The sequence below is a fragment of the Zootoca vivipara genome, chromosome 6 (genome assembly GCF_965207765.1).
Source record: "Zootoca vivipara chromosome 6, rZooViv2.hap1.1, whole genome shotgun sequence".
Lineage (NCBI taxonomy): Eukaryota > Metazoa > Chordata > Lepidosauria > Squamata > Lacertidae > Zootoca > Zootoca vivipara.
The window spans coordinates 80,029,348-80,089,295 of NC_142589.1; the positions used below are offsets into that span (position 1 = coordinate 80,029,348).

General features: G+C 48.4%; 3 protein-coding genes across 5 annotated transcripts; 2 read left to right on the forward strand and 1 right to left on the reverse strand.

Annotated features, from left to right (window-relative positions):
* The first annotated feature begins 3,656 nt into the window (after positions 1-3,656).
* On the forward strand, positions 3,657-19,367 carry LOC118087883 (cytochrome P450 2F5). The gene is made up of 9 exons (XM_035120946.3): positions 3,657-4,090; positions 5,535-5,697; positions 6,162-6,311; positions 6,401-6,561; positions 8,754-8,930; positions 11,035-11,176; positions 12,805-12,992; positions 16,169-16,310; positions 18,120-19,367. Exons 1-9 carry the CDS (start codon positions 3,911-3,913, stop codon positions 18,299-18,301), a joined length of 1,485 nt encoding a protein of 494 aa, XP_034976837.3. The 5' UTR covers positions 3,657-3,910; the 3' UTR covers positions 18,302-19,367.
* Positions 19,368-19,521: 154 nt separating this feature from the next.
* On the reverse strand, positions 19,522-33,075 carry LOC118087881 (cytochrome P450 2F3-like). 2 transcript variants are annotated; one of them, XM_035120945.3, is made up of 10 exons: positions 32,841-33,075; positions 31,722-31,884; positions 28,695-28,844; positions 27,486-27,646; positions 27,123-27,299; positions 25,628-25,769; positions 24,269-24,456; positions 22,573-22,714; positions 21,195-21,372; positions 19,522-19,980 (listed from the first exon to the last, which is right to left on the reverse strand). In XM_035120945.3, exons 1-10 carry the CDS (start codon positions 33,036-33,038, stop codon positions 19,974-19,976), a joined length of 1,506 nt encoding a protein of 501 aa, XP_034976836.1. In that variant the 5' UTR covers positions 33,039-33,075; the 3' UTR covers positions 19,522-19,973. The 2 variants fall into 2 exon arrangements, with proteins under 2 accessions (XP_034976836.1, XP_088528937.1); XM_088672811.1 differs by having other exon boundaries at positions 19,522-21,372.
* An 8,546-nt stretch (positions 33,076-41,621) lies between these two features.
* Positions 41,622-55,980, forward strand: LOC132592283 (cytochrome P450 2G1-like). Of its 2 annotated transcripts, XM_088672812.1 has the most exons (9): positions 41,622-41,826; positions 45,091-45,253; positions 47,815-47,964; positions 48,111-48,271; positions 48,767-48,943; positions 49,095-49,236; positions 52,190-52,377; positions 54,118-54,259; positions 55,420-55,980. In XM_088672812.1, the coding sequence occupies exons 1-9, from the start codon at positions 41,647-41,649 to the stop codon at positions 55,605-55,607; spliced, it is 1,491 nt and encodes a 496-aa protein (XP_088528938.1). In that variant the 5' UTR covers positions 41,622-41,646; the 3' UTR covers positions 55,608-55,980. The 2 variants fall into 2 exon arrangements, with proteins under 2 accessions (XP_088528938.1, XP_088528939.1); XM_088672813.1 differs by lacking the exons at positions 54,118-54,259; positions 55,420-55,980 and adding an exon at positions 53,959-54,021.
* The last annotated feature ends 3,968 nt before the right edge of the window (positions 55,981-59,948 follow it).

A 59,948-nucleotide genomic window follows, 5' to 3' on the forward strand; every position in this document is an offset into this window, starting at 1 on the left:
CAATACCCCAGCCCAAGAGTCTGCTCAGCCGCCTCCGCTTTTGTAGCTGGAGTCAGTCCAGGTTCTGCCCTCCCAGGCCAGGTGGAAAACACCTGTAAGCCAAGGAGTGGGTCATCCAGGACTCACAGCCAAGGTGGTCTACCGCCCCTTCCTCGCCTTCTTCCTTCAAAGATCAGCGCCAACCTATTTCTCAAGAGAAGATTTCTGTTACATTACGGTACTTCATACATCAAACTCCAGGCAGAGGGGACATTTCTTGGCTTGGAAACCCTGCCAAAGCCGAATCCAGATTTTTGAAAGATGCAAAACAACGCTATTATTATTGCTCAGAATTTCTGTTGCATAACTGGAACTAAGTAAACACAGAGGGAAGTTAAGCAAATAGATGCCATTGAGAAGCAAGTTCGGCTCAGCAACTTCTCAGGAGAGGAACAACATGCAGAGACAGCCAAATACTTAGCGGCTTCCCAGGGGCTCTGCCCGCAGGAGCACCCCCCCGGGGGGGGGCCATGGCACAGGCCCCCAGCAGCGCCATGTGTCCCTCTGTCACATGGCATTTTCCCAAACACCCATTGCTTTCGCAAGGTGCAGTCAAAGAGGTTGCCACAGCAGAAGACAGCTGACTTCTGGGTTTTTCTCCCTAGTGTCTCCCTAGACACACATCTTTGACTTCCATTGCACAGGAGAAAACATAAGTATATTTAATTTCAGGTGGCATATTGGGCACACTGTATTGTAAAAATGGCGCCTGGTAATCGGGGTGCTAAAAGCTCACTGAAGATGAAGCTCAGTTCAGCTTGCTTCTCCTCAGCCTTCAAATATGCAAAACCATCGCCGTTTCCTTTTCCTGGTTGTTTTTTTTTAAAAAAATGCTGTCTGGGAAGCCAGACCCTCCAAGTGTCCCTATTTTCCAGGGACGTCCTTGATTTAGAGAAGCCAGTTTCTGATTTCATCTCGGAATATCCCGCTTTTCCTTAGGATGTTCCTATATTCATTGGAGAAATGTTAGAGGGTATGAAGTTATTCGGCCCCTGAGCCATTTGAAGGCAATCTTGTATAGGGAAGAGTTTTTTTTTATAAAAATGTTTAATGTTTTATTATGTTTTTACATATGTTGGAGGGTGGCTGGGGCAACCCAGTAAAATGTGTGGGGTATAAATAGTAAAATTATTGTTATGGAATGGGACATCCCTATTTTCATTGGATAAATCTTGGAGGATATGGAAAGCTGAATGGGTAACCCAAATAAGGCCATATTTATTTATAGGCTGGCCAAAAAAGCATTGGACTTTTCCTGCTTCAGCCCTGAATCGGAGGGTCTGTCATCACCCTAAAAGTGGGAGTCATCCTGCCTTTTCTGATGTGCCAATTTTAAGACCCTGAAGGAAGAGTGTTACCCCCACTCAGTTTGTCTATCCTGGTTCGCAGTGCTTTTTTAAAAAAGAGGGAGGAAAGGTGCCAGAATCCTCCCTCCCAATGAAGCATACCCTCCGATGAAAAAAGTGACGACCTAAGGAAAAGCGGGACATTCTGGGATAAAATCAGAACCTGGGGTGGCTTCTGTAAACCCAGGACTGTCCATGGAAAATAAGGACACTTGGAGGGTCTGCATGAAGTTGTTGCTGTGAGTGCCACACTTTAAACTTTTTTTGGGGGGGAGGTCCTGGACTCGAGTACCCTTGAGTACCCTCAGAAAGAAAGCACTGCAGGTTAGAGGCTACCGTATTTACTCCCTGGAGGTTTTTTTGGGGTGTGTGTGTGAGAGAGTTTCCTTCCTTCTAATTTTGCCTCCTCCTTTAGGGGGAAGATTTTCTGCATGCAGAAGACCTAAGGGCACGAGGAAACCTGGCTGCAAAAGTCGCAAGAGGAGATCCTACAGATTTCCTTCAAAGAGAATTTCTGTGGATTCTCTTCATGGAATCATGGAATCTTAGAAGGGACCCCGATGGTCATCTAGCCCAACCCCCTGCAATGCAGGAATCTTAAGCATCCACCCAACCTCTGCTTAAAAAAACCCCCACCCAACCTTCCTTTGAGCTCTTGCAGGGGTTTCCCTGCAGTTTGTGCCAGCAAAGGTTCACCCACACTTCCGTTTGTCTCGTGCATAGAAAACATGGGTCTGAGCGATTTCCCGCTTCTCACACACTTTCTAGGCTTCCCCCTGGAAAACCTGCTCTGTAGCCCTAAAATGGAGCAAACGACTATCCATGGAAAACGCTATTTGTTCCAATTTAGTGCTAAACCTTGGGTTTCCCCAGGGGAAAGTAGCAGGGCCAGCGGAAGTGTGCACGAGCCCTAAGGAACCAAGGCTGCTTCTGGCGAGAGTTTCAGAGGAGGAGTCTGCACCTGAATTTCTCTCCCTGCCATGTTTGCAAAAACCAGGCAGATTTTTCAGCTACCTGAGGAACAGCTTGTCAGGCGTGAATCCTCATTCCCATCCTTGGCTTCAGGGGCTGAAATCTCAAAAAACTTTAGAACCATCTTTAAGTATGCAACTACGGCGGCTAGAATTTTAGTAGCAAAAAACTGGAAATGTGATTCAATTCCTACAAAGCTTGACCGGCAGGTGAAGATGATAGAATATTTGGAACTTTCTAAAATGACTGGGAGAATAATAGAGGAAACTCAAACCAGAAAGTGTGTAGAGAATGGATAACATTTAAAGAAGATCTAAAACAATATTGTGAAAATACAATTCTCCTGACAGGTCTAGATTGAATCTTGAATATGAAGGAAAACTATAAATGTAGAAAAATTTTCTGGACATGTAACACATATAATAGGAAATGGTGTCAGATCAGGTTAAGAATATGTAGAAAGCACAATGAGGTGAATTGAAAGTCAAAAGTGTGTGTGATGTTAGACGATGTGTTGTTAGTTAATGTTTAGTTGTCATTGAGGTATTGTCTTTGTTGCTATATGTAAATTATTTTGCAATAAAGTTTTAAAAAGAAAAAGAAAAGAAAAATCAGTTATGGCTCTCTGTCCCTTTGCTCAGCTTGCCGCATTTAACAGACTGCAACCTCTTTCCCAGGTCACATCCTCACCACTGCAATCCAAAGGCCCAGCTCTGCTTTGGCTCCACCAACCGTCTCTCCACTGAAGGAGAGGCTCACACCTCTGTCATCAGGCACAGAGTGTTTCCTTTGTTAAATCCCCTTACCTCTTGTTCTCCATATTAGCGCCCAGGCAATTACATGAACGGGAAACTGGTTTGGCCTGTATTTTAACACTTTGCTAAACCCAGCATCTGGCAGCCCATTTTAATTCTGCAATCATTGTTTGAACTGCGACTCCTACTAGACCCAGGAATTTTAGGGAGGATCTGGCACCCAGGAGTGACCTTCTGATCAGCAAGCCCTAGGCTCTGTGGTTTAGACCACAGCGCCACTCACGTCCCTATATTAATTTGTAAAAAATGTGGAAAAGAAGAGCAAGGCAAGAGAAGGAAGAGCAGAAAGTGTAAACTGTCTTCTTAGATGGATTACAGACAAATTTACCAATTAGAAATTTTATGCCATTCCAAATACTACGAACTCTCATAAACTGATTGAATTAACCAGACACGATCTGGTGGGTTTTGGTTTGATTGCATGTCTGTTCCAAAAGTAAAACGCTAAGAATAATTGTGACTCTCAGCTGTGAACTTAGCCTGCAGCCACTTGGTTCGCTGGCAAACAGCTCAAGCTTTGGACCCTCTTGGTGTGACATTACGTAATTGCCACTCGGTTGGCACAGCCCTTCCTTCTTTTGCTGGCCGTGCCCGCCTCCTCCATGGATCAGGTTTTGTGGGCACACCCCATCAGCAAGCATTCACCCAAGGCACATGAAACCCCAGGAATGAGGCAGGTTGGCACCTGAGCCCAAGCCTGAGCAGGAGTCTACTTTTGAGTTGGGCAAGGAGGCTGGCATGGAGTTCAGCGCAGCCACGGCAGCCCTTCTGGCTATCTGCATTGCCTGTCTGCTGATGTTCTTCAAAGGGAGCAGGCAGGGCAAGAGGGGGCACCTTCCCCCAGGACCTCGGCCGCTGCCCATCGTGGGCAATTTGCTCCTCCTGGACATGAAGAATACGGTGAAGTCAATGTTGGAGGTAAGGGCAGCCTCTTGGGGTGGGGGGGTGGGGTGGGGTTAGCTAAATGCTGCTGCAATCCTTTAGGAAGAAACTTGTTTGTGATCAAGTTGAGGCCAAATTGCAAGGTGGTTGAAATAAAATGACCCTTGGGGTCCCTTTCAACGATTCTGTGGTTCTATGAGTCTGGTGCTGTGAAACGATGCTGAAAAGATTACTCTGAAATGAGTCACTGGGTGATCTGTGCCGACTGGCTTTCTTGCAGGGGCACAAAGAAGACTTCTTGAAAAGTTCACACCGGGTCTTTCGTTGCAAGGGATCATTCGGAAAGGGATTGAGAATGAGAATTGCAGGAGGTTGGACTAGATGGCACTTGGGGGGTCCCTTCCAACTCTACAATTCTTTGGTCCTACGTACGAAACTGCCGGTAGCACAATGCCATCGTGCAAATCTATGGTGCGATGGCATTCGGAGCCCTGTGTACGGTTCTGGCAGCCTGACCTCGGAAAAGGATATTGTAGAGATGGAAAAGGTTCAGAGAAAGGCTGCCAAACAGATCAAGTGGGTGGATGGGAAGCGAGTAAGAAGTGACAGGAGAGAAGTTTATGGAAGTGGAAAGAGGAAGGCTTGTTCTCTACGTCTCCTAACAGTAGATGGAAAGAAGATGAAGTCCCTGCCAGAGGAGAATGGCAGATCAAGTTGATGGGCTATGCCGAAATTGCTAAAATCACCGGAAGAATCAGAAACCAGGAAGACCAAAAATTTAAAAAGGAATGGGGAAAATTTATCTTAAAAACCATTGTAAACAGTTAAAATTGTTAGTAGGGTTGGAGTAACACTTGGAGTTTAATGGTGACTTTTGGACACAGTGGACAGGTAAAAGATTTGGATTATCATATAGGATGCAGGAGGAAATGATTAACTATAGGACCCACAAAGGGGAGAGGGGGAAAGTCGAGGAGATTCTCTGGAATCTTGTTTCTACGTCGTATGTCAGATATGTGACTGTGAAATTTTAATCTGAAAACCAAATAAATCAATCTACATAACACTAGAACTCGTGGGCATCCAATGAAGCTAAACTCTGGACAGAGAAAAGAAATGGCAGCACATAGTTAAACTGTGGAACTCCCTCCCACAGGAGGCAGGGGTGGCTCCAGCCTAGGTGGCTTTAAAAGATAAAACAAATTCATGGAGGAGGAGAGGGCTATTGATGGCTACTTCTAGCCAGGATGGCTCTGCCCTGTCTCCGCAGCTCCTGCCGGGAATTCCAGGAGGGGAGAGGGCTCCTGTGTTCAAATCCTGCTTGCTGGCTTCCCACAACAGGCAACTGTCCAGCCCCTGTGGGAACTGAATGCTGGACCAGCCAGGGCCCCTTGGGCCTGATCCAGCAGGCTCTTCTTACATTCGGACGTCCTGTCTGCACCCCGTGGTTCCCTTCCCCCTTTTTTCCCTCTGCCTCCAGCTCAGCCAGCGCTACGGATCTGTCTACACCATCTACCTGGGCTCTCAGCCCTTTGTGGTGCTCTGCGGGTACCAAGCGGTGAAGGAGGCCCTGGTGGACCAAGCCGAGGAGTTCAGTGACCGCGGAGACTTGCCAGTGATTTTCAACTTCACCCAAGGGGATGGTGAGCCTGTCTGCTTCCCCCGCTTGCAGGTGGGCTGGGTGTGTCTGAGTGGGGAGGGGTGTGTGTTAATTCCTAAAATGAGAGGTGCGAGGGTTATCGCAGGGATGGAGAAGGGGCAGGAAAGGGCGATGAGATTCGAAGGACGGTCTGAGCTCCTCTCTTAGAGAAAGCCTCTAATGTTTCTCAGTTTGGGCAAAAGTATAGGCGCCATGATCAGAGAGAGGGAGTTGGGCATGCTTAACCTGGAGAAGAGGAGATTGACAGGTGACAGGAACAGGACAACCTCCTGACATCAAAAGGCTGTCCCATGCAAGATGGAGCAAGTTTGTTTTCTGCTGCTCCAGAAAATAATACTAATGGATCTGCTTCTGCTGCCCCAGTACTGCCCACACTCTTAAGGGCTCCAGCCATTGCTATCTGTTTGAGCGATGTCTCTAGCCAATGTCTCCTCTGCTCCCCAATAGGGATTTCCATGTCTCAAGGGGAGAAATGGAAGGTCTTGCGCCGTTTTGCAATACAAACGCTGCGCAATTTTGGGATGGGGAAGCGCAGCATTGAGGAACGGATCCAGGAGGAGGCCCAGTACCTGGTGCAAGAGCTGGCAAAGACCAAAGGTGTGTTTGCCGTTCCTTGGGGCAGGTGGGGTTGGGTGGGGCTACACAAATCTGTGACGTTCTGGCCTTTCCACCTGTCCCTTTTGCAGGAGAGCCCTCTGACCTCACCCTCACCCTCGGCCACGCTGTCTCCAATGTCATCTGCTCCATTGTTTTCGGGGACCGGTTTGACTACGAGGACAAGAAATTCCTCACTTTGGTCGGACTGATGAATGACAACTTTCGCATCTTCAGCTCGCCTTGTGCCCAGGTGAGTCCCGGTCCCTTGGGAAGGCAGAAAGCCAGGTGAGCCTGGCAGCTGGATCAGGCCAAAGGGGCCCCCTCTAGCCCGGCGTCCCCACAGTGGCCAGCTGAGTGCACCGAGGGGAAGAAGCCCACAAGCAGGATCTGAGTGCAAGAGCTTCACTCTCCCCACTTGCAATATCCAGGAAGTTGCATTCAGTGGCAGACAGAGGAGGGTGAACATAGCCATTATGGCAAGGAAGTTGGAACCCTTGATCTTTCTTCTCTCTTTCTTCAGCGATCCCTCGTAGCCAAGTAGGATTGTCTTCCATAAACACGGTTTTAACAGTGAGTCAGTAAGTGACTGTGGAGGCCAATTCTGGATCCACACGTTCTTCCAGTGGGGACATTGATTTCTGGGTGGGAGTTGATCATGGTGTGGATTTGCCAAGCATGTCTTCATCTTAGCACATTTCTCCCTTGCGGCCTGAGTTTGAGTGTCTTCAAGGACCATGACACCTTTGGTAAAGACTGTTCTCCAATTGTAGCGCTCGCAGGCCAGTGTTTCCCAGTTGTCAGTGTTTATACTACATTTTTTAAGATTTGCCTTGAGGGTGTCTTTGAACCTCTTTTGTTGTCCACCAGCATTACGCTTCCCATTTTTAAGTTCAGACTAGAGTAGTTGCTTTGGAAGACGATAATCAGGCATCTGCACATGACCAGTCCAACAAAGTTGATGTTGTAGCCCTTGATAGCCCCCTTTCTATGAAGGGACACAGGGAGGGGGTGTCCTTCAGGGTTTGCAGATGGAGAAGCCCCACTAGTGCTTCCGGAAGAGGAATGGAGGCAGAGGGACAACGTCCTTGTCCCTTGGAGCAAAGCAAAAGTGCAGAGCCAGAGGATCTAGTCTAGCAACCTATTCTCTCGGGCACCAGCCAGATGCCCCCAAAAGAAACCCACAAGCAGAGCATGAACACAAGAGCAGCTCTCGCCTCTCGTGGTTTCCTGCAACTGAGATTCAGAAATACTGCTGCCTCCAGCTGTGGAGGTGTCATATAGAGGAGGTGTCATATAGAGGAGGGAGAAAGGTTGTTTTCTGCTGCTCCAGAGAAGCGGACATGGAGCAATGGATTCAAACTACAAGAAAGAAGATTCCACCTAAACATTAGGAAGAACTTCCTGACAGGAAGAGCTGTTTGGCAGTGGAGTTTGCTACCAAGGAGTGTGGTGGAGTCTCCTTCTTTGGAGGTCTTTAAGCAGAGGCTTGACAGGCATATGTCAAGAATGCTTTGATGGTGTTTCCTGCTTGGCAGGGGGTTGGGGTTGGACTGGATGGCCCTTGTGGTCTCTTCCAACTCTACGATTCTATGATTCTATGATTCTAGGTGGAGCCTAGTTACCCTGGCTACCTGCCATCAACAGCTCTCTTTTTCCATGAATGTGTCTGATCTTCTTTTAAAGCCATCTGGGTTGGGGACCATCACTGATGCTTGGGGGACTTTCAGCATAAAACTGCTGTGTGCCCCCCTGCTGTGTGCCCCCCATGCCTTCTCACCCAAGCCCCCCTTTCCTTTCAAAGGGTGGCTTGGGTGAGAAGGCACCATTTCAAAGAGCTTGTTTCATGTGGAGTTAGAGAAAGAGCCACTTCCATTCCTTTCCTCATGCTCCATGACCATTATAAAAGCAGCAGGTAGACTTAAGTCAGGCTGCACCCACCTGATGCCCTCAAGACGTTTGGAGCTGCTACTTCTGCCAAAATACCAGGTGGGTGAAGGCTGACTGAAAACACATGGATGCAGCTCATGTCCTGTCCTAAGGGGGTGTAGACAGGATTCCTTTGCAGCTTCCACCACAAACCCAGGACTTCCTTCCTTCCTTCCCCTGGAGCCTGGTAAAGTCCTCCCTTGTGTATTTTCTCAGCAAAGTGGAAGCAAGTCTGATGGAATGGTGTTTCTCTATTCATTCATTTATTTCTCAAAAACACCTCTGCTTTTCCATTTTGAAATGCATGGGGATTTTGTTTTTAAGTTGGATTGTGGAAGGGAGACTCTCCCTGAAATACATCTGAAGAAGTGTGCATGCACACGAAAGCTCATACCAAAATAAAAACTTAGTTGGTCTTTAAGGTGCTACTGAAGGAATTTTTTTATTTAACTTCTCCCTGAAATAGTTGCCCTCTCCCACAAGCCTTCCATCTTTCTCCTTCCCCTCCCTCCCTAGTTGTACAACACTTTCCCCCACATCTTGCGCTACCTGCCTGGACCTCACAACCAACTTTTCGCCAATTTTGAGAAGTTGCGCCTCTTCATTCTGGAGATTGTCAAGACGCACCAGGCGACCTTTGACCCTAACTGCCCTCGCGACTTCATCGATAGCTTCCTGATCAAAATGCAAGAGGTGAGCCCTTGGGCTTTTGGGGGTGGAGGAGGGGCTAAGTCCCAGGTGTTGCCCCCGTCCCTTGGCTACGTGCTTCTTCTCACCTGGGGCTAGCAAGGAAAGGGCAGAGGGGGCATTCCTGGCTGGGGGCATCAGGGCAGCTTCCTGGTAGCTTCATAAAGGGCAAGGGTGTGTTCTGCCATGGACAATGGAGGCCTTGCCTTGCTGCCTGTTTGCTCACCTTGGAGATAATCTCCCCGTCTTTTGGTGGAGGCCAAGACAGGTAACCTGAGCCCCGTTCCGTGTAAGCCCTGGATTTGGGACATGTCCAAAGAGGGGTGTGTACCACAATTTCACGTTTGCAAAGCTCAGGTGCCCCACCAGCCCTGAAATTCCTTTCTTGGGAAGGATGAACAACAAGTTGGATCAATGTAATATTCAACAGATGCAAAAAATAAATCCTTACTCATCAGTGGAAAGCATATTGCGGCTGCAAAGATTAAAAGCCAACAAACAAGAACATAAGAAGAGACTGATGGATCAGGCCAATGGCCCCTCTAGCCCAGCCTTCTTTAGCAGACGCCCGATAGGGGAGCCCACAAACAGGATCTGAGCACAAGAGCCCTCTCCCCTCCTGGGGTTTCCAGCAACTGGGATTCTGAAGCTTTGCTGCTTCCGACTGCGGAAGTAGAGCAGAGCCATCCTGGCTAGGAGCCACTGACAGCCTTCTCTTCCTCCATTAATTTATCCAATCCTCTTTTAATGCCACGCAAGTTGGTGGCCATCATTGCCTCCTGTGGGAGGGAGTTCCATAGTTTACTTGTGTGCCGCAACCTCTGCAAACAATCACTTCAGAGGAATGTGTGTAGCTCAGAAAGCCTTAGGAAAACTGAAATGAATATCTTCCTTCGCAACACCATGTTCTTGCATAATGTGTTTATTTAAAATGTTTAGATACTGCCTTCCATTAAAACTTCAAGGCAATACAAGATTGACAATACAACACAACGCAACACAACACAACACAATACAATACAATACAATACAAGCAAAAGATTAAAATCCAGCTTATTCAACTATGACCAAACAATTACCGTATCCATGGCCTTGGTGCCCCTGACCAGCAAAGGCCCTGGGGAGTGTGAATAAATACACTTTCAGAAGGTGTCGAAAGTTGTACACTGCTGGCACCTGTTTTCGTTAGACACCTCACATATCTTTCAAGCTCATTTATCAGGTATTATAGATCACAAACAAATTAGAGGTGCCTCCTTTCAAGTAAACAGAAATGATTCTTTAAAATATTTTTACAACTTTTGAAAGTTTGGAATGTTTTGGGGTGTGTGTGTGTGTTTGTTTTTTTGTTTCTTGCTAAATCAGCCTTAATCGTTCAACCTAAATTGGCTAAAACAGCTTTAATTGGGCAACTCGAACTTGTGGTCTGTGACTTCCTCCCTCTTGGAAACAGTGAGACTTGCTCCATTGCAGTTCATCGAACCTTCCTCCCCGAGGCATCCCAAGAGGGAGAGGAATGGCCGGCAACAAAGCAAGACGTCCGGATTATGCCAGCTGCCAACTTCTCATCTAGCAGATTGAGTTTAATAAGAGTTTCCTACCATGGAGGAGGGAGCACCTGCAGGGTCCAAAGCCTGGGCGATTGTATTTTGCAGGAAATACGTGCAAGTCTAGCGGGGAGAGGTCACAACTTGAATGGCGAGGTCACAAAACACCCCATGTGTTATGTACTGAACTGAATCCTAGAACAATAGGATCCAGAATGCAGCAGTCTGATTGGTCCGCAGGACCCACCCAACCCAGCTCCAGGTGGAAGTGAATCAGCAACCTGATTGGCCCGCAGGAGCAGCCAATCAGGCTGCTGGCAGAAGTGAATCCGCAACCTGATTTGCCTACAGGTGCAGCCCTGAAGTAGCCAATCATGCAAGGCCCATTGTGTAAATAATGTATATAAGCAGATTTTTGGGGGAAAGAGCCATTCTTCTTCTCCTGTTGCTGCTACAAGCCAAATAAACAGCATGAAAGTCACTCTCGACTCCGAGGATATTTCACCGTGCCTCGTCCCTTTGTGTAAGGCTCATGCCCCAGGCATCTCCACCTCTCTCTGCAGGAAAAGATGGACCCCCTCAGCCACTTCCACACCAACACGCTTGTCATGACCACCCATAACCTTTTCTTTGGGGGAACGGAGACCGTCAGCACCACCCTTCGCTATGGGATCCTCATCCTCATGAAGCACCCGGAGGTAGCAGGTGAGCTGGGAAGGCCCCTCGGCTTCGTTGCTTGTTGATAAATAATAATAATTATAAATTTATTTATACCCCGCCCATCTGGCTGGGTTTCTACAGCTACTCTGGGTGGCTTCCAACAAAATATTAAAATACAATTATCTGTTAAATATTAAAAGCTTTCAGGTGTCTTCTAAAAGTCTGGTAGTTGTTTTTCTCTTTGACATCTGGTGGGAGGGCATTCCACAGGGCGGGTGCCACTACCGAGAAGGCCCTCTGCCTGGTTCCCTGTAACTTGGCTTCTCACAGCGAGGGAACCGCCGGAAGGCCCTCGGCGCTGGACCTCAGTGTTCGGGCAGAACAATGGGGGGGTGGGGTGGAGATGCTCCTTCAGGTGTCTATTGACCATGTTCACACCCCACCTTCTTTCAAGGTGGAAGAGCACACGGTTGTCTTCCTCCCCAATTTATCCTCACAACAACCCTTTGAGGTAGGCTAGGCCGAGAGGCAGTGACTGGCAGCCAAGTTCACCCAGGGAGCTTCATGGCTGAGGGGGGCGGGATTTGAACCTTGCTCTCTCCCAGGTCCTAGTCCAACACTCAAACCATTATGCCACACTGCCTATCACATGCCACACGCATGATGCTGATAACATACATACACATAAGCCTAACCCGACACGCACACAGTACTAGGCTTTCTAAGATCTCGAGGAACAGAGATACCTTTTCCATCACCATCTGCTACCCAGATTGAACTGGGATCCTGAGTCCAGGAAGAAGATGCCCTCTGTCACCATGCAAAAACGCCTTACGATGAGCCGGACAATGGGCCCATCTCTCTCAGTGTTGCTAACACCGATTTGATGGATTTGATGAATTTGATGAATTATGTTTCTATGCTTTTCATTCAAATGGATCCAAAAGCAGCTTAAAAGCAAGGAATAGCAGTAACACCACAGGACATAACAGAACATCACAAATACAGCATAAATAATATAAAATAATGAACAAACCATTGGTGAAACAGTTGCTATCTTAACAAAGGGGAGGTATTGGGTTGTTTTCATTTTCATTTTCATTATATATTTTGTGTTTTTATATTGTGATTTTAACTGTGGATCTGCAGGTAAAGGTCAGTATACAAATGAAATTAATGATGATGATGATGATGATGATGATGATGTTAAAAACAACAGCAATAATAGAGACCTTCTTCAAGTGTATGCACACAAAAGCTCATACCAATGACAAACTTAGTTGGTCTTTAAGGTGCTACTGGAAGGAATTTTTTTATTTTGTTTCGACTATGTCAGACCAACACAGCTACCTACCTGTAACTAGCAATAATAATAATGATGCGACAGTAGAGCTAGGGAAGCTTCAGGTAAGATGGCAGTGGCAGCCCCAATTGAGTCTTCAGTTTTATTGTTAAGCTTTATTGTTTTACAGCTTGGTTTTAGTGTTGCTTTTGCCACTGCCATTGCCTTCATCGCAACTCAACAGTTTATGGCTTAACATTTCGCTGCCAATTCACTAATCTGTTGGGAGCCGCCCAGAGTGGCTAGAGAAACCCAGCCAGACATGCAAGTTATAAATAAATTATTATTATTATTATTATTATTATTATTATTATTATTATTTTGTCTGCAGCCAAGGTCCAAGAAGAGATCAGCCAGGTCATTGGTCCTCACCGCAGCCCATCGACTGAGGACCGGGCGAAGATGCCGTACACGGACGCCGTGATCCATGAGATCCAGAGATTCATCGATCTCATCCCCCTGGGGGTCCCGCACGCTGTGACCAAGGACACCCACTTCCGTGGCTTTGTGCTCCCAAAGGTGCTTGGGAATAAAAAATCCCTCCCTTCCCAAGAGATGGGAAGTTTATCTTTGGGCTGCTGATGGGTGGGGTGGGGAACAAATGCTTTCCGATTGGTTCTGGCTGTTCATGCAAAGTCCGACATCCTTCTGTTCCTGTCTCAGGTCACGGTTGCGGCTTGGAGATGGGTCTGCATGGCTCTGCTGTTTCATGAGAGGATGAGGAGAACCCCCCCTTCTAAAGTGCCCTCATTTTGAACTACCCATATTTTTCGCTCCATAAGATGCACCTACCTGTTATATTTAGAGGAGGAAATGGGGAAAGCCCCATTTTTTTGAGGATCAGCTCAAAGTTGTGCAGTTTGTTTTGCAAAGGGGAAAAGCCCCTCTTTTGAGGATCAGCTCAAAGTTGTTGAGCTTACTTTGCAAAGGGAAAAAAAATCCTGTTTTTATGGGGTTCAACTCACAGTTCTGCAGCTTCTTTAGGAAAGGAAAGGGAGCCGTTTCTACAGTTTCCAGACAGATAATCTAATCAGCCAGTCACATGTCGTTGGGGAAACAAACAGCCTCCGCCTACAGAACATTCAACAATGGAGGCCTGGACAAGGGGGCGGGGCTGGAAAGGGAGCCAGCGATTGACCACACATTCACTCCATAAGACACAGAGACATTTCCCCATACTTTTTAGGAGGAAAAAAGTGTGTCATGGAGCGAAAAATATGGTATATTTCCCATCTAGAGTAGGGTCAAACTCTGAGCCTTTGTGCCACTCCAGGGTGGCTCCTGGAGAGACAGACCTCTAGAGCAGTGGTTCCCAACAAGTGGTCCGCGGACCCCCAGGGGTCCGCGAGCTATGCCAGAGGGGTCCGCAAGATCATCTCCCCAAGATGCGCGTACTGAGCGATGCGCGCGCAGCGGGAGCGCCACGCACTGCTGCCGCGGCGTGGCGCCCCTAGCAATCCGCTCCGTCGACTCGGGAGTCTCCTTGGGTCTCCTCAGAGGAGGAGGCGCCACGCCAAAAGCCCCAGAGCTCGCCTGCCTCCTTCCCGCCCTCTCCCTGCCTGTGGCCAGCAGCACCAGACGCTGTTCTGTGGAGTTTTTGGCGTGGCTCCGCCTCCTCCGAGGAGACCCAATGAGACTCCCAAGTCGGCGGAGGGTGGCGGACTCGCTGCTGGGCGCCCCTGCTCCCTCAATTCAGGACCCGGTGGGAGGCTTTGAAGCAGGCGCGAGGTCGCCTCTTCACCTCGGCAGCTGCGCCTTCCCCTCCCTCACCCCATTCCACTGCCCACCCCCACCCCCAGAGAGAGAGGGGGGCACTGTTTTTTGGGGTGGTGGTCTTACCCCCTCTGTCAGTGAGGGAGCAGTGTGGGCGCCTTACAAATCAGCCCCCTTTGCACAGAGGGGTGACTGGGTGGGAGAAGCCCATGGAATGCAGGCGCTCTAGCCCCGAAGAGGCTGTCACCTTGCTTGCAAAAGCAACAGCCTCTCCCGGGCTGAGCCGCCTGCCTGCCTTCTGTTGGCTCTCCTTAAAGCAAGCGAAGTAATTGCTTTAGAGGAGCCCACGGAACGCAGGCGCTCTAGCCCCGAAGAGGCTGTAGCTCTGCTTGCAAAAGCAACAGCCTCTCCGGGGCTGAGCCGCCTGCCTTCCCTGCCTGCCTTCCGTTGGAACGCAGGCACGGAAGGCAGGAGGAGCACTTTTGGGATGCCCCATTCCCCCCTGCTGCCAGTTACCAAGCCTGCTCCGCTTGCTTTGCTGCGAGCTGGGAGGGGTGGTGGTGGACGGGAGCTCCTGTCAGTCCGTCCCTTCTCCCAGCTCGCTGTACCAGCAAGAAAAGCAAGAGCTGCTTGGACGCTGTGCGCGGCTCTCCCTCCCTCCCTCTCTCCCTCTCTTTCTTTCTCTGACTCCTTCCTTCCTTCCTCCCTCCCTCCCTCCCTCCCTCCCTCCCTCTCTCTTTCACCCCTTCTTTCCTTAGCATTTGCTAATTTCCACCTGCTGCTTCTTGTCAGCTTCTTCTCTGGGGAACCTTTCCTAAAAATGGTCAACAACTTTGGGGTCCCCTGCCTAAAAAAGGTTGTCAATTCTTGGGAATTTTTTTTTTGGGGGGGCGCCGGAGGGATCTTCGTACCACGGCGCTGGATATGTTTCACTCAGCCATAATTGTTTAATAAAAAGGTGCTAATGGAGCCAAAAGTTATTTTCTGCTGACTAGTAGGCAGGTAGAGATTTGCAGTCAGATTTCAGAGTGAAAGTTTCAAGTTTGGAACCTAATATTTCAGATTTAACTCATCTCATTAAGAACTGAAAATTAAAACTAACTGTATACTGATGGAGTACTCTGTTGTAACTGTAAAAAAAACGTATAAAAAAGACTCTTAATTTGGCTCTCACTTTTTAATTTTAGGATTAGGAATTAATGGGGGTCCTTGTCACAATAGCGGCTCGATGAGGGGTCCTCGAGAAAATTTTGTTGGGAACCCCTGCTCTAGAGAAAAGAATTTCCGAAATAGACTGGAAAAAGAAGTTGCTGAACTGCAACTTCTTACCAAGCTTAAAACCAGGGAGAGACCTGGATTGAATAAAGACATTGGATTCTTATCTCATTATACACGATAAAGCTGGAAGGAATTCTCACCCCTTGCTTTTTCCTGTAGACCATTTGCAGTCGTTAATGGTCGTCAACAGCTATCAGTCTGTCAATCATCCACTCCCTCCACCCTTCTGAGTAATACCTCTCCCCTACCATATAAGCGTCAAATCAGAAACTGGGATGGATTCTCTAAATCAGGGACGTCCCTGGAAAATAGGGACACTTGGAGGGTCTGGATCAGGCCAATGGCTCTCACAGTGGCCAACCAGATGCCCAATATGGGAAAACCAGCAACGGATTTTCAGAAGCATTGCTGCCTCCCAGCTTCTAGCATGTTGCTCCTTTGCCTTTCCTCTAAACTAAAGCGTTCCTAACTCTGCGACCTTTGAGTCTCTCCACCCCCTGGATCCCATCGTTGGCCCTTTTCTGAACCTTTTCCAGCTCTGCAATCGTTTTCAGGGGAGGCGACCAGAACTGAATTACAGTGGTTCAAATGCAGTGGCAGATGTCAAAGTGTCATGAGGGTGCTCTCAGCGCCTGGGAGCCCACATTCCGGGGAGTTTCTGGCCTCGCCAACTTTCCCTTTCCCTTTCCCTTTCCCCCCAACAGGGCACCAACATCATGCCTCTCCTTCACTCTGTCCACAAAGATCCCACCCAGTTCAAAAACCCGGAAGATTTTGACCCTACCCACTTCCTGGACGAGAAAGGCAGCTTCCGCCGAAGTGATGCCTTCATGCCCTTTTCTGCTGGTGAGTTCCTAGTTGGGGGGTGGGAAGATAGGCAGTGGGAAGTGGGGAGGTGTACAGAATGGGCCCCTCGTCTTGCCCCCCTGGATTGTGTTATAAGAGTTAAAAGTTATGAGTTAAAAGGGGTCCTTCTCCGGGAGGGAGCCTGGACCTCCGGCAGAGCACAATTGAAAGCCCTTACCGGCTAGTAAAATGACAGAGACCAGAACAGAATTCTAGTGAAAAGCAAGGCGGCTAGTTAAGCCTGATCTTTATTAAAAGCTGTTGCAACAGGGTGCCCCCCCCACACACACAGGAAGGGGGGAGAGACCCAGAACAAAGGTGTGCAAGCTCTTACTGTATACAGTAATACCTCGGGTTACGAACGCGATCCGTTCCGGAACGCAGTTCGTAACCTGAATAGTTCGTAAACCGAACGCAATGGGCGCCACCATTTTGCGCATGCGCAAAGCGCGATTTTCGCGCTTTGTGCATGCGCAGATCGCGCGATCACGCGCGTGCCGCTTCTGCGCATGCGCCGAAAACACTTCCGGGGGTTGCGCAGTTCGTAACCCGAACTGTTCGCAAACCGAGGTGGTCGTAACCCGAGGTACGACTGTATAGAAATTTTAAATTGCCCGCCCTGGAGTCTAAGACCGCCCCCAGATACATCATAGCTACATCACAGAAAAGGGCGTTCTACAGCAGAAATCCGAGTGCGTTGTTTTTATCCTGCCTGGCAGGTTACCTGTTAATGGTCATTTGACTGGATTACTTGGGGAGCCTGGCCAGTCTTTTGTAATGATAAATACTTAGTTCCTGAGCCTGGTTACAGGCTCACACCCTATTCATATCTTAAATGTGCCCTTAAGACAGGATTTGTGAGGAAAGAGACAATGGGGAGGTTTCCCACTTTGACCTCACAGAGAAATATTTGAGGTCAATTTGTTCAGGACTTCTTTTGTGTGAAGTTTCAGACATGTGGTTTATACAGTATACAGTTATGAACATTTATCTTATATATATGATCTTAAAATTCCCTCTTATTCCGAGTGAGGTTTACAAGAAAGAAAATAAGCAATTAAAATGTGAATGCAAAAGGCTTAATAAATCTAAAGAGGCTTAGATGATCAAATAGCCAGCAAGACTGAAAAGGGGGTGAAAATAATGTATTGAATTGCCATAGAAACTGTAGTAATGGTCTCTAAATTTGCAACTGTACATATAAATAAGCACATGCAAATGTTATGCAAATGGGTGCCAACTTTTTTGGGGAGAGGAGCGATTAGGAACCCTGTGCGGGGGTAGAATAAATTTTGGCATGGCTGGAATCGTAGAAGAATAGAATCACAGAGGTGGAAGGGACCCCCCCCCCAAGGGTCCTCTAGTCCAACTCCCTGCAATGCAGGAATCTCAACTAAAGCATCCCTGACAGATGGCCACCCAACCACTGCTTAAAAACCTCCAAGGAAGGAGAGTCCACCACCTTCCACTTTCAAACAACTCTTACCCTCGGAAATCTTTTCCTAATTAGTTTCCTAATTAGTTATCCTAGGATCGTAGAATTGTAGAATGGGAACAAGGATCATCTGCCCATTTCGGGGCTCAAACCCGCAACCCTGAGACGAAGAGTCTTGTGCTTTCCTTAGGCCCTTGGGAATTAATCTGCCTCCCAGGGGGCTGTTCTTCTTTTAGTGGAGCGGGCAGGACGTCACCCTGATTAATAGGCTGCTAGAGAGCAGTTTATGTACAGAAATTTAGATGCTGAAACTCTTGCTCCTGAATGCAAAGCCTTGAAGGAACTGCTGACAGGTTTGTTTTTCCTCCCCTCAGGGAAACGCTTGTGCCTGGGAGAAGGTTTGGCGCGAATGGAGCTGTTCCTGTATCTCACCAAACTCCTCCAGCGTTTCACCTTCCAGCCCACCTGCCCCCGCGAGGAGCTGGACGTCTCGCCCGTGTCCAGCGGCACAGGGAACGTCCCTCGCCCCTACAAATGCCTCATCGTCCCTCGCTGAGCTGCCCCTCTTGCCCCTTGCCCCCCATCTCCCCAGAACAGCCTTCCCTGGTGGGGTGAAGCTCTCCTGGTGTTTCTGGGGGTGCCACCTTGGGAGAGGCACTGCCCTCCTTGCCAACCGTAGCCCAGGTGGCTTTCTTTACCTATAGCTGGAAGCTGGCTGGATCTTTTGCATGGGGAGGGAGGGCTGAGCATTTTCTTAGCACAAGGCAAGATGCAGAAAGGAGTGCAGGGCTCTCAATGTGCCCACCCCCATGCCGGAAAAGAGAGCCTTGGACCAGATCAGGTGTCGGTAACATTTTCCGGCCGTGGGCCAGAGGATTCAAATGGACTATCATCCATGGGCTGGACATGGGCGGGGCACGCACAGAAGCGATTTTTGGCGTCCCGGACATGGGCAGTGTGGCGCCGGAAATGGCTTCTGTGCATGTCCGCGGCTGCACAGACGCGGTTTCCAGCATCTGCACAGGTGCCATTTTTGGTGCCGCTCGGCGAGTCCCCGATCTGCGCTGCGCTGGTTTAGCGTAGCGCGCGAGGGACTCGCTGAGCGGGTGGCTTGGTTCACGGGCAGTCTGTGGGTCGGATAAATGGCCTTCATGGGCCGCATCTGGCCCATGGGCCTGACGTTGCCGACCTATGGACTAGATGCTCCATTGGCCTGACTCAGTGGCAGGCAGTTCCAGGGGTGCCTATGCAGCTTTGCATGCCTGTGGCGGGGCAGGCACAAATCAGGGTGCGGGTGGCTTTCATTTTCAAAGTGGTGGGGTTAATCTGGTACAAGCACCCCAGCTTGCCAGGAGCTCACCCAGGCAGCAACATTTTAAAGGGACATCGCCAATCTTGAGAAAAGCACCCTCCAGCCTGTTACTGCTTTGGGGTACGAATTCTTTCCCTCGGAGAGCCATTATTGCTTTCTGTAAACTGCAGACTGGGATTGTGCCCAAATTCCCCTTGCTCCTCCACATTCTTGCCCTGCCCAGCAGAAATATTAGGTCGGGTAATCTCAGGTGTGCTTTTTCTCAAGAAGTCGGTGTAAACATTTACCAATAAAGGACTCCTCCTTCCAAGGGCTGAGAGCTGGGTTGGTCCTTGCAAATGCCTCCTCCAGGCCGAGACGGGCATGTCTTCAGCACCAGGAGGGCAGTGGCCGGAGCGCAGTTGATGCAGGAGCTCACCAGCAGGACAGGGCAGGTTTTGCTTCCAGGTGACCTGCTGGCCTGGTGTTTGCTGCCCCAATGATGGGCTGGTGGTGATGTTTGCTGCTGTGCCTTATAAGGGGCCAGCCAGTGGTGTAGCATGGAGGGGGAGGCACGGGCAGTTGCCCCAGGCACACAATGGTTAGCGGGTGCAAAATTTCAACACCCAGCAGTGCCTCAATACAGCTGCATTCTTCCTTCCCTGTTCTCAGTTGAAACAGCTTCTCCATGCGAGCCTGGAAGTGACCTCTCCAGACAACGACTCTTCTTTTCTTATCTTTGTGGCTGCGATCTCCTGGGCGACTCGGACACTGTTAGGCAGTTGAATGCATGGTCCGGAGCACTGGCAACCCATGCTATGCCACTGGAACCAGCTTCTGCCAGCCGTGGACCAACTCCCTTTCTGCATCTTGGTATTCAGGGCACTTCCAGATGGCTTGTTTGTGGAACACTCATTCTGATTTGTGGGCAGGGGGTTTAGATGCTGTTAAGGACACAAGAACGTAAAGACATAAGGAGAGCACGCTGGGTTGGGCCATTTAGTCCAGCCACCTGTTCTCACAGTGACCTGGGAATCTCGATAGACTGCCTCTGCAACTGGAGGTTCCATAACAAGAGCCTGGCTGCTGGATCAGGCTTATTGGACTGTGAATTTGTCCCATCCTATTTTAAAGCCACCTACCTGTTAACTCGTGGCTATCACTGCCTCCTGTGGGTGGGAGTTCCACAGTTTACCTATGTTGCATCAAAGCAAGGGATATTCCACACTTCCCAGTGGATTTCCCTGTCTCTTTCCTTACGGCAAAAAGTCAGGTCTTTGCAGGGACGCGGGTTTGTGGTGCAAGACCCCTGTAAACATTGCCTCACCTGAATCTGCCAGCATGTGACTGAATCCCAACCCACAACAGTGGCATCTGGAAAGCAGCCTTAGTTTCGGCTGGGATTGAAATGGCTGAGTCATTTTCAAGCAACCCGTTGCAGAGCAAATATTTTATTTGTAGAAAAACCCAGAGTGCCATGACCTCCCGGCCTTTCATGGTTGTGTAGGGAGTAGGTGAGATAACTGAGATGTCGACATTCTCAGCTGAGGCATTGGATGGGTGGGCAAGTTTATTGACCTCAATGCTGACCCCAGAGTGTTGGTCAGGGAGAAAGGATGACAGACCGCAGCAACAGGCAAGAGGGCGGAGCGAGAGAAAGTGATAGATGAGAAAAGAGATAGGAGAGAGACGGAGAGAGAGAGGCCTTTGCATAATGGATTGCCACAGCCATTCAGAAAAAAACAAAGTTTGCTGTTTGACCGTAGAGCAGACTCCCTCAGAAGGTGATGATTCTTCTTCCTTGGAGGTATCTAAGTGGAGGTTGGATGGCCCTCTGTCATGGATGCTTGAGTTGAGGTTCCTGCCTTGCAGGGGGTTCGACTGGATGACCCTTGGGAGGTCCCTCCTGCAGTGGCGGAGGGCAGGCACGCTGCCCCCAGGGACGTGGCGCGCATTCTGGGGGTGTGGCATGGCGCGTGATTTGGGGGTGGGACGGGCAGCCGCGATGGCACCCCTGGGATTGCGCTGCCCGGGGCGCTGCGCCCCCGCCGCCCCTATCTTCCTACACTACTGCCCTCCTGACTCTACACTTTCATGATTCTATGTCTGGCTGCAGGGGGGATGAGCTGCCTGGCCTTCGAGCGCAGTGTCCTTTTACCGGGGGATGAGGCAGAACTGGTAGGGCCGAGGGATGCTCCCCAGCCCCGTGGACTCTGGCGTGATGTCAATGTCCTCGGGTTTCATCAAGGGCTTCAGCTTGAAGTTCTGCAGGATGGTGGTGAGGAAGATGAAAAGCTCCATGATAGCCAGGCTTTCTCCCAGGCACACCCGCTTGCCTGCAAAAGGGGGGGGGGAGAGAAGGAAGAGGGACAGAAATGCCTCTGTGCCTTTGAGGGTCGGGCAAAGGAGGCTCTAGATCTGCTCTGACGTCATTTGAAGGTGCGCTTAGGGATGGGGTCTCCAGGTTGCCCACAGTGGAGCAGACCTTCGTAGGGAATAGAGGAACCTTTGGATCCCTTCCAAGGGGCACTTAATCTCCCTTCTTCATGGTCTTTAAATCCCTTTCACTTATGGAGAACCTGCAAGCAGGATTCAACCCAGTGGCTGTGTATGCACTGCAAAATTATTAAAAATAAATTAAATTTATACCCCGCCCTCCCCAGCCAAGACCAGGCTCAGGGTGGCTAACACCGAATATAAAACAATTAATTAAAATACAGCTTAAAAACAAGATTAAATACAACATGAAAATTAAAATGCAGCCTCATCAGAAAAAGGAAAAGGGGGGGAGGGGATCAAGTTGATTCCAGGCCAAAGGCCAGGCAGAACAACTCTGTCTTACAGGCCCTGTGGAAAGAAATCAAATCCCGCAGGGCCCTGGTCTCATGAGACAGAGCATTCCACCAGGTCGGAGCCAATATTGAAAAGGCCCTGGGCTCTGGTTGAGGCTAATCTGACTTCCTTAGGGCCTGGGATCTCTAAGGTGTTACTATTTATAATAAAAGCATAGTAAAATGCTTACTGACAGACAGCCTAATAATGAAATAATCATCATACTAACAGTCCTCTCCTGCACACTTTTACAGACTGTTGATTACTTAATAGCCATAGGCCTTGGTAAAGAGACTGTTTTCGCCTGGAGCCAGGCGAGCCTCTCTGGGGAGAGAATTCCGCAAATGGGGAGCCACCACCGAAAAGGCCCATAAGAAGAGTGGACTAGATGCGGGGCTAGATGTTCTCTTCCAACTCTACAGTTCTGTGATTTCCGAGTGATCTCCCTGGGGAGGTTGTAGATTCTCCTTCCTTGGAGGTTTCAAAGCAGAGGTTGGGTGACCATCTGCCATGCATGCTTTAGTTGGGATTCCTGCACTGAATTGGGGGTTCCTTCCAATTCTACAGTTCCATGATTCTAAGAGCCTGATGGATCCGGCCAAAGGAGGCCCATCTAGCCCAGGCATCCTGTTCTCACAGTGGCCACCCAGATGCCTATGATGGGGAACCCACAAGCAGGACCTGAACCCCTGTCCTGCTCTTACCTGCCGAGAAAGCCATGAAGGCATCATTCTTCTTGAACCGCCCACTCTCGTCCAGGAAATGAGTCGGGTCGAAGGAGGTTGGATTCTTGAACTGCGTGGGATCAAACTGAGATGTGCAGATCAGTGGGATGATGTTGAGGTCCTGTGGGTTGGAGGGAGAGGAGCAGGAGGAAGGCATGGTTGAGAACCAAGGGCAAGAAATCCCTGGCAGACGGGTGTTGAGTCATGGGGAGGGGCCTTAGCTCTAGGAGCACCTGCGCTGCCTGCAGAAGGTCCCAATTTCCATCTCTGGGTAGGAATAGGGAGAGCCACTGCTGTCCACCAATGTGGACAACACTGAGGAAGGTAGACCAGATGGTCCGACTCGCTGTGGCAGTCGCTTCCTGTGTGTGAGTGACATACCTCCAGTCGAGGGAAAGCTCTTCTGAGCTTAGCTCAGTGTGGCACAATGGCGAGAGCGGTGGGTTCTGACCTGGGAGACCAAGGTTCGAATCCCCACTCAGCCATGAAGCCTAGTAGTGACCTTGGGTGAGTCAGTCACCATCTCTTCGCCTTGACCTACCTCACAGGGTTGTTGTATGGGTGAAATGCAGAGGGGGAGGACAACCCTTTGCACACCTTGAGCTCTTTGGAAGAAAAGCTGGTGCATATAAATATCTCAAGGGCTGTCCCGTGGAAGAGGGAAGAAGCTTGCTTTCTCCTGCTCTGGAGGATAGGACTGGAACCCAGGGCTTCAAGTTAAAAGAAAGGAAAACCTTTCTGATGGAAAGTGGGACCGACTCCTTCGGGGAGGTGGTGGACTCTCCTTCCTTGGAGGTTTTAAAGCAGAGGCTGGATGACCCTCTGCCATGGATGCTTTAATAATAATAATAATAATAATAATAATAATAATAATAATAATAATTTTTTATTTATACCCCGCCCTCCCCAGTCAAAACCGGGCTCAGGGCGACTAACACCAATAAAATTACAATAAAATATAAAAAGCAATTAGTTAAAATACAGATTAAAATACAATATTAAAATTTAAAATTCAGCCTCATTCTAAGTAGTCCATAAATCCAAGCCATGAGGGAGGAAAACACAGGGGTCAGACTGAATCCAACCCAAAGGCCAGGCGGAACAGCTCTGTCTTGCAGGCCCTGCAGAAAGATGACAAATCCCGCAGGGCCCTGGTCTCCTGTGAAAGAGCATTCCACCAAGTTGGGGCCAATACTGAAAAGGCCCTGGCCCTAGTGGAGGCAAATCTAGCCACCTTATGGCTTGGGATCTCCAGAATATTGTTAGCTGGGATTCCTCCATTGCAGAGGGTTGGGCTAGATGAGCCTTGGGGTCCCTTCCAATGCCACGATTCTATGAAACACCCTGTTTCCAGGGCCACATCATAATTAAAAAGGGAGTAAGTGTGGAGTTCCTTCCGCTAAAAGGACCTATGGCAAGGTCTTGCCCATCTGGACTCAAGAGGGTAGAGAGTTTCCTGGCAGGCGTCATATAATAATAATAACAACAATAATAATAATAATAATATTTATACCCTGCACATCTGGCTGGGTTTCCCCACAGTTTCAGGACTGTGACCTCTCCTTTCGGAAAGCAGGCCATGGGGCATCAAGGCAGGGTGCTGCCAATGGGGGTCCTACAGAAGGAGACCTTCACTGTCCCCCATGGGGTGCGCTTCCCCCCTTCCCCCTCAAACCTTGGGGAGGGTGTATCCATGGAACTCGATATCTCGCGTGACGGTGTGGGGCACACCCATGGGGACGATGTCGGCGTAGCGCTGGATCTCGTGGATGACGGCGTCCGTGTAGGGCATCCGGCTCCTATCCTCCATGCAGGGGCTGCGGTTCATCCCGATGACCTGGTCAATCTCTTCATGGAGCTTCTCTGCAGCAAGGAAGGAGGGCGGGGAAAGCTTTAAAGCGGTCCCAGGTGGGGCGCCGGACAGGGAAATGGGCTGTGGTGGTCTGCAAGGGGTTAACTACGGGAAGAGCCCGTGTCGAGGGTGGGTGGGAGCAGAAAGGGAGAGGGCGCAGGAGTTTGCAGACAAAGCTCCCCTTTGACCCACTGATTTCAATGAGCTTATTGAGCATGATTCCAGCATGGCAGGGGGTTGGGCTGGATGACCCTTGAGGTTCCTTCCAACTCTGCAATTCCATGAGCCTATGAAACCCAGGGACCAATTCTAGCTCTTCTGTAGCATTTCAGTAAGTGACACCTGGGCAGTTCAGAGCAACTTCAGACTGGACTAGAAGCTTGCAGCCCTCTCTGGCCATTGTGCCTCCCCTGGCTGTGGCTTTGTCATCCGGCTGATCGCTGTGTGGTTCAGGGGTCCTGTACTGGCTTCCTTCTGACTGCCTATTTTGAATCTGTTTGTAGGATTTGGCCCTCCTGAAAATCACCCCAGCCTCATGTTTCCCCAAAGTGACTTTTTTTGCACCTCTGGTGGGAGACTAGGGTTGCCATATGTGTGGAATTTCCCAGACATAGTTGGAATACGGCAACCGGAAACAGTGTCGAGGCAGAAATTGTTGCAATGTCTGTGTTGGAAGTCAAGATTTTGGCATATTTCCTTAAAAATAGCCCCAAATCTTCATATTTTTTTAATTGAGATTTTGCAAAAGGAAGCTCAACAACCTTTTGCAAAACTGTAAAAAGCTCAATAACTTCTGTGCCCAGATTTTCACCATTTTGAAAATCTCCCTATGGGAGACTGAGATTCAAATCCCGACTCAACCATGAAGCATTCACGGGGTGTGACTTTGGAGACTAGTCCCTGCTTTAGTCGAAATTCCTGCATTGCAATGGGTTGGGGTAGATGCCCCTCGGTTCCCCTTCCAACTCTACAATTCTACGATTCTATGCTTCTGAGCCTAACCTACCTCACAGGGTTGTTGTGGGGAGTAAATGAGGAGAGCCGTGTGCGTCACCTGCAGCTCCTTAGAGAAAATGGTGGGATATAAAATACGAAAAGCAAATAAATAAAAGACTTCTCGGACCGCATCCTCTGACCCATGGGCATTCCTGTGTGAGAGCAGAGCAAGCCCCCTTTGCTGACCTTCCACCTCGGGATGCCTCATGAGAATTCGGAGTCCGTATCTCAAGGTCGAGCTGACCGTCTCCGTCCCAGCAAAGAAGAGGTTCACCGTAGTCTTTGACATGGTGTCTTCGTTGAAGTGTGTGTCTGGGTTGTTTTTTTCCTGCAACAGGGATATGGGAGGGGCTGAGAAACCTCGACAGCGTCAACAAAACTTGTGAAGAATACAATGCAGGATGCCATCCCTCAGGGCATCATTTTCATTCTGCATCTCTGATGATCTGTGGCTATGATGATACCGTGCTCATTATGCAAACTCCCTTTCCACACCACGCTGTTGGCGCCTGCAAAAGCACTTCTTGCTTTGTTTCCAACCGGCGCACGAACCGTAGCTTCCTGCTGAAATCCTGCAACTTTTTACCCCACAAATCTTTCGCTTTATTTTTGGGGTCCTGCTCTTGTCGTGTTGCAGCACAAGAGTTGCCCCTCCGTGTGGCAATAGTCTGGGAGGAACACTGATTTGATTTAATATTTGTATCCCGCTCTTCCAACCATAAATGTCAAGCGCAAAGCAGCTCACAATAATCGCAACAGCATTCCAAAACAACGAATGCTACAATTATTATAATATCGAACATGACAGCATATAAATAAAGTAAACCACAGCAGTGAATTCATCAAAACAATGAATACAATTCAAGAGTAACCAATACATTGCAGGGGGCTGGACTAGATGGCCCTTGGGGTGCCTTTCACCTCTACAATTCTATGATTCTAAGACAGATTGGCTGCAATGTGCTCTTTGCCGGGCTTCCCTTGCGCTTGGTTTGGAAGTTGCAGTCTGTGCAGAATACTGCAGCACGATTGCTGACAGGAGCGAGTCCTTGTCAGCATATAACTCCTGTGTTCAGAGATCTGAACTGGTTGCCGATTCGCTACGCGGTCAAGTTCAAGGTATTACTGTTAGTAACAACTTGGAACCAGTTTACCCCTGAGATTGCCTTGCTCCAAATACACCTGCTCAACCACTTTGATCGGTGGATCTGGCCCTCCTTCTGCATTTGTAAGATCTCAATATTTTAGTGTGGCAGCACCTGCACTTTGGAACTCTCTGCCACTTGATATCAAGCAGGCGCCTTCGCTGTCCTTTTTTCAACGCCTCCCCAAAAAACTTGTTTGTTTAAACAAACCTACCCAGATGCTTAGAAAGTTTGTGCGTGTCTTAGTCTATTTTTAGTCTATTGCTATTTTTACTTTTCAAAAGAAATTCCTGATTTTTCCTTATTGATCATCTTAGTTTTATCTTTTTTTTGTAGCGCGCTTTGAGATTGTTGTTGTTGTTTTACAATCGAGTGGTATATAAATTATGTGAAATAAAATAGCTAAATTGTAGTCGGTTGAGTAACCGCTGTTAGAGAAGCTTCCTCCTGCTCACAAAACTGCAATTTTCCTGGCTTCCTGGCAAAGAGGGAAGCGATCTGGAACTAATGGCAGCTCTTTGGGATGCTGAGGATACCTGCTGGATTTTGATGAGGAAGCAGTCGATGAAATCCCGGGGGTTGTTGACGTCCAGCGTTTGCCGGTTCATCTCTAGCCGCTCGCCCACAAACTTGGCCAGCTTCAGGTAGTTTTTGTAGATCTGACGGTGAGGCCCAGGGATGTACTTCATGATCTTTGGAAAGGTGAATAGCATCTGGGAGAGCAGAAGCAGAGGACCCCAGTTTACGCACAGCGCCCAGTACATTCCCCCACATCCATCTTTTGACTGTGCCCATAAGAGGAGCCAGGAGAGCCAGGCTGCTGTTTCAGACCAAAGGCCCACCTTGTCTAACATCCTCCTGCCCCAGTTTCCCTTCCCCCACCTCTGGCTTGGACTCACCTGTCCCCAGGTGGAGCTCATGAGCTTCCAGTTGCTGTTGATGAGGTCCAGCAACATGAGGAATTTCTTGTCTGTGTATTCAAAGCGGTCCCCGAAAACTAAGGTGCAGATAATGTTGGAGCCAGCACAGCTCAGGAAGAAGGTGGGGTCAAAGGGTTTGCCTGGGAATAAAGCGAGATGAAGCAGATACTGTATATTGTTTTTAAAAGCATCTTTCACAGACTTCTACCGTAGTAACAGCCCCAACAGCCACCCTTCTCTTTTAAATGGACTACCTTGGAAGGCAGTGGACTCTCCTCCAATGAAGGCCAACTGTTAGGGATTTTTTTAAAGCCGTGATTCCTGCATTGAAGGGGGTTGGACTAGATGACCCCTGGGGAGCCCCTCCTACAGGTCTATGATTCCAACCTCTTGCTCTCCTGATGTTTACAGATGTTTACAGTTTCTACAATGGCTGTGCTGGCCTGGGTTGATGGACTTTGTAGCCCAAGACATCCAGAGAGCAACAGGTTTGTGAAGGCTGAAATGGGATGATGATGATGATGATGATAATAATAATAATTAATTATAATAATTCTATTTATTATTACTCCACACATCTGGATATCCCTAAACTAAGGTTTCGTTATGCAAGAAGGGCTCTGTAAATAATAATAATAATAATAATAATAATAATAATAATAATAATAATAAATTTCATTTTTACCCCGCCCTCCCCGGCCAGGGCCGGGTTCAGGGCGGCTAACACCAAATATAAATTACAATAAAATGCAATACGAAACAAAACAAAACAAAAACAAAGCAACAAACCACAGTTTTGCAGGGGGTTGGACTAGATGACCCTTGGGTGTCCCTTCTAGATCTATGATCCTATGATTTCGTCATAATTTAAATCACAGGAAGTCTTTTCATCAGCTTGCTTTCAGTAGGGGGAAAGGGCCCAACATTGCTGAAGGATCCAATGATAAACACACTCCTTTATTTTCTGCTTCCTTTCTCTCTCTTGGACCAGATAATATTATAATAGTATTTATTTATGCGTTTGTACCCCAGCTTTTCCTCTGAGCAGCTCGAGGTGAGGTATACACGGCTCTCTTCCTCGTTTAATCCCCACAGCAACCCCATTCCAGAAAATGTTGGGAAATTGGTGGAGCAAATCCCTTTCTTTCTTTCCTTCCCCTGCCCCTGGGCAACCCCTTCCCCACCAACCTTCAGTTTTGTGAAACTCAGCCACCAGGAACTGAGCCTCTTCCTTGATCCGCTCCTCAATGGATCTCTTTCCCATCCCAAAGTTCTTGAAGGTGCTGATGGCAAACCTGCGTAGTTGCCTCCAGCGCTCCCCAGTGCCGTACACGATCCCTGAGGGAAAAAGCAAAGGATGAGCCCAAGGCCAGTGGCATGAACCCCCAGGGAGAAGCCCCTAACCCAGTCACTCTGGCCCACAGCCCCCTTGGTTCCATAAACTCATACCCGCCCTACTCTGTCGAAAGCCTTATTCAAAATAGTGGTCTACACCAGGCATAGGCAAACTCGGTACGGCCTATTTTATGGCTGCGTCTTATTTTTGGAGAAACAGGGTAGGTGTTTTGGGACTACAACTCCCATCATCCCTAGCTAACAGGACTAGTGGTCAGGGATGATGGGATTTGTAGTCCTAAAACATCTGGAGGGCCGAGTTTGCCTATGCCTGGTCTACACAGCCCACTAAGGGAGATAACCTATTAAAATTCAAAACAGTCTATGAAAAGATTAAGAATGGGGGCTGGATGAAAGAGGAGATTGTGTGTATGGGGGGGGCAGCAGGAGGAGAAGATTGGATTTGGGGTCAAAAGACATTATAGATTGGGAGTGGGGTGAAAAAACATAATGGATTGTTTTACGATGATTGATAAATCTGGTATTGAAAATGGAATGGCTGGCCAAAGAGAAATTAAAAATGATGTTAATAAATTAGATGTAAAGATATTTAGCTGATTTGGTGGGGGGGGGGCAGTGTGACCAGGGAGATGAGATGGCTGTTGAAATTTAGGAAGGAGTAGAATTAATTGGAAGTAATTAAAGTAATTAAATATGTAGATGGATGGGATATCTTTGGAAGGCATATAGGCTGTAGGGGTAGAAATGTTAAGTGTTAGATTAAATTGATTAATTGTATTTTGTTAAGATTAATTTGGAAGTTTTAATATGAAATCTGTATAATTGTTAAAATGAGAGAAATTTTAGAATAATGGTTAGATCGTATAAAATGGTTAAGATTATGATATATGAAACTGCTTAAGATGAGTTGAATTGGAAATCAGATAGGGGGGACTTGGGGAAGTCCACATAATAATGGATTGTGAATTAGATAAAAAGAAAAAGGATTATTTGTTTTGTTTTCGTTTTATGTAGAGTGTATGTGTTTGTTATATTGTAGTGGTTTTTGTTATTATGATTGTTGTATAAAATCAATAAAAATTTCTTTAAAAAATAAAATAAAATTCAAAACAGTCTCAATTGCTTGCACCTTTATTTAAATTCCAGCTAAAACTATTTACAGTGGTACCTCAAGTTAAGTACTTAATCGGTTCCAGAAGTCCGTACTTAACCTGAAGCGTACTTAACCTGAAGCGAATTTTCCCATTGAAAGTAATAGAAAGTGGATTAATCCATTGCGGGCGATGAAAAACACCCCCTGAAACAGCAATTTAACACAAATTTTACTGTCTAATGAGACCATTGATCCATAAAATGAAGGCAATAATCAATGTACAGTGGTACCTCAGGTTAAGTACTTAATTGGTTCTGGAAGTCCGTACTTAACCTGAAGCGAACTTTCCCATTGAAAGTAATGGAAAGTGGATTAATCCGTTCCAGACGGGTTCGCGGAGTACTTAACTTGAAAGTACTCAACCTGAAGCGTACTTAACCCAAGGTATGACTGTAGTTAATTCAACAAAAAATGATGAACTTGATACAGTACAGGCTTTTCAACAATACAGGCTTTTCAATGTCTGATAGTCATTTAACCATTTCCTCATGCTATGGATGGATTTGATAAAGTCATAAGAACATAATGATATATAATGCATCGAAAAGGATGTTTAAAATAACATTTGTAAAAAAAGCCAGAAGCTTTTCTTTTGGGAATTATAGGGACAGAACTACCTAAACTGTATAGAAACTTATTTATGTAGGCAACTACAGCAGCAAGAATGTTACTCATTCAAAAATGGAAAGAAGCAGAAGTCCCAGCAAACGAAAAATGGATACAAAAACTTACAGAATATGTAGAAATGGCGAAGCTTACCAGAAGAATAAGAAATCAAGACAACAAACTTTGTTTTATAAAAGAATGGAAATGGTTTATTGAATATTTACAGATAAATTGTAAACAGATAAGAACATTGGAAGGTAATAACCTGCAGGTTTATAAGAGTATATATTTAAAGCAGATGAAAAAAATGAGCAAATTAAGTTAATTTGGATATGCAGAAGATATTAAAAAATTTTTTAAGGCACTGCAGAAAGAGGGGGAAGGAAGTCAACTTTGAAATGTTAAAATGATTGTAAAATTTGTGAAATGTATAAACCTGAAAAACATAAACATAGATGCTGTAACTAGAGTGGTACCTCCAGTTACGGACTCAATCTGTTTCGGGGTGCTGTTTGCACCCGGAAAAGACTGCAACTAGAGCGCCGCTTCTGCACATGTGCGCGGCGCAATAGAGTGCTTCTGTGCATGCACGCGGGGTGAAACTCAGAAGTATAGACTTCCGAGTTTGCTGCATTCGTATCCTGAAAAAATGCAACCGGAGACTGACGTAACAAGAGGTACGACTGTAAATAGGTACCACTGCAGCGGGAAAGTAAACAGTGTTTCTGTGCGCTCTGGCACTCGTCACGGTCCTCCGTTTAGTCATGCTGGTCACATGACCCGGAAAACTGTCTGTGGACAAACGTCAGCTCCCTTGGCCTGAAAGCGAGATGAGCACCGCAACCCCATAGTCGCCTTTGATTGGACTTAACCGTCCAGGGGTCCAATACCTTTACCTTTTAATCATCTGACTTGCCTTTCCACTGGGAGGCCAGATTCCCAATAACTGGTCACTTAGCAGGAGTCTTAAACCACTACTTCCGGGGCTCCCCTACTGCCCCCTTGCCTCTTAGCACCCCTTCTGTAATCTCACCTCCTACTTGGGGAGCCACTGCAACGCTTCCTTTTCGAAATCAGCACCCCATCCCCCATTCCCTCACCATTTCCTTTGCTCCACATCTGGACAGCGGGGAAGTCTCCTCGGCCGCTGAACTCCTCTGCCTTGTCAATCAAAGCCTCCTTGAGCACCTGGTAGCCAGAGAGGACCACGCAAGGCCGAGAGCCCAGGTGGAAGGTGTACATTGGCCCGTAGGTCTTGCTAAGCTGCAAAGAGGAGAAGGAAGCAGGAAGTTGTTTAGGATAGGGTTGCCATATTTCAAAAAGTGAAAATCCAGACACAAAAGGTGGCTGAGCTTTTCTTAGTTTTGCCTAAAGTTGTTGAGCTTCTTTGTTTGCAAAGTCTCAAAAAATAAAAATAAATAAATGAAGTTTTTATCAGAGTGCTGTTGTTTTTTGCCCCTCATTTTCCCTGTGAAAACCCACCAATCCGTGGAAAACTGGAATTGCCATTTGTTTCTGTTCAGCGTTAAAGAGCAGGTTTTGCTAGGCTGCGGCTAGAAAGTGCAGGGCAAAAGGTAATTATGGATGAGTCCTCTGTCTCACTGCCCCTCCTTGTCCTACAGGCAGAAAACCGAGCCTTACAGCTTCTCCCTTTCCCCATTCTCCCCCTGGGCTAAGACTCCAAAGTTGGTCCCTGTGCAATGCAAAAAAAGAGGGTCAGGGGCGCCCCCTTCGACGGGAAAACTGAGCCCCTTCCAACTCCAACCTCCTCTTGCTTGAACTGAAAGCAACTGAGGCAGAAAGAGCTTGTTTTCAAGTACTGGGGCTCAAGTCTGATTATTATTATTATTATTATTATTATTATTATTATTATTATTATTATTATTTAAAATTGTATACCACCCTATAGCTATAGATCTCAGGGCAGTCAACAACATAAAATTACAAAATAAAAAGATGAACTGAACAACAACAACAACAGCAACAACAAACCCCCGTCCCTAGCTCTGAAGATCTTACAGCGACAGAATGATGCTTTGAGCATGGCCAGAGGCACTTTCGTTGCTCTTTCTCAGTTTCTCTGGCTGAAGCCCCCTTTTTAGGCTTCTCCTGCCCTCAAAGAACCAAAATCCGTCCTGCTTTCATGCCTGATGTGGAAATTGTAAAATTACACCCCCGACCCCAACCCCCCCCCCCGCGCCTGGCTGCCGTGGTCTCACTTCTTTCAGGGAATTTATCAGCTCCTTGATGTCCACTTGGTGCATGTTTCCGATGAAGGGGAGCGGGGCTGGCCCCGGAGGAAGGGTCCTGAACTTCTTTCTCGAGGAGAAGTGGAGGAAGAGGAGGCACGAGACGACCATGGCCAGGAGGATGCCAAGGACCCCGCCAAAATCTATCCTGGAGGGGAAGAGCTCCATTGCGCCGGCCGCAGTCTGCAGAGCCGCGGTGTCTGCAATTTCGCCAGGAGTGGGAAGTTATATAGATGCCCACGAGACCAGCCTCTAACTGGCTGGAACAAGCTCCCCTTGGCAAACAATGCGTGCCCTGAACTGTCATTTGCTAACCTCATGTTTGCTGTTGAAGGAATATTTCTGGCAGAGACATGGAATGAAAACAAGCTGGCTCTGCTTAGCCCTCAATGAAGACCAGATGAAGGCCCATTTTGCTCTGCATTCAGTGGCTTGAGAAACAGCATATATACAACACTAACCAGACCTAACCACTTATTTCTTATGGAATGCTGCATTTACATACGTAAGAACATAAGAAGAGCTTGCTGGATCAAGCCAATGGCCCATTTAAGGCCAGCATCCTGTTCTCACAGTGGCCAAATACCTCCAATAATCTAGATAAACTGCCTCTGGACCTGGAGGCATAGCTGCCAAGTTTCCCGTATTCCCTGGGAAATCCCCGTTTTTCCAGCTGTTCCCAGCAAAAAAACCGGATTTTTTTGTTTCCCCCCGGTTTATTCTGGCGCGGCGGCCATTTTGGAACTGGGCGGAGCATGCTCAGAAGCGACTTTTGATGCTGCTTTGCCCAGTTCCAAAATGGCTGCAGCGCGACTTCTGGTGTGGCGGCCATTTTGGAACAGGGCAGAGCAGCACCAAAACATAGCTGCCAAGTTATCCCTTTTTTAAAGGGATTTTCCCTTATGCTGAATAGGCTTCCTCGCGAGAAAAGGGAAAACTTGGCAGCTATGCACCAAAAGTAGCTTCTGAGCATGCTCCGCCCAGTTCCAAAATGGCGGTAGTGCTACTTCCAGTCTGCTACTTCTGGTCCAGTCCCTTATTTCTCAAGCCGGAACTTGGCAGCTATGCTTGGAGGTTCCCTAAGAAGAGCCTGCCTATTGGAGCAGGCCAAAGCTTTTTCATTTAGTCTGGCCTCCTGATCTCACAGTGGCCAACCAGATGTCCATTATGGAAAACCCACAATCGGGAATTGAGTGGAAGAACAACCCTCTTCCCTCCTTAGCCATTGTTGCTGGCAGCCATTGACAGCCCTCTTCTTTGTAAATGAAGGAATGTGTCTTCAATGCCCGTGGATCAATCTTTGGCATGGGCTTTAATGATTCTGTGGTCCAAGGAGTCAGGATAGTCAGGCGACAAGAGTTCAAAATGTGGGCAGGAGTTCAAATCTCCCTGCTTTGGGTTTTCAAAAGCAAGTCAGTATGACAGAGGGCCAAAGACTTTTTCTGTTTGCTCCTTGTTTTCTGGCTGCCTCCGGCATCGTGGCCTGGAGTCTTGGCTTCAACTGCCTCCTGCTTGGACCGTGGAGCTCCTTGGATCTCAAAGCGCAGCATGTGACTTTTGGGCAGGGCGCACGACTGGCAGAAGTCCCGGCAGGCCCCGTCTGGGTCTCTTTTCCCACTGACCCTCCATCTGACTTGGCTTCCTCCAGCCCCCTGGCAGCCAGAAGAGCAGCTGGGCTCTGCTCCCAAGCGAGGCTGGTCAATGATTGACGGAGATGGACCCCGGCTGACACCTAGTGATTCTTTGCTCCAAAACGACCTTTAAGCTGGATGATTAGCCATCCATTACTTAAATTGCACAAGGTATTATAGCTTCAAGGGCTCATTTGCATGGCAAATAAAGGAACTCATGGAATCATAGAACTGTGGAGTTGGAAGGGACACCAAGAGTCATCTAGTCTAGCCCTCTGTATGCAGGAATCACAGAATCCCTGACAGATGGCCATCCAAGCTCTGCTTAAAAACTTCCAAGGAAAGAAAGTCTCCCACCTTCTGGGTGTCATGAGCCAGAAAAAAACAGTGTCAGTGATGTCAATTCTTTATACAAAGAAGCCCAAGCCTAGTGATCCAACAACTCTTCCTAGTAGGTTGAGCTCCCTAAGACTCCTCCTCCCCTGATTCCTTCCCAAACAATCTGAGACTTCTCCACCTTGCCTACCTTTGATCCGCTCTCTTCATACCACTTTGTGTTTTGGGAGACCAGGGGGGAAGGGAGTTGGTTGCAGTGGGAGGGGTGACTCCCTGGATTCTCCAGAAGCCTGCCTCCTCTCCAGCATGGTGTAATGGTTAAGAGCAGTGGACTCGTAATCTGGTGAACCAGGTTTGCTTCCCCGCTCCTCCACATGCAGCTGCTGGGTAACCTTGGGCTAGTCACACTTCTCTGAAGTCTCTCAGCCTCACTCACCTCACAGAGTGTTTGTTGTGGGGGAGGAAGGGAAAGGAGAATGTGAGCCGCTTTGAGACTCTTTAAAGGGAGTGAAAGGCAGGATATCAAATCCAAACTCTCCTCTTCCTCCTCCCCCTCCCCCTCCTCTCCTGGCTCCTCTCCTCTCCTGCCTCTGAGTCTGGACTGCCCTCTGCCACAGCCTCTTAATGCTCACAAAACCTGTTGCTTCCAACACCTCCTGCCCCCAGTCTGCCCCCTCTACTCCCTCTGGCCACTCATCATCATCCCACCACCAATCCCTGGACAAAGGAGACTTATTCCTTTGGGGGCTCCCCAACTGGTGCCTCCCACCACTTCTCTGCTTCTGGCCAGTTCATGACACAGAGTCCACTCCACTGCCAAAGAGCACTTACTGTCAGAAAGTTCTTCCTGATGCTTAGGCAGAATCTATTTTCTTGTCATTTGAGTCCATTGGTTCAGGTTGTCCCCTCTTGAGCAGCAGAAAATGAGCTGGTTCCGTTGTCTTCCTTCCTTCCTTCCTTCCTTCCTTCCTTCCTTCCTTCCTTCCTTCCTTCCTTCCTTCCTTCCTTCCTTCCTTCCTTCCTTCCTTCCTTCCTTCCTTCCTTCCTTCCTTCCTTCCTTCCTTCCTTCCTTCCTTCCTTCCTATACCACCATTCATCTGAGGCTCACAGGGAAGTTACAATTTAAAAACACAAAAACACATAGCATAATAACAAGCGACACTACCTCCAGTTTAAAAGGCCATAGATTGTTTAATTAGCCAAAGGTCTAGAACAGGCATCCCCAAACTTCGGCCCTCCAGATGTTTTGGACTACAATCCCCATCATCCCTGACCACTGGTCCTGTTACCTAGGGATCATGGGAGTTGTAGGCCAAAACATCTGGAGGGCCACAGTTTGGGGATGCCTGGTCTATAAGCAGAGGAATGTATTTGCCTGGCGCCTAAAGATATGTAAGGAAGACAGCAGGTGAGCCTCCTTGTAGAGTCACAGGCCTTCAGATATTTGAAGATGGCTATCCTATCCCCTCTCAGTCTCCTCTTTTTTAGGCTGAACGTACCCAATTGCTTCAACCGTTCCTCATAAGGTTTGGTTTCCAGACCCTTTGATCATCTTGGTCACCTTCCTCTGCACACGTTCCAGCTTGTCAACATCTTTCTTAAATTGTGGCGCTCAGAACTGGACACAGGACTCCAGATGTGGTCTGATGGGGTTGCCATTTCCCAGACATACTGTAGCCGAAACACAGCAGTTGCAAGCAGTGCCTGTCTTTCTTGAGATTTTTTTTGGGGAAAGAAGCTCAACAGCTTTGCCAAAAAAAAGCTCAACAGCTTTTTGTGTTTTCACTTTATGAAGCATGGCAACCCTAGGTCTGACCAAGGCCTAAGAGAGTGGTGCTTCCTTTGATGGCATACCTGTCAACCGCCCTGATTAAACTGGAAACACCCCATTCTTGGGCACCATGATCTCATGTGGGTCATGTGACTCACTCAGGCCAGGAAGATGTGTGTCCTGGTTTCCAGAGTCAACATGTTGGAGGCAGTGGCTGTTCGGTTTCTGATCATTGGTTCTCATGGGAAACTTACAGATTATTGCTTCACACAATTAACTCAAGGTAGTGTCAATTTACTCTTGGCAGAAAGCCAAGGTCTGCCTGGCCTGGCAACAACTCTCTCATTGGTTAATGACCAGCACTGAACTCTGTTATCTAGGAATGCTAGCACAGTTGTTTCTTGTGGGTGTTAGGAGTAGGAGTGCTGCGTATGGTTGGAGAGAGAGAAAGAGAGAGTAAGGATTTATTTTGCTTTGCATCCAGAAACTCTGCTGGTTTTATTTTCTTTTAATAAATCCTGCAAATAGTTATCCTGCGTCTAGCCGACTAGTCATTTCCACCTCAACTAGCTTCTGCGCTGTGCAGGAAAACTCTGCTACGTTTGGGCTAAAGCCACTAGAGCTATGCCTGACACTTCAAAATTCTAAGAGTGGCGTATTAAGATGGGGGCGGTGGGGGCGTGCCGCCCCGGGCGGGCGGCAGGCTGGGCGGGGGGCAGCAGGCTGAACGGGGCTGGACGGGGCTGACCACCTCCGACGGCCGCTGCCACCGCTACCGCCACTGCCGCCACCATCGAGGACTTAAGCCTTGATGCGAGCGAAATTGCCTCACTCTCCCTCTGCCGCGCAGAGCGAGACTTTCTACCAGGAGGCTGGAGGCTCCGTTTAGGCTCCGTTTTGAAGTTGTGGGGCCGGGTGCGATCCCCCTCTAAGTTGTATGCATGTGCAGCTTTGTTACGTAGCGATGCATGCGTCATTACGTAGCGACACTCCGCCCCCCCCCGGGCACGGCAATTTGCCGCCCCGGGTGACACAGTGGCTTACTCCGCCACTGGTTGGAGGGGATGTGATTGAGACACTAGGCGTCTGTTGATGCAGCCTGGAAGTGCATCAGTTTCTTTTGCTATTGCATTGCACTGCTGACTCATGTTCAGATTAGATCCTTTTCACCTGCACTGCTGCCAGGTCAGGGGTTGCCCTTTCTATATCTGTGCATCTGGTAACTCCTGCCTGAGGTCCTAAGTCAGGCATCTCCAAACTTCGGCCCTCCAGATGTTTTGGACTACAATTCCCATCTTCCCCGACCACTGGTCCTGTTAGCTAGGGATCATGGGAGTTGTAGGCCAAAACATCTGGAGGGCCACAGTTTGGGGATGCCTGTCCTAAGTCAGTGATGACTAGGGAATCCCCCCTGGCTTCTCCCAGTCCTTGACACAGCTAGTGTTGCTTTATCTTGGTCTGTTTGTGGCCAAGGAGCAAGGCCACTATTTGGGGAGAGGCTGGTTCAGATTTCTCAAGGTGGGTTTGCCCTGGAGTCTCTCTCAGTTCTGCCTTTCTAAGTCCTGCCTGGAAAGCATTGATAGAGCTTCCTGACCTTCAAATGCTTAACATAACGGTCAGCACACTAATCTTGTGTTTCTAGCAAACTTTAATTATAGCCTCTGCTACAAAGACTGGATTGGACCTATACAATAGACTATATATGCCAAAGATAAACTCAGGATTATGGAAAGAAACAAGACACTCAGTTTCGTCACTCTCACGAGGCTCCTGTCCTTTTGCTTAGAACATGGGCAAGGTATTTTGTTATGAGAATTTTAAGGTCTAAGATATAAAATAAATGTTCATAAATGTACCAGGCAAACACATCCATAAATATATAAACCACATGTCTGAAACAGTACATGAAAACAGTCCTAAAGCCATTTTGACACTCCCAGTGACCTCAAATATTCCTCTGCAGTTTGGATGGAAATGGGAAAAGCCTACCCATTGTCTCTGTGTTCACAAATCTTGCCTGAAGGGCACATTTGGGTATGAAGAGGGTGAGCCTGTGACCTGGATTCAGGAATTAAGTATTTATTATCACAAAAGAATGGCCAGGCTGACCAAGTAAACCTATTAAGAGGTTTCTTGCCAGACAGGATTCTGCTGTAGACTGCCGCTTCTGTGATGCATGTAGGATGTATTGAGGGGTGGCCTTGAGCTACAGGTTAGGCAATTTCAAAAGTCTATATAAGAGCTTGCACACCATCCTTCTGGGTTCCTCCTCCCTCCTGCGTGGGGAGGTTTGAGCACCCTGTTGCAACAGTTTAATAAAGATCATGCTTACTAGCTGTTTTGGTTCCCAATGTTCTCGGGCTGGCCTCTGTTATTTTCTCCTACTGATAGAGAACATACATAAGAACTCTATACGGCTCTTGGATACGCCATAAGGGATAAAGGAGCAGGTTTTTTCGTATAACATATTTATTCTCTCTTTTCCCCCAAGGAGCTCAAGGTGGAGCATATTACATTGTCTTCTCTCTCTCTCTCTCTCTTTCCCCTCCCTCACTTCCCCTCTTTTTTTCCTTTGTAACACTCCCCCCCATAATTGAAATTCTTTCAATAACAATAGTAATTTTTTAAAAAAGTAGAGTACATAGTTATTTCCCTCCCTATTTAATCTCCAACAACAACAACCTTGTGAGTTAGGTTAGTCTGAGAGTGAGTGCCTAGCTCAGGGGCACCGAAATGAGCTTCACGGCCAAGGTGTGTGTGGGGATTTGAACCCTGGTCTTTCCCAGGTTCTAGTCTGACACTCTAACCACTATGTGACACAGCAAACAAACAGGAATTTGTAGGAAATAAACAGAGTTCCTCTTCTCAGGGAACTGTAGCTCTGGGATGCGAACATGGGCGTAGGCAGGGGGGGCAGGAGGGGGCAGCTGCCCCCCCTAGAAGCAAAAAAATTAATGTATTTTACAGACCATAACCAGCACTTTTCCCCTCCAAAAACTGAAGTGGAAAGGGCTTTGCTTTAGCAAGAGCAGCTAAGTCTCCGCTTGCTGGGGGGGGGGCACAGCAGTAACAAAAACACATCAAATAAATAAAGCAAAGTGGCTACCAGTAGTTAAGCAGTTAAGACAATGGAGCATATACCCCCAGGCAAGATTCGATAGCTGACCATTTCACCCTATTGTTCTTAAGTGGGAATTGTTAATGAGCATTCAGGAGCATTAAGAGTTCTATTGGCGATTTAATGAGGGTGCAGACTCAGAGGATTCAATTTGACTAAGGTGGCTCTGCAAGGCTAAAAAGAAGTGAATAAGAAAGGGGGGGGGCTGTAGCTTTGACAGACACAGTGATGTTTATAAAAAACATTGGTGTTCCAGTCTGCCCCTCCTCCTGCATCTGTATACTGTAAATCAGGGGTGGCCACCTCCCAAGAGACTCTGATCTACTCAGAGTTTAAAACTGGGGGTGATCTACCCCCTTTTGGGGGGTTCAGGTCAAAGCTGTTGAGTTTTTTTAAAAGGAAGGGAAGCCCTGTTTTTTTGGGTTTAGGTCAAACTTGTTGAGCTTCTTTTAGGAGGGAGGGAGGCCCATTTTTGTTTAGGGCTTCAGGTCATAGTTCAACTTTTTTGAGGGAGGAGGAAAATTTTGGGTGAGCTTTTTTTAGGGGTGCCAGTGACCTACCAGTGATCTACCACAGACATTCAGTGATCTACTGGTAGATCACAATCTACCTGTTGGACGTGCCTGCTGTAAATCAAGCAGAGAGAAAGCTGCTTACAAGGCTCCTGTACATGCAGAGTTCCAGCATCACAGCGTCACCCAGAGGCACCCACAAATATGAGTTATCCCTCTCTCTATTTCTTCCTTCCTTCCCTCCCTCTTCCATCCTTAATAAAATTCGGGGGGGGGGCAGATAAGCCCCACATAGAAAGCCCATCAACATGGGGGGATGACTCTTTCAAATACGGTATTTACCAGTAATTGGGGGGGGGAGAGGCACCTAGGCCTCTAGGAGTTGGCTGCTATGCCTAGGAGTAGGACAATTCAAGAAAGCAGAACGATGCATATGGTATGGTAATATATCAATAGAATCGTAGAATTGTAGTCGGAAGGGACCACAAGGGTCATCTAGTCCAACCCGCTGCAATGCAGGATTTTTTTCCTAAGGTGGGGCTTGAACCATAGTTGAAATATTATGCTGATATGCAGCAACGCCTCGGAGCCATCGTGGCTGCGGCCGTGTCTTGCCTCGCCCTCGCCCACCCTGCCACCCCCTCTCGCCTGCCCGACCCTCCCGTCCTCTCCAGCCAAGCAGGGTAGCCGCCAATGCTACCAGCCCCAGAAGCACAAGGTGGCCGCTGCTGCCACCGCCACGATGTCATCAGGCCCGCTGGCCCTTTAGCCACGCCCACTTTGTGGCCCCTCCCCTTCCGTGCCTTGGCCCCGCCCCTGAACGACCATGGCTTGCCCCCCCCCCTAGTTTTGATCCTGGCTACGCCCCTGGATGCGAATAGGGAGGGTCCCCAAACCCCTCTCAGCACACTGAAACAAACTACACTTCCCAGGTTTCTCTGGGGGAAGCCGTGGCCGTTTAAAGTAGAATCATAGCACTTTAGAAGTATGGTGCGGATGTGAGCTTGGAAACGCAGGTGGGGGAAACCCCTCCAACAATTTATTGGATGCCCCTGCAACAATTATATGGCAAGACAGAACCATGTATATCATAGCAGTAAAAACAGAAAAGAAAAATACCATTCCAGCCCCAACCTTAACAAACCTCTCTCTAATCCGTCTTCTTGTGCCCTGCCCAATATTTGCAGTGAAACGCCCATTATGTGGCCCTTGATAAATTAGCAAATTAACTTCCTGATTGGAAATGGCAGAGTCCCCCCAGCTGGCTTGGAAATGGGTCGGAGGACCGGGAGTTACTGGATAACCAAAGTGGAAAGTTGGGTGTTCCCCAGCCGCCCTTATAAGTCCAGATGTGGCTCTCAGCGCCTCCCCATAGCCCAGAGGGGGCATCTCTTGGCCAGGGTCCTCCATGGAGCTGCTTTCTGGGTCTCTCTTCCTGCTCCTTTGCGTCTGTGGCGTCCTCTTCCTGGGCTTGGCATGGAAGGGCAAAGGCGGCAAGGCCCGTCTGCCCCCCGGACCCACTCCGCTCCCCATCCTGGGGAATTTTCTCCAACTGGACCTAAATAACATGCTCAAATCCCTGGAGAAGGTGAGTCTCCTTTGCCCTCCCTGCTCTCCTCCTCCAATGAAGCCCTGAGGGTAGACTTAATTCTCCTCCCTGGTGCCTGGGAAGACAGCCAAGCCTGCAAGTTTGGCTGGTGGGCATGGGAAGGGTGTAAGCAGCCCTGCAGTTGCATAACCCCCCGACATTTCTCCGATGAAAACAGGGACGCCCCTTTCCATGATGATAATTTTGCTATTTACACCCCACACATCTTACTGGATTGCCCCAGGCACTGTGGGAAGCTTCCAACATATTTTAAAAAACATAATAAAACGAAACATTTTTTTAAAAAAACTTCCCTATCCCTTCAGATAGCTTGGGGGGGGTCAGATAACTCGGATAGCCTCCAACATTTCTCCAATGAAAATAGGGACATCCTAAGGAAAAGGGGGACATTCCGGGATCAAATCAGAAACCGGGACGGCATCTCTAAATCAGGGACGTCCTTTGAAAATAGGGACCCTTGGAAGGTATGCAGTTGGGACTTATCTCTGTAGGAATGCAAGAGTATCAGAAGAGGCTGCTGGATCCGTCCAGCCAGGTGCCTCTGCGAAGCCCACAGTCAGAGCATGAAGGCAATAGCCCTCCTCATAACAGTTCCCCAGAACCTGATATTTCAAGTGTGCACCTGAACTCACATGTGCGCAGCCAGCACTCATGCATGTTCATATACACACATATAATAAAGAATAACTAAAGGAATAAAGAAAGCTATTATATTAAATGAAATAGAAGTGACACAATATGTATACCTGAAGGAGCGTCCCCACCCGCATCGTCCAGCCCCGGAACAATGAGGTCCTCCTCCGAGGGCCTTCTGGCAGTTCCCTCCCTGCCAAAAGTGAGGTTACAGGGAACCAGGCAGAGGGCCTTCTCAGTGGTGGCGCCTACCCTGTGGAATGCCCTCCCGTCAGATGTCAAGGAAATAAACAACTACATGACTTTTAGAAGACATCTGAAGGCAGCCCTGTATAGGGAAGTTTTTAATGTTTGATGTCTTGCTGTGTTTAATGTTTTAAATTTTTTGGAAGCCACCTAGAGTGGCTGGGGCAACCCAGTCAGATGTGTGGCAGACAATCAAACAATCAAACAATCAAACAATCAAACAATCAAACAATCAAACAATCAAACAATCAAACAATCAAACAATCAAACAATCAAACAAACAAACATTGCTGCTTCAGGCAACAGTTTAAGCAGACAGAAACTCTTATGATGATCTGAAGAGTGAAAGCTTCCCTATTTTTAAAAGCCTACAGAAACGTGGGCACGGCCATTTTGCCATAAACCCACTCTAGCAGTAGGGGCAGGGGAGGAAAGTATACCTGTCTTTATAGCAAAGCAGAAGTGTGCTGAGTCCTGGAGAGTGCTGGGTTTAGTGGTGTACTGTTGGAGTCAGAAGAGCTTCCTAGCTCCTGGAAAGTCTGGGGTCTTGGCTAATGCCTCCTTGTAGGGAAGGGAGGGGCATTGAGACAAGCGATTCCCGTCTTTCCCCCAGAGCTCCAGCCCATTTCTTACCTTGGCCATCCGAGTGTGAAAAGGACTAAAAACTGGCCATTCTGCATGCTTATCACTCTATGTGTATTTTGCTTAACCAAAGGGAGATACAGCGAGCAGTTAACTTGGGGGTTGAGGTATGGAGGCTCACTCAGTCAGACTTTATTCCATAGCAGGACAGAGGCCAAAGAGATTGGGAGAGCATTTCCATTAGGACAATAGGCAAATATATGTCACCTGAGCTGTTCCTCCTCTAACCAAGCACCTTCTGACACTTCTCCATCTCTCATTAAATCACAGTCCATGAAATACAAATTAATCCATGAATGAATGAATGAATAAATTATTACAGTCAGAGAGCAGCTTATAATTAATCCATGTTTTTGCTCTATGTTTCAGAACCCTCCTTGCACTTTTCACTTTAATAGTCTGTCTTGTGGTCATGGCACACTCTTGCACGGGTGAAATTGGCCTGACTAATGATGAGCCTAACAGCAATTCCACATCACACATTAATGGGACAAGGTCAGATATGGGAGATAAGGGTCAGTAAAGCCTGCTGGATCAGGCCAACGTCCCATCTAGTCCAGCATCCTCTTCTCACAGCGGTCAGTCAGATGCCCTAATGGGAAACCTGCAAGCGGGATCCAAGCACAAGAGCCCTCTCTCCTCCTGTGGTTTCCAGCGTCTAGGATCTGGAAGCCTTGCTGCCTCCAGCTGTGAAGGCAGAGCAGAGCCATCCTGGCCAGTAGCCAACGAGAGCCCACTCCTCTCTGAAGTTGTCTTTTAAAGCCATCCAAGTTGGTGGCCATGGGCGTAGCTGGGGGGGGCAGGAGGGGGCAGCTGCCCCCCCTAGAAGCCAAAAAGGAAAAAAAAAAGGTGTAAAACAGCTCGGCGCAAAAAAACAGCCGCTGTTTTTTTACACAGCAGCAGCAGTCCCGCTGCTCCTCTGGCACTGCGGCGGAAAAAGCGCCGCCATCTGCCTCCCTCCCTCCCGTCTCGGAGGGGGCAGGACGTGGGGGGGCCTCTCTTGTGACGTCACCCTCCCGGCGCCCCTCCCCCCGCGGCCGGTCACGGGCGTCCTGGTCCACGCCGGCTGTGCCGGCGCTGAGAGGCTACAGGAGCTGAAGGGCCATCACGGCCGGAGAAGGCGAGCAGCTCGTCCCGTCCCCTCCACCAGGACCCAGCGATGGCGGCCAAAGCGTGCGGGCATCCGGGCAGCCCCCCGGGCAGTGTGGCGGCGCCGGGCGGCCCGCTGCCCATGAACCTGTTTGCGGCCTGGGAGGTGGACAGCTCCGGCCCCAGTTGCGTCCCGCGGTTAGTCCCGCCTTCCTTGCGGTCGCTCCGGCGGGCCCTGCCGCCCCGTTGAGGCTCCGCCTTCCGCCGCCCCAGCCGGGATGCTCACCCTTCAGGGGGGGGAATCTCCTGGGGGGATCCCGGCCACGTCATCTCCAGCCAGCCAATCGGGTGGCTGGGGGGCGTGGCCAGGCCCCGTGGCTTGCCTGCCCCCCCAGTTTTGATCCTGGGTACAGCCATGTTGGTGGCCATCACTTCCTCCTGTGGAAGCAAGTTCCATAGTTTAACTCTTGACCCCAAATATGTCTTCCATCTGCCCTGAATCTTCCAGCTGGCCCTTCCCTCCCCAGGCCTCATATTTCTTTAGGCACTTCCCTCCTCACTGGGCTCCCTTCCTATCCACATATCGCCTCACCTGTCCACCCCTGGGCCAACCTGAGGCTCTTCTCCCGGCAGCTGAGTGAGGCCTACGGCTCGGTCTTCACCGTCTACCTGGGGCTGCGGCGAGTCGTGGTCTTGAGCGGCTACAAGGTGGTGAAGGAGGCCCTGGTGGACCAGGCAGAGGACTTCAACGTGAGAGGGCAGATACCGTCCTTCTCCAAGGATTTCAATGAGCACGGTGAGAGGTCCATCCCTGTGGGGAAAGGGGGCTTGGGGCGCAGCTCAGCCCATCTTTCTAGCACTCATCTGACATGTTGGAGGGTAGAATGCCAACCTGGTTTGGACTACAATTCCCATCAGCACCAGCTAGGGATGGGCGGATAGGACTTGAACCCATGGCTTCAAGTTACAAGAAAGGAGATTCTGACTAAACATTAGGAAGAACTGTCTGATGGGGAAAGCTGTTAGACAGTGGAACAGTCTCCCCCCAGAGGTTGTGAACTCTCCTTCCTTGAAGGTTTTCAAGCAGAGGTTGGATGTTTTCGATGCTTTAGTTGGGATTCTTACATTGCAAGGGGTTGGACCAGATGAGCCTTGGGCTCCCTTCCAACTCTACAATTCTATGATCTGTCAGTTTTGCTTTCTATCAGTTTCTCATCTTCCCCAGTCTTAATTTCCGTTCTCCACATTAGCCACATTGGTTATTATTCATCCACATTTGAGTGCAAGATTCTCCTAACATGCTCGTTTTTCTTAATATGTACAACATTGCAAAGCAATTTCCCCAAAACAAAACACATTTTACCCACCTTATTTCTGTGACTGCAAGTTGCCGCAAGCTGTTTTTAACATTGTGCTTTAATGTTGCAACCCCACCCCCCTACCCTGGGACCTTAGGGTAAAGGGTGGGCAATTCACGTTTAGATATTGGCACCTGTCTGTCTCGAGAGACAATGGAGTGTGCCTCTGGGGTGAAGTCAAACCATTGTGTTAGCAGCACCAAAGTGACCACCCCGGGGCACAAGCCTGGGCAGTGTATATGGGAGTCCTGGGCTGCCCAGACGACAAGCCCCCCCTCTTGGTCCCATTGATGGGGTCCAAAGGAAAGGAGAGCAAGATGTTTGGCACCATCCAACCATCTTAGCAACTCCGCATTTGTGTAGGGCAGGCACCCCCAAACTACGGCCCTCCAGGTGTTTTGGACTACAATTCCCATCATCCCTGACCACTGGTCCTGTTAGCTAGGGATCATGGGATTTGTAGGCCAAAACATCTGGAGGGCTGCAGTTTGGGGATGCCTGGTGTAGTGGGCTTACTCCTTTAGCTTTTTCTTCTTCCAAAGATATCCCTCAAGGCAGCAGAGTTTGAGGATCAGAGTTTTCCTTCTCCTTGATGCACCCCCTTCCCAGGTGGACGAGGCCCACCTGCCCCTCACTTCCCTCTACAGCACATGCAGAAACCGCCTTCTTGACCATCGGTCCCACTCGTGGTCCTGTCTGCTCAATCCGCTCAATTCTTATGCCTGCTTTATTTTTGTGACACTTTACTTGGCTGAAGAACTGCGTTGCAAAATTCAGAGACGCATGGATTCGCAGCTGCGTTTCAGTTCTTCGCACATCTTGTAAATGCAAACTGAATTGACTTTTTCGCCCCCTCGTCAGCCAAATGGGCCAGATGCTGCTGGGAGAGATGGAAGCTCTCATCCCCCAAACAGCTGGAGGTCACCTGATTGGCAAAGTCTGATTTTACCCACCCTGATTTTTTCTTGAAAGCAATGTACTTGGCAAAATTCGACTTGCACACAAACAGTGGTTGCGGAGGGTATTGTTTATCTCAGCAGCAGAAAGGTTAGGAGAAATTTTTGCAGCAATCTGAGGTCAGGAAATGGGAGGTTGTGGTAGATGTCTCTGGGAACCATAACACATGAATCTGCCAAGGTTTATCTGTACTGAAAAATTATTATTATTCTCTCTCTTTCTCTCTCTCTCCCGCTCCCCCCCTGAATATATTTTATTAAAAGTTTGGAAACCACTAGCTTATATATTTAACAGCTCAATAGTGTTTTTTGGTCTCCAACCCAGTGCTGGTATGCCCCCACCCCTTCTCATTCTCCTCCTCTCATTGGAACTTTGAACTCCCTTCCAAGTGAAGCTAGATTGCCTTGCTTCTTGCTGTCTGGCAAGTGAGAACCAGTATACCTGAAGGAGCGTCTCCACCTCCATCATTCTGCCCGGACACTGAGGTCCAGCACCGAGGGCCTTCTGGCAGTTCCCTCGTTGCAAGAAGCCAAGTTGCAGGGAACTAGGCAGAGGGCCTTCTCGGTGGTGGCGCCTGCCCTGTGGAACGCCCACCCAGCAGATGTCAAAGAGGAAAACAACTACCAGACTTTTAGAAGACATCTGAAGGCAGCCCTGTTCAGGGAGGCTTTTAATGTTTAATAGATTATTGTGTTTTATTTTTCTGTTGGAAGCCGCCAAGAGTGGCTGGGGAGACCCGGCCAGATGGGCGGGGTATAAATAATAAATTATTATTATTATTATTATTATTATTATTATTATTATTATTCCAACAGACCTTTGGGAACTGAGTTCTTTCAAGGAAAGAGCTGGTGCTGTGGTGTTGTTATTGTAATTCTATGTATGTTTTTAATAGAATACATTATACTAATGTTTAATTGGTGTTTTTTTAAATTATTGTCCCGCTCCACCTGTTCCTATTTTCTCTGCAAATTGTCAGGAAAGAAGGGGGGATATACATTAAAAATATAACAATAATCATAATACTGTATTGCTTGGCCAGGAGTGACCTTTGCCAATGGCGATCGGTGGAGGCAGCTCCGCAGGTTCAGCCTCACCACCTTGAGGAATTTCGGGATGGGGAAACAGTCCATTGAGGAGCGGATCCAGGAGGAGGCTCAGTGCCTGGCAGAGGAGTTCCGTAAGTTGCAAGGTAGGCGTCTGGAGAAATTCATAATTAAAGGATTGGTCGCCTCTAGAAGACTCTGTGGTGCTTTGTCCACAAGCGTAGCCATTGTGTGCTCTTGTCAAAGACAGACCCTTCCTTCCCTCCTCCTGCCTTCTGTCTCTCCCCACTAGGGACACCCTTTGACCCCACCACCGTCATCAGCCGAGCCACCTCCAATGTCATCTGCTCCATCGTCTTTGGGAATAGGTTCCAGTACGACGATGTGAAATTCATCACCTTGAGCGAGCTGATCACAGAACGGTTCCGTGCGGACAGCCTGCCCCAGTCTCAGGTGAGGGCAGATGGAGAACCCCTCCAATATCTCTACACCTTAATTATTATCACTATCATTTTTAAAAAGCAAAGAATCAAAAATTTCAACCATAAAGTGTCACAGCATGGAAGGGCAAAAGATCAAAGATAAAAGCCCAGTTCCAAGGAGGTAGCAAAGCATTAACGCATGCAAAGTTTCCCTTTGCAAATAAAGACTATTTATTAGACAATCGCAGTATTCCCCTGTGAATTCCATCATCACCATCATTGATTTTTAATTCATCATTTTGCATTATAACAATTTGAAACACGCATATACGGCAACAAACAAGCCATAAACAACAAAAGAAAACAAAAGCAATGGTTTGGCTTCTCTGTTAAGGTCTCTTTAATCATTTCGCTGTCTCTCGAGAAGAGTTTGGAAGTTTGATTCAATTAACATCTTTTAGTCAAATAGGTCCCTCCATAGAGTCCAATGTTTCCTTCCATTGCTCCCCATCTTCTTCCTCCGCAGCTGTACAATATCTTCCCGGAGATCATGGAGAAGATCCCCGGATCCCACCACAAAGGCAGCAGATGTTCCCAGGAGATCATGCGCTTCATAGAGGAGAGGGTCAAGATACTGCAGGCCTCGCTGGATCCCTGTGAGCCCCAGAACTTCACCGATTGCTTCTTAGTTAAGATGGATCAGGTAAGGAATGAACTTCCTCGTCTCCATCATCCGCGCCCTCCCCCCTAAAAATGTGCTGTCTTCAGGTTTCAGAGAATTATGGGATTGGAAGGGACCCCAAGTGTCATCTAGTGCAACGCAGGCATCACAGCTGACCTCGATCTCTTGGCAGGAAAAGAATAACCCGGCTTCTGAATTTTGCATGGAGAATTTGGTCGTGACCACCTTCAACTTGTTCTTCGCTGGGACTGAGACGATTGGCACCACCCTGAGATATGGATTCCTGATCCTGCTGAAGTATCCACATATTCAAGGTGAGGGTGGAAGGAGGAAACCTATGAGAATCACCTGAACTTCTAGAGCTACAGACCATGCTGTTCCCAGGGTGTGTCCACTGTTGCATGCTGGCAGCTTCTGGGAGCCACAGGTGAGAGAAGAGTGTTGGGACCAGAGGTGGGCAAAGTACCCCAGAAGGAGTAGGAAGTGTCCCCAACCAGAGGTACTACCACGCCCATATCACTCCATACGCCCCAAAGAGGAAAAGCCTATGGCATCTGGGGTCTCCAAATGGTCTCCCATCCAAAAACTAACCAGGCCTGACCCTGCTTAGCTTCCAAGATCAGCCAAGATTGGGTGTGTTCAGGGTAGTATGACTTTGATTGGCTGGCTATGCCAAGTGAGGGTAGCCTATGGGTCTCAAACCCTCGGTGAGTTAGCGGCTTCCCCTGCAAGTGATGACAGGCTCTGGCAGCAAGAGCAGACAAGATCAAAAGTGGGTTCAATGGTCAAGCAGGCAGTTTCTGCATGTGCTTCAGAGGGAACTAAGGGGCAGATGGGGCTTGTCCACATGGGAAGGGAGCCCACCTAGGAGAAGGAAGACTCTGAGCATAAACCTCTGCTGCCATGTGGGATATATTTGGGAGAAGAAAAGGCTAGGATGTAAACCCTACAGCAGGCAGGTCCAACACGTCGATCGCAATCGACCAGTAGAGAGAGAGAGAGAGAGAGAGAGAGAGAGAGAGAGAGAGAGAGAGAGAGAGAGAGAGAGAGAGAGAGAAGCTCTACATGCTCCAACTGGCTCCTCAGAGAGAAAGGGCTGGTTGAGGGAGGGAGAGAGAGAGAGAGAGAAAAGCCCAACGAGCTCCAACTGGCTCCTCAGATCTGTGTAAACTAATATAAAAATATAGTTTGACTTTTCTCACTTGTTTAGTTACTTGTCCATCTAGTAACTATTTGAATCTGTCATGATGATATTGTTCGGGTTTTTGCAAAGTGCATACGTGCAAAAGATCAGCTTCTCTCTTCAGACAATTAACTCTGGGCAGAAAGCCAATATCTGCTCTCTCTCAGGAGCCGTAGCAACTACTCTCTGATTGGATAAGAAGCTCCTAAAAGATAAGGATTGTGTGATGTTAAGAGAAGAAAAAGACTGTGGTTTTTGTAACAGGTGGTTGTGTGTGTGTGAGAGAGACAGAGAGGAAAGGAGTTTGTTTTATTTCTTTTGTGTTCTGAAGTTTGTACATAGTAATTCTGGATACTAATTGTCCAATAAATACTGTATATAGTTATTCTGCGTCCAGACGTCTAGTCATTACGCTACCGCCAGAAGCTTCCAGAAAACCTGCGCGAACTCTGCTGTGTCCAGGTGTACGTTATTCCTGACACTTAAAAACACTAAGAGATATCCAAACATAACTACTGTATCTGTGAAATAAAGATCTGTTTGTTTGTTTTCATAGATTGAAATGTCTTCAGATGGGTGGGAGAAGGGAACGCTTGCTGGAGAATGACAATGGGAGAGCCTGGTAGATCACTGCCAGTTTTTGATACTGGATAGTAGCTCACAGCCTACTTGAAGCTGGACATTCCTGCCCTACACAAATCAGGAGTGAGGTCCCTAAGATGGTTGGGTGGCGCCTTGTACGCCTCCTTCCTGAAACTCCTGCAGCCCAGCTGGTGCCAAACGTCTTTCTCTGCTTTCCTTTGGACCAGATCGGGGAGACCAAGAGAGGGGCTCTTGTCATCTGGGCAGCCCAGGACCTCCATACACACTGCCCAGGCTTGCGCCCTGGGGAGGTCACTTTGGTGCTCCTAACACAGCTGTTTGACTTCACCCCTGGAGGCACACTCCATTGTCTCTCGATAGATATCAAGCTGATCATAGAATCATAGAGTTGGAAGAGACCACAAGGGCCATCCAGTCCAACCGCCTGCCAAGCAGGAAACACCATCAAAGCATTCCTGACAGATGGCTGTCAAGCCTCCGTTTGAAGACCTCCAAAGAAGGAGACTCCACCACACTCCTTGGCAGCAAATTCCACTGCCGAACAGCTCTTACTGTCAGGAAGTTTTTCCTAATGTTTAGGTGGAATCTTCTTTCTTGTAGTTTGAATCCATTGATGATGGAAAGCAACAGCCCAGACTTGAGCACACTCTTCCCCACCAAGGGCTGTGGGGACCATGTACATCACCTTGATCTTCTTGGAGAGAAATGTGAGCTATGCAAGCAGTAAGATAAATAAACAGGCAATTTCCATCCTCAAGGGAAGCCCCAAATAGAAGTGACTGTAGTAGTCAAGATGTGAGATTAACGGGACATGTAGTTCTGTCCTGGCGAGAGTAACATCATCTAGAAAAAAGTTACACACAGTTCCCAGACAAGAGGGATTTGTGGCCATGGCCCCTCCGTCTTGTCCTCTCTCCATCCCCAAAAAAGTCCCGGTGAGAGGGCGTCAAGAGAGAAAGGCAAGGTGCTATCTTGATTGTAAGTGTCAAAGGCTGTTGTTGCGACTACTCTAGAGTAACGACGCTCCACATTCTTGTCTTTAGACAGTTTTATTTAGTGTAGCCTATTTACAGTTGAATGGGTGTGTAGAACATGTCTGCTTAGTCCGAGGCAGAATCCGGGAATGGCGCGCCCCTCGTCTTCTTCCAGCATAAGAGTCTCGGGACAGCAAACCCTCTTCCCCGCCTTCTCCTGCGTAATTCCGGAACCGGAGGAAAAAAGGGTCTGCGCTCCATGTTTTCCTTCTCTTTCTTCCTCCCTCATGTGTAGCAGGGGCTCTTCTGTGTTGCCGGAGCCCTGCATCCCTCTTCCTCCTTCCTCACTGGACCCCTCCCCCTCCCTGCTGGCATTGCTGCTATTTGAGGAGCTGCTCTTGATGATGGGAGGGGGATCTCTGTATTCCCTTCCCCTAACAGTAAGGGACTGAAAAAGTCATCTTGCTCAACTCCCTGTAAAACAGAAATTGTTCTCTTTTCCCCAAGAAAAACTCCACGAGGAAATCGATCGAGTGATTGGGAGGGACCGGATCCCAGCCGCTGAGGACAGGAACAAAATGCCTTACATGGAGGCTGTAATACACGAGATCCAGAGATTCAGCGATATCCTGCCCATGAATCTTCCCCGCATTGCCATGAAAGACATCCACTTCAGGGGCTATGTCATCCCCAAGGTAAGATTCCCAGCAGGCCCCTCAGCAAGGATGGAGGGGTCAGGATCCAGCCTTTGGGCCCTCCATGCAACTGGTCTGAGACTCCTGGGTCAGGGGTGGGGGCAGGATTTGAGTTTAGTGCATCCCATGTCACACATGGGCTTGCATTGGAAAGGCATTCATCCTCAGGAGTCAGTTCTCCACCTGTGAAATGGGTATATTTCAAAGCTCCCAGGAAACTGTCTTATCTGTCTGCCAGGCTGCTTGTCCATCTGGATCTTTTTAATACTACTATGATAATAATAATAATAATAATAATAATAATAATAATAATAATAATAATTTATTATTTATACCCCGCCCATCTGACCGGGTTCCCCCAGCCACTCTGGGCGGCTTCCAACAAAACATTTAAATACAGAAATCAAACATTAAAAGCTTCCCTAAACAGGGCTGCCTTGAGATGCCTTCTAAAGGTCTGGAAATTGTTCTCTTTGACCTCTGGTGGGAGGGCATTCCACAGGGTGGGTGCCACTACTGAGAAGGCCCTCTGCCTGGTTCCCTGTAACTTGGCTTCTCGTAGCGAGGGAACCGCCAGAAGACCCTCGGCGCTGGACCTCAGTGTCCGGGCAGAACGATGGGGGTGGAGACGCTCCTTCAGGTATACTAAATGATGTAAAAGCGCAGGGGAGATTTTGAAACAGAATCTCTTCAAAATCAACACTGGGTTTCTCTAGACAGGCCAATATTCATAGAATTAAAGAGCTGGAAGGGACCCAAAGGGTCATCTGGTCCAACCACCTGCAATGAATTAGTGGAATGAGGTCTGTGAGGGGCTAACTTTGAAGGTGACTCGGAAACTACACTAATCCAGAATGCGACAGCTAGACTGGAGACTGAGAAAGGCTGCCAAGAACATATAATAAGAGTCCTAAAGGATCTTCACTGGCTCCCAGTACGTTTCCGAGCACAGTTCAAAGTGTTGGTGCTGACCTTTAAAGCCCTAAATGGTCTCGGTCCCATATACCTGAAGGAGCGTCTCCACCCCCATCCTCCAGCCCGGACACTGAGGCCCAGCGCTGAGGGCCTTCTGGCAATTCCTTCACTGCGAGAAGTGAGGTTACAGGGAACCAGGCAGAGGGCCTTCTCAGTAGTGGCACCTGCCTTGATGAACCCCCTTGAAATATACAGTACTCAGAGTCGAGAGTGAATTTCATGCTCTTTATTTGTCTTGTAGTAGCAACTGAAGAAGAAGAATGGCTCTTTCCCCAAAACGCCTGCTTATATACATTATTTACACAATGGGCCTTGCGTGATTGACTACTTCAGGGCTGCACCTGTAGGCTAATCAGGTTGCGGATTCAGTTCTGCCAGCAGCCTGATTGGCTGCTTCTGCAGGCCAATCAGGTTGTGGATTCACTTCTGCCAGCAGCCTGATTGGCTGCTCCTGCAGGCCAATCAGGTTGTGGATTCACTTCTGCCAGCAGCCTGATTGGCTGCTCCTGCAGACCAATCAGACTGCTGCATTCTGGATCCTATTGTTCTAGGATTCAGCTCAGTACATAACACCCAAGGAGATAAAGAACTATACGGTTCTCCCAGGGCACCTACATCTATCCTTTGCTGAGCAGCCTTCACTATGGCTCCTAAAGGGGTATTTGGCCACTGTGAGAACAGGATTCTGGAGCAGGGGGCCCCCTTTGGCCTGATCCAGCAGCCACACACTTCTTATGTTTATATACACACACACTATTCTCGCAGGGCACCTACATCTATCCTTTGCTGAGCAGCGTTCACTATGACCCGGAGCAGCACTCCAACCCTCAAGAGTTTGACCCGGGGAGATTCCTGGATAGCCAAGGCTGCTTCAAGAAAGTGGAGGCGTTCATGCCTTTCTCAGCAGGTACGTTGGGGGGGGATGGAAGGGGGCTCCTTCCATTCCAATAGGAGGGGAGTGGGGAGTGGGGTTGATGGGTGGTCTATCTCCTATGAGATTCATCTTTGGGCCATCCTTCTCTGGAGGGTCAGAGAAAGGAACCTCTGCTTGGCTCCTGCCTGTCTTGGCTTCTCACAGGTATCTGGGGGCCGCTGGGAGAACAGGATGCAGGGCTAGGGGGGCCTGATCCTGCAAGGCTCTCCTGCATTATACCTGCCAAGGACAGCATGGGAGAGGGGCTGGTTTGACCACTTATCAACCTGTTGGTGCACACCCCATTAAAAGAATACATTACAAGCACCCCACCCAATGCAAGGGGCCACAGATAGTTAGAGGTCAAAGGGGAACATTTTTGCCTGGCACCTAAAGATTTATAACGAAGGCACCAAGTGAGCCTCCCTTGTGGAGAGCATCCCAGAAACGGGGAGTCACTACAGAAAGGGCCCGTTCCCATGTTGCCACCCTCTGGACCTCTCATGGAAGGGGCACTGTTTCAACCGTGACTCTTCCAGCGCATCCTTTCACCTATCAGCCACTTAACACTTTCTTTTACTGCCTATACATCATTAGCTATTGATCAACGTACCTATGAATAATTGTTCCCATTGAATCTTGCACCCACCGAATTTCTATTTTTTAAAATAAAAAAAATGCTTTATTGGTTTTAAAACTGTATAACACAGGAGGGGACTCTGGGGGGATGGGGGATGGGGGGACATAAACTCAATCACAAAATGGACCATCTTCAACTGTCCGCCTGCATGGGATTCTCCTGTGGCAGGGGAGGGCCCGTGGGAGGGGGGTGGAAAGAAGGTGGAAAATTTGTCTATGTAAGCGTCTTTCTTATATATATCTTTTTTGTAATCTGTAAAATTAATAAAAATTATTTAAAAAATAAAAAAAATAAAACTGTATAACACAAATAATCCATAGATGTTAAAGATGAAATAAAAAATACCACCGTCCATTTCTTAATTAATACTTGTTTCTAAAGGAAATTCCTAAAGTGCCCCAAGAACGAGGCGGAAGAACAGAAACTTCTTTCACGGGGGAATGAATTTGAGGGTGGGTTTCGTCAGAGGGCTTCTTCCACCTGCCCGACAGATTTTGCATTTCTCTCTTGGCAGGGAAGCGCATGTGTATCGGCGGAGGGCTGGCCCGCATGGAGCTGTTCCTCTTCTTCACCACCATCCTGCAGGCCTTCACCCTCCACTCCCCTGTGCCCCCCAGCCAGATCAGCCTCGCACCTGCGTCCGTGGGCGTTGGGAAGGTGCCCCCCAAATACCAGCTGTCCGTGTCCCAGCGCCAACACTGATCTCTCTCTTCCTGTGTTGGGGCGCAAGAAGATCTCGGTTTCTCTCTCAGTACCACAGCTGATTGGCCATGTAGGAAAGTCCTCTATTTGAAGGCCTGCCCGTGCAAGGAGGAGGAGGAAGCACCCAACTCACCTTTTTTTCTAGGAAAAAAAGCACTGCACAGATATACAGTAACTATATGAAAACCAATAACTATTACCAATAATTATTACCAAAACAGAACTTTAAGAGAGGCACATGGGTTAACATAACAAAGTCCAAGCAAGAAAGATTGACTTTCAAGGCTAGTTCCAGATCTGCCAGGCTGGGGAGAAGGGTTGTCTTGAAAAAGAGGCTTCCTTTGTATATGTAATAAAGGAATGCCAAATCATATGAAGAGCCTTATCAAACTCTCAAATGATTCAGTTTTCTTCATTATCGCTATATTCCAGAGTGAGCATTGCCAAGCGCCCAGTGTAAGATTTTGTAATGACTTTTCAGGCTGCCAAGATCATATATTAGACCAATTCCTTTGGCAATGTATCTACATTGGTATCATCAGAAATAATTATGTTTTGGAGACAAGTTGCACACCAGTGAATCTTGATGTCTGGTTCTGTTTATCATAAATTTTCAAAGCTTACAATGCAGAACTAGTGTGTAAAACCCTTTTTCTAGAGTTGTTGGCTGTTGATAGGTTGACCATTGCTCAAGGATGGAGAAATACACCAGACTTTCCCCTTCACATTCACTTTCAGAAGGCTCTATGTATCACAATTTCAGAAAAGTTTATTCATTCAAGGCACCGCCCAGCCAATGGCCTATGCTGCCATGTACTATATTTTTCTGTGTATAACACCCCCCATGTATACGACGCCCCTGTTTTTTGGGGGGACTCCAAATTAAGAAAGTGGGGGATACACACCCTCTTCTTCTTCTTCTTCTTCTTCTTCTTCTTCTTCTTCTTCTTCTTCTTCTTCTTCTTCTTCTTCTTCTTCTTCTTCTTCCTCTTCCTCTTCCTCTTCCTCTTCCTCTTCCTCTTCCTCTTCCTCTTCCTCTTCCTCTTCCTCTTCCTCTTCCTCTTCCTCTTCCTCTTCCTCCTCTTCTTCCTCTTCTTCTTCCTCTTCTTCTGTGATCACTCATAGCCGAGTTAGATTGTCTTCCATAAACACGGTCTGTAAGTGACTGTGGAGGCCAATTCTGGATCCACACGTCCTTCCACAGTGGGGACATTGGTTCCCGGGTGGGAGTTGATCACGGTGTGGATTTGCCAAGCGTGCCTTCCTCTTAGCACGTTTCTCCTTTGCGTCCTCAGTTTGAGTGTCTCCAAAGTCCATGACACCTTTGGTAAAGGCTGTTCTCCAACTGGAGCACTCGCAGGCCAGTGTTGCCCAGTTGTTGGTGTTTATACAACATTTTTAAAGATTTGCCTTGAGACAGTCTTTAAACCTCTTTTGTTGACCACCAGCATTGCACTTTCCATTTTTAAGTTCGGAATAGAGTAGTTGCTTTGGAAGACGATCATCAGGCATCCACACAACATGACCAGTCCAACAAAATTGATGTTGAAGAATCATCGCTTTGACACTGGTGATCTTTGCTTCTTCCAGTACACTGGTATTAGTTTGACTGTCTTCCCAAGTGATGTGTAAGATTTTTCGGAGACACCGTTGATGGAATGTTTCTAGAAGTTGGAGATGGCATTTGTAAGTGGTCCATGTTTCACAAGTATACAGTAAGGTTGGTAGTACAATAGCTTTGGCCACCTCATGAGAAGAGAAGAATCCTTGGAAAAGACCCTGATGTTGGGAAAAGATGGAGGGCACTAGGAGAAGGGGACGACAGAGGACAAGATGGTTGGACAGTGTTCTCGAAGCTACAAACATGAGTTTGACCAAACTGCGGGAGGCAGTGCAAGACAGGAGTGCCTGGCGTGCTATGGTCCATGGGGTCACGAAGGGTCGGACACGACTTGAACGACTAAACAACAACAACACAATAGCTTTGTAAACAAGCATTTTGGTTTCCCTGCGAATGTCCTGGTCCTCAAACACTCTGCACTTCAATTGGGAGAAAGCCGCACTCGGAGAGCTCAGGAGATGCTGGATTTCGGCATCAATGTTGACCCTTGTGGAAAGGTAAATGCCTAGGTAGGTGAAGTGATCGACATTTTCCAATGATACACCATTGAGTTGGATTTGTGGTGCTGCAGAGGAGTTATTTTGTACTTGGTGCACCACTTTGGTTTTTGGGATGTCGAGCGACAGGCCAAGCTTTTTGTATGCTTCTGTGAAGATATTTAGGATGGTTTGGAGGTCATTCTCTGAGTGTGAACACAGTACGTTGTCATCAGCATACTGAAGCTCTATGACGGAAGTTATGGTAAGCTTACTCTTTGCTTTCAGCCTGCTCAGATTGAAGAGCTTTCCATCTGTTCGATATATGATTTCTATCCCAGTGGGGAGTTTCCCTTCGACAAAGTGTAGGATCATGGCAATGAAAATAATGAATAGAGTTGGGGCAATAACACAACCCTGTTTAACACCTGATCCCACTTTGAGAGCCATTGTTATCTGCTATTGTTGCTGTCATATTATCATGAAGGAGCCGAATGATGTTTAAAAATTTATGTGGGCAGCCAATTTTCAGGAGGACAGTCCACAGGGCATTACGATTGACAGTGTCAAAAGCCTTAGTCAGGTTGATAAACGCCAAATACAGGGGTTGGTTTTGCTCTCTACATTTTTCCTGAAGCTGTCGAGCGGTGAAAATCATGTCCACTGTCCCCCTACAAGGACAACCATTTTGAAAACCATTTTGAGATTCAGGAAGGCAGGGCTGGTGCTAGGGTTTTTTGCGCCCTAGGCGAGATCACCTTCTGCCCCCCCCCACCAGTCATATTTCAAACACAGATGTATTTCACATCCAACCTGTTCCTTGTAACCATGATCTCTGCTATGTGTTCCAAAGCAGTGGCAGTCCTGCTACCACAGAATAATAGTGCAGGGTGGGGAGGGAGGGGGAAGAGAGAGAAGGAAGGAAGGAAGGAAGGAAGGAAGGAAGACAAGGAAGGAAGGGATGAAAGAGAGAGAGAGAGGGAGGGAGAGGGAAGGAGGGAGGGAGGGAAGAGACAGAGAAGTAAGGAAGGGGTGGGTGAGAGAGAGAGAGAGAGAGAGAGAGAGAGAGAGAGAGAAAGAAAGAAAGAAAGAGGGGGGGGGAAGGAAGCGGCAGTGGGATAAGTGCCCCGAAAGGAGTGCTTTCGGGGCGCTGATCCTGTCGCCACCTCTCACAGGGGCGGCCATGTCTCCCTTCTCCCCGGTTCACTGTGGGGTGGGGGGGAGGGAAAGCGGCCCAGATGGAGCCCTCCCTCGACGCTCGCCCCAAAGCAGCGGGCCTAGGCAGGAGCGACATTTATTAGCAATTAGCATTCAAAACGTCTGGACAGAGCCAGTCCTACTATAAGGCTGCCTCAGGTGTCTAATTTGTGGTGTCCTGAAATGCAGGAAATCATTAGCTATTCAAATTAACACTTTCTCACACTCTCTGTATGTGTATGTATATATACAGTGCTTTTTTCCTTTAGGGCAGGGGTCCCCAAACTACGGCCCCTGGGCCGGATGCGGCCCAATCGGCCTTCCAATCCGGCCCGCGACGACCCCCGGCGCCCGCTGCCGCCGCCCGCTCTCACGGCGCAGCGACGATCTAAAAAATCGGCAAAAAATCGCCGAAAATCCTTTGTGCGCATGCGTATGGGCCTCTCCCGACCCGGAAGAGGTCATTTCTGGTGCACTTCCGGGTCGGGGGAGGCCCATACGCATGCGCACAAGCGATTTTCGGCGATTTTTTTTCCGCCCGTGTGCGTGTGCGCATGCGCACGGGCGCGCACTCCCCCGCCCTCCGGCCCGCTGCGCGCGCACTCCCCTGCCGTCCGGCCCGCCGCGCGGTCGGCGCGGCGGGCACCGGCCCGCCGCACGGTAAGTCTGGGGACCCCTGCTTTAGGGGTACTCTCATTTTGACTCAAGAAAATCACCATTTTATAGTTCAAATTGGGAAAAATAAATACAGTGAATGGACGAAAGTACAAAGATTCACAAAATGTTTAGGGGGTATGCGTTCGCCCCCCCAAAAGCACTGTATATATATGTACACACACACACACACAGAGAGAGAGCAGGAACTCTAGGGAGAGGCACTTGAAGGGTTCTTTGCCTCTGGCTCCAATATGACTTAGTTGGCCATGGCTTGCGGAGGGTGGGCAACCATTTGCTGCTGTGCCTCAGGCGGCAAAAAAATATTGAGGAGTGGGGGTGCATCTCACAAGGAACCCAAGTGACGTTCCCGTAAGGAAATGCGGCTGCCCC

Coding starts and splice junctions, on each gene's coding strand:
- LOC118087883 (XM_035120946.3), top strand. CDS start 3,911: ATGGAGTTCAGCGCAGCCACGGCAGCCCTTCTGGCTATCTGCATTGCC. Junction 4,091..5,534: donor CGGTGAAGTCAATGTTGGAG/GTAAGGGCAGCC, acceptor CTCTGCCTCCAG/CTCAGCCAGCGCTACGGATC. Junction 5,698..6,161: donor CAACTTCACCCAAGGGGATG/GTGAGCCTGTCT, acceptor GCTCCCCAATAG/GGATTTCCATGTCTCAAGGG.
- LOC118087881 (XM_035120945.3), bottom strand. CDS start 33,038: ATGGAGCTCTTCCCCTCCAGGATAGATTTTGGCGGGGTCCTTGGCATC. Junction 27,300..27,485: donor TGAGCTCCACCTGGGGACAG/GTGAGTCCAAGC, acceptor CTGCTCTCCCAG/ATGCTATTCACCTTTCCAAA. Junction 24,457..25,627: donor GAGGCATCCCGAGGTGGAAG/GTCAGCAAAGGG, acceptor TCCTTGCTGCAG/AGAAGCTCCATGAAGAGATT.
- LOC132592283 (XM_088672812.1), top strand. CDS start 41,647: ATGGAGCTGCTTTCTGGGTCTCTCTTCCTGCTCCTTTGCGTCTGTGGC. Junction 48,944..49,094: donor TCTTAGTTAAGATGGATCAG/GTAAGGAATGAA, acceptor ATCTCTTGGCAG/GAAAAGAATAACCCGGCTTC. Junction 54,260..55,419: donor GTTCATGCCTTTCTCAGCAG/GTACGTTGGGGG, acceptor CTCTCTTGGCAG/GGAAGCGCATGTGTATCGGC.